Source organism: Oenanthe melanoleuca, chromosome 2, assembly GCF_029582105.1.
Source record: "Oenanthe melanoleuca isolate GR-GAL-2019-014 chromosome 2, OMel1.0, whole genome shotgun sequence".
Lineage (NCBI taxonomy): Eukaryota > Metazoa > Chordata > Aves > Passeriformes > Muscicapidae > Oenanthe > Oenanthe melanoleuca.
In genome coordinates, this window is record NC_079335.1 from 66,659,741 (window position 1) to 66,731,829 (window position 72,089).

A 72,089-nucleotide genomic window follows, 5' to 3' on the forward strand; every position below is an offset into this window, starting at 1 on the left:
ATCTTGTCTATGGATGTAAATCCTGGTTTTGGTCATTCAAACAATTATTTAAATCACTATCTGTATGACATACAATGGCTTTCCAATCTGATCACTAGAGAGACACTTTGTTAAGATCTAGAAGCACCAGAAGGAAGCATATAGCTCAATACAAACTGGCAGAAATAGTTTTTCTGAAACACAGGTGTTCATGTCAAAAAGCTACAGTATACAGGAGAAAAGTGTTTTATAAATTATTGAAAATTTTATGCATGAGGAAAAAAGCAGTTTTGAATTCCCTGTGGTCTAATAACTAAGAGGTTGTGAAAGTAGGGTGTGATTTTACTTCTTGTAGAGATGGCAAAACTCCCATGATTTATATGTGAAGTAAAATTTTTATAGAAAAGGCTGACTAGCACTTCCAAAACCCCATATTTCTTGAGCTTTAAGTCCTAATTTAATTCTGAAAATTAAATGTTTCTAGAACTTCTCAGTAAAATCTGTTATAGAGAGATTCATTTTTAAAGCATGTTCTATTAGCAAATATGCAGATATGTCCTAGATATGTCCTAGAAAGAAAGTGGACACAATTTCATACTGTGTTGTTGTTTTTTAAAATATTTATTGTAAAGGATACAGAAAATTATTGACCACTAGTTTGGAGCAGCTTTTGTTCATACCAGGTCACGAGGCTTAAGCTTTCATGACCACAACATATGCTGCACATTGGGGAACTGGTTCCATTCCTTGGCACTGTAGTTGTGATGGCTGATCTAGACAGTATCCTACTTATCTTCTGATTTACTTTAAGTGAAGTTTACTTTGAATGATGACACTGAAAACACATGTGGAAAACTTGTTTAAAAAATCTTTTTCAGGATACTAGCTTAGACGTGATAGTATATTTAAATAAAAATTGCATATTACTCCAAAATCTTCATTTCTGAGCAAAAATCCTTAACTTTTTTTTCTATAACTTATTAGCTCCCCATGATTGCATTGCATTCTGTTTTGATCCACAACTTTTTTTGTCTTTGAGGAAACTGCTGTGAGAGTTGTGCTCCTTCTCAGTATCACTTGGTGTATATTGGCACTACAGGCTATACTTGCTTGTTGACTGATGACTGTGAGCTCACTTTCATGATTTACATGTGGACTCATCTGTTTTGTTTACTTCCTATACATTCAGAAATATGTACTGTTATCTGCACACAAGCCCCTCCATGCTAATTGACATGATGAGGATCTGCCAGCTACAGAGAAATGACAGGTTTTTCCTGTGCTGTGCAGTATCTGAAGCTGATGTTTTTTTTTTTTGTAGGTGAAAAGCAAGACAACATATCTTCCCTTCACAACCCTTAAAGCTGAAGTTATTTTGCCATATATATGAAATATATAATGTATGCCTTACATACACAATCATCTTGAAAACCTGAAAACTGGTTCAGGTTTTTATTATATCAGATCATATATGTTCTTTAGAACATGGAACCATTAGATAGTTTTGAGACAATAATTGGACAGTCAGAGAAGCTAAGAGAACATGTGTGTCTTGAACTCTCAAGACAAATGCAGTATATTAATTAAAATTTCGTTTGACATAGTACATGGAGCAGTTGTTACTTTTACCAGTTTGAACATCAGCTTCTGGAATCACATAACTATTATAAATTTGTGGGCTCTTTCCACCTTTCATATATGCAATGACTATTGATTTTTATGGAATTTCTGAATGGGAAAACACACCATCATGAGGGATCCTGAGACACTGCAGTTGCTCTATGATTGATGTCATATCTGTGCAGAAACAGTTCATTAATCTTCATCTAAGAGCTGGTTCTGCTAAACATTACACAGCCTTTTCCATTTGGTTAGTATTTGTGGTTCATATTCAGGCAGCTGTTGCCAGCAAATTATGTTGGTATTCTAAAAAGGAAGTCTGAAAGAGCACTACTAAAAACCTGTAAAAATTAATATGCTTTAGTAAACATTTCCATCTCATACCACAGCTGTTAATGGAACATCAACATGGAGTTTTCTCTCTAGAAAAACAGGCGAAATTGTCAACCAAAAAATAAATTTTTCTTTCTGTTCTACAGAATTGAGTGGACCAGTTGAATATACTGATGATCACAAGGGAAGTAGGGGACCTAAGAAGTAGATATTCATTTAGCTACTTACCCATGCTGACGATGACCATGAATGTATTTAGTGGACTCTGGGTATGATGGTGCTTCCTGCACATCAGTATATGCATTCAGACTGGGGGTGTCTTCTATAAAAGAGTAGAAATTCTTCCAAAAGAAGAGAATTACCAGAATAAGAATCAGAGTCTGGGGAACTTAAGTCTTGAGGGGGAGATTGTTTGAGAGTTCATATTCCAATTCAAAGAGTTAATTTTTCTTCACAGTAAAAATGTAAAAGTATGCAAAAGAACCTCATATGAATAGATCATCAGAAGACTGCCAGAGCTTCTTGTCTCTGGAATTAAGAATGTTGTCACATTGAATGTGTCAGAGCTGTAATTCATAGTCAAATCATTTAAACAAAGAAAGAGGAAATGTTGTCTATGGATGCAACTGATTAGCAGAAGAGCAGTTTTACGCAAATATATAAATTACATGCAAAGCTTTTAGAAAAAAAGTTATGAAAACACTTAGTGCTTCTGCATCTAAACTTTTTCTTTGTTTGAAGTGTTTAAATGTCTTTAAATGCTTGAGATCATGCAGAACTTGAGGAAAGGAAAAAGCAATCTAATGAATTGTTCTACAGCCTATGTTTTGCATAAAGCTGGTTATACATTGGATATTCACTGTGACTGTACTGGACATTAACACTACTCCTGAGTGATAGTGGTGTGACATACTGAGCATTGGCCTAATGCTCAAGTAGTGGGATAAATTGTTTTATATCCACTCATGTAATTTTTTTTATTTTTTTAAAGGCTATCTGCTCAGCCTTGAGGTTCCTATAACAAATATTCAAGAGAGATAACAATGGATTTGTATGTGACATCAACAGAAAATTCACCATACATCAGTTGACCAAGAAAATTTCAGTTTCATTTTCTATCTTTCAAATTTTTCATTGTTCTGCTAGAATGAGAATAGACATATTAAAATTATAAAATAGTTCTGTATTTTTACAGATTGGGTGCAAAATGATGTCTTTTTACATCTGTAAATTTGGATAATTTCATATGCAAATTCCATACCTTTATCAAATAACCAAATTCTCTCTTTCAAGAAATTGAATCCTTTTTTCACCATCCGCTATCTATAAGTGAAAATCTTTTACACAGACTCATGTGAGATAATTGCAACTAGATTGAATTTCTTTAGCTAAGTTTAATTCCAGGTTTCTGTGGTTGCAGGCCCAATGGTCTGGTTTCCTCTCACAAGCCCTCCTCCAAAAAGGCACTGGCAGGTGCCACAGCTTATGGGAAGTGCCTGTTTTTTGATGAATGATCTGGTCAAGCATTTCTGTGGAGGGTGATCACCATATTAAAGTATAGAAATCAGCTGAATATTTTGCTTCCTCTGTTGAAATAGAACACAAACTCTTTTAAGTTAAATGTATCTATAGATCCCAAACTCTTTATTAGTAGCTAAAATAATAAATTTAGAGTTCAGCTAACAGCTAAGAAAATCTCTTGCTTTTTCCATGTATGCTTCTGTCCAGGAAATACCACACTCACTTTTATAACCCACTTGCATTCAATTTCCGTATAACTTACAGGGCAATAAAAGAAGAAGAAAAAGTGGTGATATCCTTCTACTATAGTATCTGCAGGCAGTTGCTTAAAAAAATAATTATTCGATTTTACCTGTGGTTCCTGGTGCTTCCTTTTTCATAAAGCAGCACAGAAGAGGTCACAGTTTCAGAAGAAAGGCAGAAAGCTTTTGTGAAAATGTGGTGAACTTTTTTTCATAAGAGTCTGTTTGTTGAGTAAAACTCCTGGAATGCTAGCACATTATTAAAAAGGCAGCAAGAGAAGCATGCCAGTTAATTGTTGCAGTAGGACTTGTTGAAGTTCAAGAACATCAGAAAAAAAAAAGAATATTTTCCTTCTGTGCTTGATTGTAATAGTTCAGATTTAGCAGCAATATACCAGTTCAATTAATCAAGTTAAAATATGTAAATGCAAGGGAGCATCTTGAGCACCATGTAAACAAGAGATAAAAATCAGATATAGAAAGAAATTATTAAATAATTTATATTATAGATATGGTGTCAGAATATACAAGATATAGACTATTCTAAGATTTGGGATGTGCAGCCTAAGATGAAAAATAAAACTTCATTAACATAAAAAATCAAATAGCTGTATTTGTACTGTGACAAAAGAGACATTTATTTCATTGTTAAAAAACGTATCTGGTAAATTATGTGGAAGGTTGTAAATGCCTGTAACTCAGCAGACCTTGCCCATGGTAACTGCTTCATAATGTACAATCATAGGTAGGCTCAAAAACTGGCTCAGCTAATGCCAGTATATGCAGTCAATGTGATCAAAATCTGAGTCTGCAAAATTCAAACAATAAAATCAAATTAGAAGAGGCTTTGCTTACAATGATGTTGTCAACTGAGCATCTAGGTGTTGTAATCTTGCAAGTCCATAAAAATACAGAAATGATAGAAGCAAATCAGAGCTTGAAGTCAACCTGGGCCTTTCAGGGGGCAGTCTCACTGTAAACTTTAAATTATTAAGAAATTCAGTACTGTTCAAATGGGTTCAGAATTGTTCCTGCTTATTGCTGAGGACTAGGCTTGGAACTCACAAACCATAATATCAATTAAACAACTTGCTTTTGTGTAAATCACAGGAAAAAAAAATAACACAAGTAATACAAAAATATTATAGAATAAGATGTAGGATATTTATAATTCCACCCATTGCTGTCACATATAGAAGCTAGAAATCAGTTATAAGAAAAGCTCTTTTCTTTGAATGAGCACTGTTTAAGATCCTTTAATTACAAATGTAGACTTGAAAGTGCAAATTTTGCATATTGGTGGAAGTCTGAGTTCTTTAAATGGAGTTATATTTTTAAAATGAAATTTTCATAAACATCAGAAGAACCATACTGGTCTAAGAATGCTACCCAATGTGAAAAAGATTGGTCTTCTCATTAATTAATCCTGTTATTTAATGAATAGCACTGGTGGTGGAGTTAGAGAGTTCATCCCAAAGAAATCATAACATGGAAACAGCAAGTGAATGATGATCCTTCTATTCTTCTCTCTTTCTTGTCAGTATACTGCCTATGAAAGGCTAATATAATTTCAGTACAGAATTTATCAGTATTATTCAGTACAGAATCACAAGAGAGTTGGGAGTATACATAAGACAGAAAAGAAAGATTTGAAGAGAACAGTGATACTCCCCTAAATTCAAAGCTATTTCTCCTGAGTACTCACCTGAATATGACATGAATTCTCAAAAATAATTTTCTGCATATTTTTTCACCTGTTTCATTTCCTGTATGATGATATATAGTAGAAAAATGGAAAAAAAGTAGTGCAGGCTAATAAAATAAATATTCTACTAGTATTTGAAATGCTACGAGGATTGCTCATAGTCAGTAAAAGCCAGTAAATAATTAATTTACAGGGTAGGAAATAATGGCATGCCTCTAATAAATGTTTTTATTAAAGGGAATGTAAAAGACCTGGAAAATTTTGCTGACATATGCTTTCAGGAATTAACTTTATTTTATTTAACTTGGCAGATGAAAATTGGATGAAAATTTTTAACTCTGTTGAGCCAAATGACCTTTTTGCCTACTTGATGCTCCTCTCTTACCAACCTCTCTGAAGCTGTTCCACTTTTCTCTAAAAGCATGCCCTAATTGTTATAAATTGCTCTGTTAAGTGTTGGAATTTATGGCCAGCAGTATTCAAAGATGAGATGCAGCACACAGATGCACTGTGTGGACAGACAGGTTTTTCTGGGGCTCCTTGGCAGGATGTTACCAGGGATAAGGAGCAAGGGATACCAGTCACAAACAGAGAAATGCTCCTGGGCAAAGAATGTAAGTTCATTTTGCCTGGGGAAGGAGGAGGGGAAAACCACACCTTTACTACATGAGGTTGTGTGAAGCAGACATCTGCAGAAGCTCTCCTCATTTGTGTGTCGAGTTGCACACCTCTCACAGACTTTACAAGTTCAGTTGTTGGATTTGGATGGAATTCCCAAAGTCAGCCTTGCTACTTTACTTTCAGATCTTAAAGTGAATGATGTGGCACTTCAAATGTCATCAAGTTTTTAAACTAATGAAGATCAACTTTTTTAATCATGAGGGAAAAAAAAAAACCTTCACAAAATTAGAAAGAATGAAAAAATATTCCCTTTATTTGCATATGCAAAAGTAGTGGTGGTTAATTGAGCAACCCAGTAGAAGAAAATATGGTTGGCTCAACAGGTCTTTATACTTCAGTTTTTGATAACATGCAGTAAATTGGAAAGGATTTTGAAAGTGACTAATGGGTAAGTCACTGATTAGGTGGAACTTTATCAATACAACAGGGTAGATAATAAAATATATACCTCTGGTGATTAAGAGTTTGTTGGGATTTGTTTGTTTGTTTGTTTTGTTTTTTGGTTTTTTTTTTGTGTTTGTTTGTTTGGGTTTTTTTTGTTGTTGATTTTTAAATAAAAGTCCAGGAGGCAAGCATACACTGAAATGAGAAGGTAATTCTCTGAAGTCTCTGTAAGAATCAGACGGGTCGTAGTTTTCTTTAATTTTTGCTCTAATATTAATGAAACATTCACAGAAACTTGAGCATATTTTCAAGGGCTTTGTGACCTTTCCTGAAACAATGTCAAATAAGTAGAAATAAAATATTTCCGTAGAACTACCTCCCTTACTATTTTAAGGTTCTGTTTTTCTCTAAGTGACTTTTTGTTGCCGCTGGAGGTGACAGCAAGAGATCCATAGCATTGGAATAAATATTGCATAAGATCCTTGCAAAACAGATGCCTCTATAGAAATTCTTTTCCATTCTCTCATTATCATGGAAAGTAGTCTTTCAACCATCTTCAAAACCCCTCCCAAAAATGTGCTCTGAGCTCATCTACTCGTGTCTGTGAGCCACCTGCAAGTACATCTGTATAGGAAATGCTGGTCATATTGGCTATCATTACCAAATGTTCTTCTGTTTTCCATTTCCAAGGACCTAATATTGCAGTATCTTATCTTTCTGTTTACATTGCAGGCAAATATTTTGCTTGGTAATGCTAAAGTGAACAGTGAACACAGTTCCATATGATTAGTGCTGTTCCACATGGTAGTTGGAATCTATTCAATTTAATGACCTTCAAGTGGGATTTTTTTTTAGCCAGGCTGCCTAATTAAATTTCTGTATTAACATTAGGAATGCCCTTCAGGGTGATGGCTGAGGGATTTTTAGTACTGCATTTTGTCTCTGACCTTGGCCACTATCAATGTATTTTCATTTTAAACTGCTGTGCCTGAATGCAGGTGGGTTAACAGAGGATCCCAGGCAGTTTTAAGCAGTATTGCTTAAACTCTGTTGAGTTACCCTATATAACATGTACACTATGCACTGTTTTGCCTTGTATTGTTCTGTACCATGGCTAGATTTGACATTGCCTGTAAATGTTTAGGCAGTTTGATAGCTGTTAAAGTTCTCAGGATATACAGAGATGAAATGGCCTTTACTGCCTTTAAATTAAAGAGAAGGAAGTGATGAAATGCCTGTGAAAACCCTGACAGAAATCTGTTAACAGCAAGACTTTTAATTCCTCTGCAGCCTTTCTGGTTTTGAAACTTCAGGTTTTCAATGTCTTTTGTGGTGTCCTAGCATTTTTTTATTTTTTTGTCTGTTTAAGGAATATGTACTTGAGAGGGAAAAATTCCTATTGTTACCTCAAGTACTCTACCTTTTGTGGTGGATTCAGATCTTTCTTCATTTTATCTCACAGTCCTTTGTGTATGGAGCAATGGGGAGGGGAACCAAAATCAAACAACGTGCTAAAGGTTGCAATATCCTTGATAGGATTATAGAATGTGTTGCACACTGTGTCTGAACAAAACAGGATCACAGAAAAGAAGACAGGTCAACTTGTTGCCTGCTGCAGAAAATTTAGAGGCAATGGAAAAATGTCTATGCATATAAGAGAAAGCAAGGGACTCAGATTAAGAAGCTGGCAGAATCAGCAGTGAAAAAAGCCAAGAAAAACAGATGCCAGATCTAAATACCAATTCTGTAAGGACTGAATCACTTATTCAGCAGCCATACACTGACTGCCTACAATAATTGGCATGGGTACAATGCTGTTGTCTGCTTGGGGAAGAGTTTTTGCATAGTCAGATTAAAATTATTCAGAGAGGTCAAAAATGGCTGTGAAATCATCTCTCTATTTTTTGTTCATACAGATACCATAATGATCCAGATGTCTACCCTTCTACAAATCACTGAGTTGCTCTCTGGGCTATATACATAATGTTCAAAACATATTTCACAGCTTAGAATACACACTCCTGTCTGATACTTTTATTGTATTGTAGTGTGAGTCCAAATAGAGTTTCAAATGTATTTGCACTATCAATTAAATCATACCTTTGTCAACATATGCTCTAATAATAAAAGATATTATCAACTGTAAAACCATGGATTAGAATGATCAATTTTGTGTTGCTTAATCCTGTATGGTTTGGAATTTATCGTAAAAGGTGTTGTTGATATGACAAGGCATTTGTTCATGTTCAAAAATGTCAGTGTCTTTTCTCACTTTAGAGTTTGTAGCTAAATCTTGTAGAAGCCTAGCAAGTAGGATGTTGGGACCTTGGGAGCCACCAAGTTCATTTCACTGCTCCCATGAAGGACAAATTGTGCAGCAAAATTTTTGATAACTGTGTGTCTAATCTATGTCTTAAAACCTCTGATGAAAGGGACTCTCTGGTCACATTCAGTAAATCAGTGGTAAACAAAAGGACACTGTGGAAAATGGGCTTTGAACTATCCAAGTTCTGCAGGTAAATAATTACTTAGAGAAGCCTTCATTGTATAGTGCATGCTCTTTTCATGGAACCACTTCTAGTCTTGCTATATATGTACAAAGATACACTAAGAAAAAAAATTTAGAGCAGTCAATGGCTACATGCTATAGTATTGCACAAAATAAGAAGTAAAAATAAATTGTGCTGATTGCAATATTTCAGGATGATGATTCTTGAAGTAGGATTTTTTACTGACATACTGAATAGTTTTAATGAATACTCCAATATTTTAGGTTTATTTCATGTAAAAGTTTGCCTGTTTTTTAAGATGGAAGAGCAAAATGTTATAGCTGGTATTCCATGTGGTAAATTTAATTGATTTTTATTAACAGCATGCTGCTATAACAACTTGATTTGGATTCTTCAGCATTTAGAAGTAAGCAAGGAAGTAGGCAACTCTCAAATTTCCATAATATATATAGTTGGTTGCTGTCAGTGAAAAGGATGTTGTTCCATACTGTATAAAGCAAGGTCATAGGTTATTTACTAATTTACTATTAGAGAAATATACTCTTATTTTCATCTTAGAATTCAAGAGACACTGGTGAAAACAAGTCTTGCCTGCCACTCCAATGCTTAATGTTGAAAGTTGGGTTTGTTTTGGAGCTGGTGCTGTAGCACTGCTACCAGATTGAGTAAGTGTTTCCAGAGTTACCATAAGGCAGTATCTTAATACCATAGTAATTCTCTAACATGGAAGAAGGAAAAAAGTATGATATCTTATAAATGAGTGGTAAATATTTGATCTTAAAAATGACTTTACTAAATATTAAGTGATAAAAGTAAAATATCAAATAATATTAAGACTTCTGGCTATCATAGATTAATAATTCTTTTCTTGGTGCTGTCCTTAAGTGTAAAGATAGCATATTGATCATTACACTAATTTAGCTACTTAGTTTGTGTATATTTGAAAACTAATCCTTGCATTTTCACCTTAATGTGTTCATCACTTCTGCTGTGAAGGTGTTGCAGAATGTTTCTAGACAGTTTCAGTTGAGATGTGAATAAAATTCAGTGTAGGGTAAAGTGATTCTGATGTAGAGTTTATAAAGTACATTAGGACTGTGTACGAGAAGGACAGACAGCTTGATATGTATGCCCAGCAAGAGATAAATTCTTGACCAAGGTTATATTGTCTCAACAAGCCAGGTATAGCAGACTGCTTCTTGTTGGGAGATAAAACTATGGAAATAAAAATTTTGTTTTAAAATTGAGATGAAACTCTAGTTTTAAAATTTTACTGGCAGAATTTTCCAGGGGCCATCAAATCTTTAAAATTTTTCTCTACATTCTGCTTTTCAGAGACTGACAAGATTCTCCTCTAAAATCTAAAATTTATTCTAAATAAGGCAGGGAACAGGATTAAAAAGAATTTGAATCCTAGAAAAACTTCACAAATTAAAGCTGACACCTGATGGGAAAAGTGCTGACAATTTTCAGCTTACAGGTAGAAGAAAAAAACCAAACAGAACAGAGTAATTTCAGCTCAGTTGTAAAACCCAATGCATATAGATCATGAACTCTTAAAAACTGGGAGTGGTTGGAAAAATAGAAGTGGAAAACTTTGTCAGAAGAAACAAGGGAGAAAATACAGTCACAATAGAGGTTGTGGATAATACACACAAAATGTGATAGATAAAGAAATAAATATCCCTTAAGAAATCAGTAGGAATATAAATAAAGCTTGCAGGTTATTTAAAAGGTTTTAAGAATTCATAGATTAGTTTTTAGATTACATTAGTTTAGCTTATATTACATTAATGGAGTCAATAGATCTGAAGAGGATTTACAGTTTCAGTTGCAGACATGAACGAGTGACAGCAGCTATAGAGCCTAAAGCACTTTTAACAGCTGCAGTGGCTCAAGCCAAAGGCAGAGTTGTGTTCTGTATCCCTCAACATCCACAAGTGTATGGCTTAGAAAAGGAAGAGCAGGACAAGGTTATAAAATGACACTTCTGTGTGATGCTAATTTCACGCTCCAGCTATTTTCGCATTGAAAGTCTCCTGAGTCCATGTGTTCCTATTAATTTGCATGCCACCATGAATTTCTCTTCCATAAACCTTTTCAGTCTCCCAATCAACCAACCTACAGGAACTTCTTGAATCCACATTAGCTTTTACAAGGTCTTTTGCACCTACTTTTTTCTGTCTTGAAATGTATCACTACCAGCTCAATTTGACACCTCTTTCCTGCACTGGAAAAGAAAATGAACAATTTCTGTCCATCTTACTTTATGCCACTTGGAGTTTATTATCCTCTATCTTTTCTCCTTTCATTTTTTCTTTTCCACAAGGAAAAGTGATAAGTCAGTATACAGAAATGCCTGAGATGTTTTCTAATGAAATAAAAACATATATATAAAGTGCTAAAGTTTACTAATGTGTGGGAAAACTTAAAGCATAATTAATTGATTATACTGAGATTACCAATTTAGCACTCACCAAATAGAATAATTGGAGATGATGTGACATATTCACAGAGATTGAGCTGGATCAATATACTTCTGTTGATTTGATTGGTTGTATGTAGAGTTTTATGTGATAATTTTTGTTCTCTTACCATGCAGAATTGAGCAAGTCATGAAGAGTGCTTTCTCTTTATCTATCTTTTCCTTTGATGTTACATAGTTTAACAAGTGCCACAGAACAGGGTTCATTACAGAGGCAGTTAATTATTGAGCTAATCAAATTGCTTGTCAGATAAACTGGAATATTTTGTGTTTTATATTCCTGCTCTTCTAAACTATTTGTAATACATTTTTTGTTATAAGAACTTTCCCTGTTTTCTGCTTTTTGTCTCTTCACTGCAGACCAGTGAGGTTTTTTTCCATTTATACAGTCTCAATTCCTTCTTTTCATACACTTTCCCCCTTGTTGGTCTGAGGCTGTTTTAGTGATTCCCTTCTATGCTATTTAAGACCATCATTATCACTGGTCAGAATGACTCTGAAGAAAAGTTGAACCTCCTGTTACAGCAGTATGGGAGGCAATTTACAATACCTGCCATTTGTCACTACAAAATCAGATTTAAAACAAATTCTAAGAGAAGAATCTGACACTGAAAAACCTCCTACCAGCTAAAAACTGTTATGCCAGCTGAAGTCACTTAGCCAGCTCAGGGAAAACTGAACCAAAAGTAGTCATTCAAAGACATGAGAATTTGTGTTTCAAGACCAAATTCTAAATATATTCAGTTTCCTATTACTTCTGAAGGCCCTTTCTTGACTAGTGATTTTTTGGGGGTTTAGTAACTATTATTTTAAAGACTAGGAATATAATTCTTCTTTCTCATATATTTCCTCTTCTCATGAAATCTAATTAAGGTATGGCTTTATATTGATAAGCTGGCCTCATTGATAAAAAGCTCCAGCCTCTCTCTGGCTTTGGAGCTCCCTGCTCACCAAATCTTAGTCCTTGAGAAGTTTCTTTAATAGTGCTACTCTCTCATTTTTAAAAGACAGTGTTCTAAAGAAAAATAGCCTTTATTTGTCTTTCTGATCTGGCACTGCCTACTTTCTATCTCCAGCTACCCATGCAAAGAACCTTACTCATTTCCATCTGGGGACAAATACTTCTAGTTAAGAGACACATCAAATCTTCTTCTTCCCTTTTCCTTGTCTTCCTTCCTACAAGAGACATAAAGAACTGCAATGAAAAATAAATGCATGAATAAACAAGCATTCAGAGGATCCAGCAACAAATCAAGCAGAAGGAAAGCAATGCAGAGAAGGAAGCTGAAAAGAACCATCAAGTTTATCAGCAGGCAGTGATCAGGGCTAAAAAAATTTGAGGTAGTCACCCAAGGCAAGCACATGGCAAGGACATCTGGATAGACATTGTTAGTTTGCTTCTGTGGTGATTCTTTATGAAGGCTTAGTTTCACTGATGACCAGTTTGTTAACTGACCTTTGTTCTACACCTTCTGATATTCAACCTTGTATATTTAACTCTCCTGAGAAATTATAGATATGTTGTAGCAGGATGAAAAGAACTATCTTTTCCCCCTCAAGCTGTTGTATCTGAATGTAAGGAAACAAGAACTCAGAACCTGAGACATCATCTCTTTGCATAGTCTGGAGCTGCGTGCTCTAAACCTCTGACATGACGAAGAAGGAGGTTGTCTGTTTTGCTGCTGACAGAATGAGAATTAACTCAATCTGAGATTGCATTTGAATGCAAATTCCAGAACTGCTGAAACAATTCTGATATTTCCTTAGAATGAAACAGGCAGGGAGACACAGTTTATAAAGTGTCTTATACATGCATCACTTGCCTCTGAGATCAAACAATCCACTCCAGAACATGGGAAACAACCAGAAAGGATTTGTTGAAGTTAAAGAGGAGTCAGACACATCATTCTATGAATTCTGCAACTAAGAATATAAGGGATTTTAATTTTTTTCTTTCCTTTTTTCACTCTTCTTTTCCAAAAAAAAGAAAGGTATCATATGCTGGTCCCAGCTTGTAGGCAATCTCACTACTCAGCTACTCTCCCACTCCCACTCCTCAGTAGGACAGGGGAAGACAAGAAAAAACAGGAATGGGAAGCATTTTGGATCAATATGGAGTCAGGAAGATCATTTACTAATTATCATTGTCAGCAAAACAGCCTTTATTTGAGATTAATAAATTTATTTTCAATGAAAATAAATATGGAATTACTTATTTGGGTATTGGAAGGAGAAGGACAGTAAACCAAACATTTACATACTTAGAGAAAACACCCTTCCTCCCCTTTTTTCCACGCTAAACTTCACTCCTAATTCCTGTTTCCTCCCTTGTTATTGCCATAGGTTATAGCCAGTCCCTACAGCAAGGTAATGCACCATGCAAGGTTGGGAAGTGTGTGTATGAGAGAGTTACAGTCAGTACCTAATGGTTTCCTCTGGCCACTTCTTACTTTTCATTTTCTCTCCTTCTGTGTGGGTTCTTTGTACCACTGCAGCAGAGAAAAACACCTGAGTTTGGATTGAGTTAGCTTGACTTATTATTTTTTTATTTGTTTCCTTTTTAGAGAATATGTCTTAGAGTTTGTGAATATTAGAATTCCTGCTGGGTACTTCTGCAATAAAAATCAACAGGATGTGGCTCATATAGGAACCAGCTATTTTTAGGTAAAATTCTTGAAGTGGGATATAATTTTAAGTCCTCTCTGCATTTTTATTTCTGAAGCTGCTTGCCAGGCTTGAATGATACATGATTAATAATTGAGCAGATCATATTTATACATTCCTTTACAATAGATGAATGAGAAGAAACCAGAAAATTAAGGGGGCAAGACAGGAAAAGGCAAAAACATGCTTCTATGGTAGATCATGGTAGAAAGACACGAGCTGGTAGTGATGGTAAATTTTATGCCAATCTACTTGTGTTTATCTATTACTTTTTACACTCCTTCATTTTCATACATGTCCCATTCACTCTTGCTGAAATGAACTGTTGTAACTGCATTAGGATTAAGGCTAGACTCTCCCAAAATACATACTGTTTAATGGGGATAGAAGTCAGTTTAAAAACCAATACAAGGTATGTTTCTCCTAAATAGGATTCTATGTAGTCAGCAGAATGGCCCAATATCTTAGGCTAAGTTGACACATTTTCTTGGCATGTGACAATTATCTGATTGTACTTCCAACCAGAGCAAAATAATATTGTCAATCAACTTCATGACAACATCTTATGAATTTTAAAATAACAGTCTCAGTTTCTCTGTCTTGAAGAGGTAGTACTAATGCTCTACTTGTGATAGATTGAAGTAGCTACCACATCTACCTTTCTTTCCACTAAGAATTGCTGGCAGTAAATTCATCATAAACCACCACTGTCTTCCTTTTGATGCTTAAAACTTACAGAGAAGGCTATGAAAAAGCATATTGTTTTTCACTGTTTTATTCAAAAGGAAATAGGAACTATAGTGTAAAAAATGAGAAAATTTTTAAACAAGACTTTGTTGGAAGAGTAGTTTAAAAAGTAATTTAAAAGTAGTTTAAAAAGGCATAGACAGCATTTCAGTCTTAGCAATTGCCATGGTCCTTCCTGTGTTCCCAGACAGAAAAATCTCTGAAATCTCTGCTCTGTCCATTTTTGCAGAATGTAATGAAGTCCACCTTATTCACTGTCTAGTCTTCAGTGCTAGCCATATTTACATGCTTCTCAGAGATAAGCAGAACTATTTTCCTAGAATAATTTGTACATGGAGTTATATGTCTAAGGGTTATTTAATTCCTCACCAGCAGTAGGTGTTTGTTATCTTTACTTTTAAACAGGAAGATTCATATTCACAGAGTCATAGAATAATTTAATTTGGAAAGGATCTAAGACCATCGAGTCTAACCATTAACCTAACAAGTCAAATCCCCAATTAAATCATATCCTATCTAAATGTCTTTTAAATGCCTCTAGGGATGGTGACTAAACCACTTCTCTGTGTAACTTGTTCCAGTGTTTGACAATCCTTTTGGTGAGATAACTTTTCCTAATATCTAAACTAAACCTCCTCCAGCACAAGTTGAGGTAATTTCCTCCCATCTTCTTGCTTGTAACTGAGTAGAAGAGACTGACCCCCACCTTGCTGCAGCCTCCTTTCAGGTACTTGTAGAGAGCAATCAGGTCTTTCCCAAGTCTCCTTTTCTCCAGGCTAAGCAACCCCTATTCCCTCAGCTGCTTCTCATCACACTTTTGCTCCAGACCCTTCACCAGCTTCATTGCCCTTCCCTGCACATGTTCCAGCACCTCAATGCCTTTCTTGTAGTGAAGGGCCCAAAACTGAACACAAAGATTTGAGGTGCAGCATCACCAGTGCCAAGTACAAGGGGAAGAAGTGTTCCTCAGTCCTGCTTGCTACACAACCACACAAGCCTTTTAAAAAAGTCCTTTAGGCTTTATTGTTATCTTCAGTGTCCAGTTTAACTTAGAATTTTGCTATTTATCTTTAGTACCCATATAGTTATTTCTTAGGATACAGTGGTTTCAGCCATCACAGCTTCATTTTGAGTTAGATCTTTATCCCACTGCCACATTCACTGGAATCAGTGTTGTCAGGAATAACGAGTTTAAACCTGCAGGTAGTTTTCTTCAGCAGCATACAACACAAACATATGTCATATCATTTTATTACTTTCAGAGTTTATTATGTAGCTTGTTTCATATATGTCATAATATATTTTCTATTTGTTTGCCCATTAACCACTACAATGGTGTTTTCATTGATTCTGACACACTGAGCACATTTGTCTTTCTCTGCAATATCTACAGTTAGCACAGAAACAAATTATTCCAGCGTTAGGAGCTTTGTATGCTGGTTCATTAGCAGATCTTGTGTCACCTTCCTGAATGAGGTTCTTTTGAAATCTCCCCCCTGACAGCTATGGTTGTTTTACAACATTTCTGCTGCTCCACTTGTTTGTTGCCATTTTACAGCTGGGCAGTCAGAGCCTTCAAAGATGACCTGGTGAAACAGATTGTACAAGTACTTCTCATCCTCTTCAGCAAGGCTGTACAGCTTAATACCTTAAATTGTTGAAACAGAATACTGACTACAATAGAGCTATCCACAAAAAAATGAGGACAAATAGAATATTTTAGAATTTTGCAACAGGAATGTTTTAAGTAGATCCTCTTTTTTTTTTTTTTTTTTTTTTTTTTTTTTTTCTTTTTCATATGTAAAGGCAAATGTTTCTGAACAGTGTCTCAAATATGACTTGTATATAAAAAAATTCATCTTACAGTATAATATTATGTCTTTCATTTCCTAAGGAAAACCTGATTGTATTTGCCCAGTGAATATACTTGAAGGCCCACATACTTCCATACAACTGCTGTGGCTTTTTTTCTGTGTTCCATATTTACAAGGACTACCAAAAGCCTAGTCTGATGAAAAAACGTGAGGCTAATAAGAAAAAAAAAATCACTGCATGCATATTTCCAGAATAGAATTGCCATTATTGCTGACAGCTACTGATCAGTAGGAAAAGTGTGAAGAAAACACAGATCTTCCATCTGCTTCCTCCATCTGCTGAGAAAAGGAACTGTGTTGCCATTAGCAGGTCTGTCTCTATAATGCTGTGTCTTCTATGGACATTTTCATGATAGATGTCTTAAACATCTATACTGTTTGCCTCTATCAATAACCATAAATAGCATTTAATTTTGCAAGCACCTCTAAGTTTACTATTTTTTGAAACAAAATGCATAACAGAGCATAATTCCCAGATGTCTCCTTTAATTTCCTGACTATAAATCAGTGATTCTTTAAAGTATCTAATAAATGAGTTTGGTTTAATATTGGATATACTTGATAATTCACATTTAATAGTTTTTGACTGAGGATTTTGGCACAATGTGTCATTTGGCTTCTTTCTGTTCGCCTATATTCTGTTTCAATGATTACATACCTTTCAAAACTGAAAGAAATAAAGTTGGGATGTAAACTTCAGGTCAAATAGTATTCTCCAAGTCCATCTGTGGAGGTAATTGTTGATCATTATTTCTGCTGCTTCACCATCATATGTTCTTCCAAAATTTACTCCCTTGCTAAGTCCAGGAAGTACACTGGAAAGGTTAAAGGTAATTTTCAGGTCACTATCACTGGAATCACTCCAAGAGCTTTCTTCTGGCCACCTCCTTTCCTCAGCATTTTCATTCCTGATTAGAAGAAACTCCAGATGAGGAGGGGTTTTGTTTGTGTTTTTGTTTTGATTTTTTGTTTGTTTGTTTGTTTTGGGGTTTTTTTGTCAGTTTTTTTTTCCCCCATTAATGCAAGTAGTTCTGGCCCATAAATGGCTTTAGAATACTACTGGGAGACTTTTTAAGCCTGTTCTATTATCTTGTATGCTGGGAACTATTTAGAAATAAAACTCCAACAAACTATATACAATGCTTAAGAATTATGCAAATATTACCTTACTTTTTAAAATAAAGTTAACTGAGACCAAAAAAACCCTGTCACAAATAGTAAAAAAAGAGTAATCATAGAAAATTATTATTCTGTAATAAATGTTCATCTTCGAGTGCCCTCATTAATAACCATACATAGGACAGAGATGGAGAGAAGGAGACAGCTGAGTCTCTTTGGGGTTGCCATTGTGCAGTTGCAAAGGTGGACAAATACTTTCCCTGTTCAAGGCCCTAATTACAAGACTTTCTTTCATATCTGTGGGTAGAGTAATAGTTTTGGAAGAAAAAGCTTTTTATTTTACTAAAGAAACTGCATTTAATTTCATTGTTTTTCACCTTGTTGCAAAGCTGAATGACCACTGTAATTTTTTATAGAAATTATTTGGTTTTTTAGACCCTGTAAAGGATCTTTGTTGTTGGCTATTGTAGCAAAACAGAGTCACAATTTTTCTCCCTTACACAGGATTTCAATTAGTAGGTAGAACAACCAGGAGCCACTTTCCTCTGTCTTTTTTTCAGTGCTTAGCCCCATTGAGCAGATTAAATATATGAACAAAAAGAATGCATCTTGTGCCCAAACCACCAAAGAAAAAGAGATTAAGGTGGTTTAGTAAACATGTTGACATGTATTTTTAATAAAGTGTGGATTACTTCTTTTCTATTATGATGAAAAAACAGTATTTTTAAACCAGACTCATTGCTGGTTAATATCTAGAAACTAAAGTGTATCAGAAAAATTTGAATCTGTTTTTTCTAATCTATAGTTGCCAGTGATTTAAAGAGTCTTTTAAATAATTTGGTATTGATGACAATCAGCAGCAATGAACATAATCTTCTATCAGAAGCAGCAAAAGAAGGCATCATCTCCTTCCTTCCCAATTATATATACAAAGACATTATATATAATATATATAACTTTTCTTAAAAATCTAAACTTCATATAGTTTAAAAGGTTATAGTTATACAAGTAATTTTAATAAGGAATTTGCTTCTTCAAAGATTTGAATGAAATGGTTTATTTTAAGCAGCGAGTTGTCAGATGCAATCTTATCTCTTGTTTTTCAAGCTCAAGGCATATGAAAACAAGAAAGGAATTAATAGCCTATTATGTATGTTTTGGCTTCCTTATGAGCTGTCACTCAGTAAAAAGTTTCATATACACATAAGACCTCTTTTTGTGCTGTAATACCAATGTAAAGGAGCATTTCAATAATTGAAAAAATAATTTGCTCCCATCTGAGGGCAATCTGTATTATCAGCATGATAGAGTTGGAAATCAAATTATATTATCTATCTATCTCTCTGTCTGTCTGTCTATCTATCTATCTATCTATGTAATCTCTATATCTATATATATATCTATATCTAGATATATCTCAAGATATTTATAGGACACTGTAAAGAGTGAGAGTTAGGTTGTTGTGAAATTAAAAGATTGGTTTTTTTCCCCACAGATTTTTCATAGCAAAGGTTACATTATTTTTCCTGTTACCTTGTAGGGAGTAATAAGATATATAGTATTATTTTATAAGTTGATTGAAATGTTGACAAAAAAAGAATAGCACAAAAAGGAGAATTTAAATAATGAATTGCAATTAAACTTGACTCTCAAGAAAGCACACTTTTGTTTCTTTACAAGCATCTTCACTAATTGATTGTAATTCATTGTTACAGACGAAATTGCTAAGACTGAAATTTAACTTTCTTTTTACATTTTTTTGGATGAATAACACTAGAAAAACTATGTATAATCTTTCAACTATGTCAATGTATGTGCAAACTTTTAGACTGTGAAATCAAATTAATCAGTATCTAGGAAATTCAGAACAAAATGAAGGCATTTATAGTGAGCAGTATTAATCAGTCTACTGTGTGCTTAGCATTGTTTAGCTGAGCTAATCATGGAAGATTAACCTTTAAAAATTTATATTACAAAGTATGATGATCCCATTCTTGGATCCTAATGTTTTTTTAGTTCTATAAACAACATTTGACATTTACCAACAGTAATGTCATGGACAAATGCTCCTATACCCTGAAAATGACAAAGGTTTGAATTATTTTCTTTTTACTTTTTTTGTTTTGCTTTGTTTTGTTTTTGTTTTTGAAGTAATTTAAGATTGACAGCAGTGCCAGTTCCATGTTTTGGGGGGAGGATGAGGAGGGGGCTTTTTTTTAATGACTGAAATGATGACATCACTTAAGACCATTAGAAGTTAAGATTATTAGAAATTTGAGATCATTAGAAGTTACGCATTTAACACTGAAAAACATCAGGCAAGCATTCAGATTTTTGCACTGGTAACTGTTTCCTCATTACATTTGAACAAACTGAAAGTACTTTAAAGAATAAATGAAAAAAAAAACTGATTCTAGGGTATGTTCTGGTCTTGAATCATAGTAGCACTGAATTATATGAAAAAGTATAAACTTCCAAAAGGTCCTATCATTTTTGCCATTGTGTCTCAGGTTTATACCTACTTCAGATCTTTGCCTTCAGTTAGTGCTGAAATGTAAATATTAAATATTGAGAATGGAAAAGAAATAACAATCACTTCTGATAGATTCAGTGTTTACCACTCAAATTTTCTAGTATCTTTCTTAATCAGAGCTCTGAGGAACTGTCAATCTTAAATTAGTCTAGCAAGCTTTTTTAAATCCATCTGAGTCCTCCTCATGCTTTACAAATTTATTTACAAAGTCTACCAAATACAATTAAGAAACAGACATTCAAATATGTTATGCAGCAACTTCTATGCATGAAGAGCTTAAAAGAATATTGGTAACCCATTGACAAGGAGAATTTTTGAGACAGGCTCTGTTGCAGTACTAATCCCTGGCAGTAGTACCAAAAGGCCATGGATCTTTTTTCCATACAATGCAAACACTGTCATTGACACCTCATGGGATAGGAACACATTTCTTTTAGCCTGATGATGCATCAGATCCCAAAGTGTGTGAGTGTAGATGGCATATACCTTGAAATACAAAAGTGTTTCATACTCACCCATGCTTATTCTTCTATCAAAAATAAAACTTGTTGGAACAATCTGAAGAAAGTCACCATATGCAATGAGGCTTTGGGAACACAAATTGAGAAGCATGACTCATGTAAAAGACCACCTCAAAACTGGACTTTTTTTGTAAAATTGTTAAGGACATTGAGTTGAGAAATGCTATGATTGCTAGATGCATATTGTCCTTCTAGACTCCTTACTCAACAGTGAACTTTTCAGGACTTAATTATGCCACTTTTTAAAAAAATCTACTTGTGCTAAATCCAAAGTAAAAGTGCACCTGGCAGAAAATAGTAGTAGTTTCATTGCTATGCCAAATATTACTCATAACAGAATTCTTAGAAACAAGGGTGTCTATTGTATCTTAACTTCTATTTTGAGAAATTCTAGGAGCTCCAGGTAGACTCTCGGTTTGAAGAACAGCTGTTAAGACACAGTTTAAAATTTAGAAGTGTGATACCTGCACCTGTTAGGAGATGCTGCTGCTCCATGCACACAGATTGGGAGAAACTAAAGCTGTGCTCTAGATCTGCAGCCAGAAGGGCTGGATCAGCCTCATTTCAAGAATTTGGTTGTGTTGTTTTGAGAGGGGAAGGACAATTTCTGTGTCCTCTTTGCATCTCATGGGAAATTTAAAGGCTTTTGAAAAAAGTCCTACAGATTTATTTTGTAGTTTTGTGGTTTTGTGGGTTTTTTTGCTGACACAGTTGTAACAATAGCAGATCACAATATGGGAATGTCTTCCTGGCTTGCATCACACTAATCCAAGTGGTCTGGAATTCTGCTTTTAATTTCAGCTCGTTATTTAATCTGAATTCCTAGTACATGGTGATTTGTACCCAAGCAGCTAAGAGTATAAAGCAAAACATAATATCAGTTTAACACAGTAACAACTTCAGCAATATGAGGCTAAACTGTGCTGATAAATGCCATATGTCATGATGGGTAGTCCCTATGTGCATATATGCAATATTCATACAAGATATATGGATACAGTAAACAAATGAAACACATGTGACATTAAGCATTTGGTTCCAGTTAAGACCAATGGAAACTGAAGTTTCCAGGCTCCAAGCAGGATATTCTCACATCATCCAGTCATAGGTATCTGTTTCAGAGAAAATGGAGATTTTTTTCCAGAACTCTCAAAGTTTGGTTCCACAGGTATGTTCAGAAAGCGAGACTTCAAAAAAGCTCTGACCCCTGACCTTTTTTTCCTCTTTGCATCATCTCTGATCCACAATATTGGCTTTGAGTCTGAACAGTTTAATGGGGACAGTTTTTAATTTCTTTGTCAGTAGATTGATAAACTGTTAAAACTATGGAGGAAAACTTTCTCAATATACAACATTCCAAGTGGGTCATAAATTTTATGTTGAAATTAAAGAAATTTTGATCTTTCTCTCCCAAAGGTTTCTCCTGATTTGTTTGTATTATGTCAAACTTCTCTCTCTTTATTACTGCTAAGACTTGTCCAAAACCAAAGAAAGACTGACTATTCCAAGTCAAGTTTATACTATAGAATTTATGGGAAATCAGATCTGTGCAAATGATATCCTCTTCCAAAGCATTAGGTTAACAAAATGTTTATTCTATGCCTTTATTTGATCTTTATCCTTTGAAAGTAACAGGGGAAGACATCAGATTTATGAGCAGACTGGCAAGATAAAAAACATACTTTTAAATTTCTTCTGCAGTACTTACAAAGTGAGGAGAAATCACACAGCTGACCACACTGCAGCTACTTAATGCAGCTATAAATAGATCATAATAAGCATGTGGTGTATGTGATTGTCTGTGATGATAAATGAAAGGGTGTGAATTTTCAGCATCAGTGGAAAGACAGGAAAAAGAAAAAAAACCTTCCTGATTGCAGCTGCAAATGGTAGCAATTTTTGCTTCCTGCATTAATGAATGTAATTCATGTAACATATATTACATCATTCAACAGCAAAATTCTCACATTCAGTTCACAGACAAAAAGTATTTTAATCAAGAATATCAATGAATAATGACAATCCACTTTCAGAAAAAGCAAAGAAAGACACTTCTTTGGCCATGTAGAAGGAGCTGTGATGCAAATATATATTTTATCAGTGTAATAAATTCACTTCCCTAAAACTCTTTACCAAAAGAACATCCTTAAAGATATGTTCTGGTTTATTTGTCTGTTTTCTAACCTTTTTTACGTGCAGTATTTGACTGCAAACCTGCATTTTACAGTCTCTAGTGATTGAATCACTTCATCTTCTATAAACATCACAAGTTCAAAGAGCTTTCAGCATCTGAACTCCAACACAACATACAAACTAAAATAATTCATTGTCTAGAGACCATAACAAATTTTAATGTGCATTTACAGAGTAAACAGAGGGCTGAAGGGGGTCAAACCAGTCAAAGTGAAGATATGCATTACAAAATCCACACATTACTGAATTACAAACTAAAAAGTGTTGTTTTTTCAAAAAAGGAAATTAAGATGTTTCTTGGTGGCACGACACATAGATAATATTAAAAACTGACTTGCATGAGGACCAAAGTATGTCTACTCTGAAGTTATATCACACAGACTGTAAGCAATTTACAGAATTTAAGTTAGTTTTGCATATACAGGAGTTGCAAAATTAGAGAAAACACACTGAAATATAGAACGCACACACACAAAAAAAAAGGATGTATATATATATAAACCTCCACATAGTCATCAGGGGTTGGCCTAAGTTGTACTTGCCACCATTGAACAAGAAACAAACAGAATGACAGGGGAAAAAATCCCTAAGGGGAAGAAGAATAATGTATTGAAAAGCAGAAAGAAAAAAAATTTCAAAAGAAAAATATCCTCATATGTTTTTCAGAAACAACATTCCCTTGTCTGCTGAGCTCCTCTGTAGAATATATTTTCTCCTTCCTATTCCTCACACACACACACAAAAAAAAAAAAAGAAAAAGGAAAAAGAAAAGAAGAAAATAAAAAAAAGGCTTTTTGATAAAAATTTGTGTGTATTCTATTTATGTTAAATCCCTATGGTTTGTTTCCTTATTTGGCCTCTTTTTGCTCCCAGGCTGGAACGGTTCTTTCAGCGTAGGAAAACAAATGTCATCCATGGTTAATTCTGTAATACTGAGGACTTGCAGGCCAACCCCTGAGAAGTCAAGGATGAGGCTTCTCCTTGCCAAAAGAAAAGGAAACTAGGTCTTGCTGTTACAAAACGTTTGATTACATCACACCAGTTCTCTTCAAATGAAATATCAGTGATACGCCAAAGAAAATAAGATATATCAAGAAAACATGTGGGATCCTCTTCTTTTTTTATATTTATTTTATTTTATTTATTTAGTAATTTTGTTTGTACTTCCTGAAGAAGGTGCTCCTTGTGTAGAGATTTAGAGTACATTGGGTGCAGAGTGGTGGTTGGAGGTTAGGGTCAACTTTGCTGTCCGCTCCGTGGATTTTACAGGCGATTTGCTCTTTGCTTTAAGAAGAGAAAGTGATATTGGAAAAAGTCAGCACTTTTAGATTAAAGCAAAGCACCCTTCACAAAGCCACAAACAAGAAGCAGGACAGAAAGTCCATGGCTTGTAGCTATCCTCGCACCTGCGGAAGAAGTTATAAGATATTCGCTCATCTTGCAGATTTCCAATGCTCCTTATAAGGCTGTTTTAAACATATACATTTATTTATTTAATTAGCTCGCCAGGTTGGCTCTGGTGCCCATGAATGTCTTGGCATGCACTGCAAATAACAACACATACAAAGTATTTCAGTCCCAGGGAGGTTTTTTTGTGTTTTGATTTGCTTTTTTTTTTTTTTTTTCTTGTCTGTGTTTTTAAACAACATTACCCAATGAAACCATAAACCAAGAGGAACAAAGCCAAACACCTTCCACCTCAGAGTATTCTTTACAAAATCATTTCCAGCATCACATCATTGACTGCTAACAAAAAAGTCATCTAGTGACTAAAGAGTGTTTTCTTGTAAACCACAGGAGATACAGGCAAATGGCTGTGCTATTTACAAGGGGGAAACAGACTACTGCCAAAAGGTTTGGACTGCTTATTTTTGAGAAATCATATTGTCCCAGACTTTGCTTTCTTTTTTAAAAAGCTATGAAATCACTGGTCCATATAATTATTTATAAACCCATGACTTTATATTTAGTACGCTAGCAGAATAAAAGCATTCAGGGCTAGACTGATTAAATTGAAATGTTCACACACTAAGGGCATGAGTATTTAGTTGTCTTACATGCCAAGTCTCAATGCTAGATAACTCCCCATATCATACACAATTACATTCAGAATTTGAAACTAATTTAGTTGAGGTCAAACTTATAAATGTAATTTGCTAGCACTGAAAGTAAAAGTTCAGATTATAACAAGTTGATGCATGATTAATAGATTTTATATCTGTGTTGTATATTTGAAAAGGATAAATATTGTTGATGGTTAGAGGCATCAGTCCTACAACAGAGTAACAATGGTGTTATAAGCAATCCATTATAATTATAGACTTGTAAAAAATTGCTGTTTGTTTGGTTTTTAATCTATTAATCATGTATAAGATACTTTTGTAAAGAACTTAATATTAAACTAAATTATGGATTTCACTGCAACCCCCCAAAGCATATTTATCTTATCATAAGGAATATACACAACAAAAGCAAAAAGAAATCCAGGCAAGTGCTTGTTTTTTTTAAAGTTTTCAGATGTAACACCGTTCTCTGTATCTGCTAACTATAAGTGAAGCAAGAAATATTTCTGTTCCTGTCTTTAGTAATTTTTTTCCATCTTGAAACAGGGATTAAACTAAGTCACAGATTTTAGACAAACACTGCTTTGCTTTTGTAAATACATGGTGTGAGATGTTACATATGTAGTGGTTGCCTTAAAATATTCAGTCCTCTGTCACATACACAAGACTTCCTATGTAATAGTGATATTTCAATTAGGCATGAATTGCTAAATAAACGTTAACTTTTAAATGAAAACTTGTCTCAAAGACATTGCTAACATTTTTCCAAGAGAAGTCCAAGGGAACTTGGAGCTTAGTTTCTACTGAAAGATGTGAGTGGGAAGCCTACTGTTCTCTTGCCCGTCTGATAACATTACTTGTACTACACTGCCATGGTTTGCTGTGCTTCTCAGGACACTTCTTCTGTACTAACAACAAACAAATGCTCAAGCAAATTTGCTGCAACTTTCTCCTGTGTGTTGTTCTCACACAGATAGTATTAATGATCTTGAACCAAAGAGTTCTGGTTTTGGTTTTGGTTTTAATGCACATGACTTTGTTCTCTCACTCTACCAAAGCTCTCATTTGACAGATTTTTATGAAGGCTTTTCCTTCACCAACTAGGTTAGAAAAGCTTAGTTAGAATCTTTGTTAGTGTTAGATCATTTCCTGATGCATTGAATTATTTTTACTTGTTTTATTCCATTTAATATTTTTTCTTCTTGATTAAATCAAAGAAATATGTCTCAATACAACTCTAAAGAGGTCACTGGAGATACACTTCATCTGCACAGAATACATATAATGGAACTTGGAAGAATCTCATTAATGTATTTTAAAAGGATTTTTATAACAATGGTACAATTGAGATTTTAAAGCTGAAATGTGCAGAAGAGAAAAAGTATGATATAAAATAAGTTTAACTCAAAATATGTCACAGTGGGAAAAGCAGCACCATATCTGCAGACCAAATATTCTCTAATTTTTGTATTAATTTTGGTTTGTTTTTTTTTTAATAAGGAAATCTGGATATCCGCTAAATAGAGGAGTAATATATAATGTGCATTCATAACCTTTTTATTTATAATGTTCAGTTTCTGCATAAATCATTACTTTCCTCCAATTTATTTCACATGTTCTACATCCATGTTCTTCTCTAAACAGCAAGTCTGTTTATCTTGCAGGGGATTTAGATTAGAGTACATGCAGCAAGTGCATGCTAAAGCAATTCTGAACATACTGGAAAAAAATTAGGAGAAATAACAACTAAAACAATTTCAGTTTCTATGTGAAGAAAGCTGCTTTTAGGATTGTTGGAAAAAAACTGTAATAGACAGTGTCCTCAGCAAGGTTTTGGGAACTTTAGGTCTTTAGATCTTTGTCTGATTTAATAGTTTCCAAAATGCTGTTTAATCCAAACAGAGAAATTTTCAGTCATATATCAGCCCACATAAAATTGACTTGCAATATACAGCGACATATATGGACATTAGGTGAGCTCATCTTTTCAGATATACTTCATGACATAAAATTAAAGCTTTAGTATACACAGGTTTCATTTTTATTTTCCAGAGAATAAAGAATTGCATTTTTTCTTTCATGAACCTAAGTATTTGTTTAGATTTTGCAAGAGTGAAAGTTGCAAAGGTAGAAGAAGAACATAGCAAAACAGAAAGTAGCTTTTTCATATTTTTTCTCTTTTTATTCTGTTTTTTTTTTTTTTTTTTCTCATATTTTATTATTTTGTATATCATCTTGGAAAAAAATTGACAAAAAGTATCCATAAATTTGCATTTTGACTTAGAATCTGGAAGTCTTAGGGTGCTTAAATCAGAGACTCAATTCCACTGCATCCAAATTCAGACTTCCATGCAGGTGTATTTTGAGTCTACCATTCTGACTAGGACTTCAGTAGTATCACCTGAACTGTGAGCATGTTAATGTAAGTTGTCTATCTGGCTATGGATGTGCTAAACTGATTGCTCATTATCCCACCATTTCAAGCATTATTTTCTAATTAACATAATGAGAGCTAAAAGAAATTTTATTGCAGGTCAACAATACTGCATAAAGCTGGACTGCAATTATGTAATCCTCAAGGACAGTCACTCAGAAGAAGAACTGGCATGTAATGTGTGTGTGTATTATTTCTACATTATTAGTTAAACTCCACTTGATGCGTGGGTCTGACATTCTCACCACTCTCACAGTTTTGCCTGTCAGCCACAGGGATCCAGTTAAATTCTTCTTGTGAATATGTAAATCCTCATTAGTTGTCTTTTATTTCCTGCTCCTAACATATATCCAAAAGGGCAAATGTCCCTGAAATACTTAGCCTTCTCCTGTAAACAAATGCTATATTGCCAAAGGCATGTGATGATAATTTTTCATGCAACAACATGAACAATTAGTTCATGCCATTAAAGTGCTTGAAACTGGGTTTTATTCAAATTTATGATTTACTTAAATGTTAGGAGCACAAAGAAAAAAACAGTGATAAATAATTGTGACCTTAGTGTTTAAAATAAAAAATAAGTCTCTATCACAAATGCTTGTGTTTCAAGGATTATAGTGTATGAACCCCACAGCTAAACATCAATTTTGCTCTGTTAATGAAATTAATTTTAGAGCATCTAAGTATCAAATAAAGCCACCAGAAGTTACAAATTCTTAGTAAAATGCAACTGGTCAAAAAGGGAGTCACTCATTCCATGTCTGAATGCAGTCAGACATGACCCCTTGCCTTCACTAAGATATTGATCAGACAAAATTTGTGTCTGAAACGTGGGATTTGGGGACATAAGCAGAGATGGTTGATCAATTTTGCCCATTTATTTTTCACAACTGGATGAAACACTGAATTGTGAACAAAGAGCTGCCTCAGGAACTAAAATGTTAGCATCTTCTATTTTTAAGAGCACATCACATGATAAACCACCCTGGGTCTCAAACAGTTTGCATCTGCCAGAACTGAAGTTTAGCAAGTTTGGCATTCCTTGTGCTAAGGTTTAGGATTTCTCTGGGATGTAATAGCACTCAGCATTCTGAGCCTCAATACCTGTCAGAGCCTCTGAAAATTGTCTCCTTACAGTTGTGTGTACAAGGCACAGCATATTCTCATACAAATAACAGAAGGAATTTGAAAATTCAACAGCATTTCTTTAGTACTTTACTAAACATATAAGTTTAGTTAGAGTATCCTTGAGTTTTCTTTAAGTAGTAATCACAGGAGAGAGTAATGCCTCAGTAGTGTCCTGGATTTGTGTTAACCAGTAGAGGAGAAATACAGCCAGTCACACAAAAATTCATCCCAGCTTCTCTGTACTTATTACAATAGGCCAAAATATCAATACATATATTTCAGAGACAAATATTTGGGCTGTGCTGGGTATGGTGCTTCCATCTTTAAAGGCCTGGTTTTGCAACATTTAGTTTTGTTTCATACTGTTAAATTTTAAATACTCTTCTTGTCAGCCCCAGTTGAAACCACACAAAATCGTAATTTTGCATTATTTCCGTGTAAAGTAAGTAAAAGTTCACATGACACCTGCCTTAATTTTACTGGGGACATAAATTAACCATAAGATTACTTGAAGGATATTTGCAGTTATATTTCCATAAATTTAGGTAAAACCAAGTACAGCTGATTTTATTTGAAGTTTTATTTGAATATGTCTCACAAAGGTTTTCAATAAATAAATTCTTCCCCTCTGGTCTACCAATTGCTATCATTCTTATTTCTCTGAATTTCATAAATCACAATTGTGTATATATCTTCTGTAGTGATGGGATAAATATACCCTCATACTCAGGAAGAAATTTTCTTATCCACAAGTATAAAGTCCCCTTTTCCCTCTTTGGGGGAATGACTTCTCAACTGTGTTTTAGGGCTCAGTCATCTGTATTTGACTTTGGGGAACTGAATGACTGAATCAAGATAAGCAGTAAGTGTCACTCTTATTCAATAAAGACCCTTTAGCTTAGGCTTTTCCTCTACCTTTCTCCATTGGCTCTACAGTAATCAGCTTAAAATAGTGTGATTTGCTCATCACATACTGCAGAGGGCAAATGAATTTGTCTTACACACCAGAAGAAGTTTAGAACAGATTATTCAATTTCCCTGAAGACTTGGTATTCAGCATGTAGCTCTGTTCATCTGATGTCTACTCCTCTTCTGTTAGTGATGCCCAGAAGAAGACATGAGAAAGAGAGATGGGATTCTAGATGGATACTTAATCCTTAGCTTTTACTAGATAAGGCACCCAGAGGTGTTCAGTCTTGAAATGGGGCAAAAAAAGTTACAACTTTCCAACCCCAAACAGGGGAAAGAGCTCTTCCAGAAATCTGAGCCACAGTATCTTCTGTAGCCCTTGTGGGCTAAGGGAGGTCACAGCATTTACCTTGCTGCCAGCTGCACCTCAGGTCATGTTCTAATGCAAACTCAAGATGGAAATACTTGGAAGAGAAAAAAACTAAAGGAGACTTCAAATATTGGTGGCATGTAGGAAAAATGATACTTAGCTTCAGGCAGTGGTCCAGAATAAGCCATAGGACAACAGCAGTAGGAAAGGAGAAAGAAAGAGGAGTAGGACTTGAATAGCTTCTGCATTTTCACAATGCCAAGATGGACAGAAGTAGAATTAAAGGTATACTGGTGTGAAATAACCTGGAATTTTACATTCAGATCACTTTCTACATCATTCCTGAAATTAACTCCTTCCTAGGAACATTTAATTCTTGTAACTTTTGTCTTTCTACTAGAACATATCTGAGAGTCATCATTACCTGTTTAATTCTTTAAAAAGTGCTCTTGTTCATATCTCATTCTTAAACCTCGTGGGTAGAGCCAGGTTTGCTAATTGGGCCATCCTGCACTATGAAGAAGCTAAGAGAATCTCTAATGTCCTTCTCAAAGATGAAAACAAGATCACCAAAATGATTCAACCCTGTCATCCTTTTGCCTTGAGCAGACAGGAGGGAGGTGTGAGATCTTTAAACACATAATTAAAATAGGCAATTCATCAACATTTATAGATGTCTGTACTTTTCTGATGAAAACAGCCAAAAGTGACTGTTGAGTTTGAACACAGCTTTTCAGAAAGATTAAATGGCTAGTGTACTTGCCTCAGCCAATTTCTGCACCTTCCCTGACTTTCTCGGGAGAATGACATTCTGCCTACAGTCACAAATGTCCGAACATCGGCCATTTGTAGCAGACATCCTATTTCTCCTCCTTCCTTTAGCTGGTGTTTGGACTTGCAAAGTTTTAAAACCTTTTCACATGTGTAAGTAATGCATTGACTTCAGCTGTTTCTATTTCAGTGAGGGAGTACTTTTTGGGAAAATGGTTGCTAAAAGAGGTGCTCACATACAGTCTGTGAAATATCAATGTTAGCTATTTAAATAAAACTTGTGTGAGAAGGAGTCCAGGAAACAATGCCTACTGCAGTAGTTTAAAGCTGAGGCAGAGAGGTGCAAGATTAACCAAACACAATTGATAATTGGTATTGTTTCAGAACAACTGGCAGTAGGTTTTTTGACTGCTCTTATCAGCACTGGCCACTTTTTCCTCTTATTCTTCTCTTACATCCTATCTCTCAAAACCATGGATAAAAAATATCTTAGACATTTTTAAAGTGTGACAGAAAAAATATAAACTGGTGCATTTGCATTTATCTGTATGAAATGGCTGATTCTAAAGCAAATGCAGCATTTTCTGACTGTTCTGTGGTAACTCATCTTCTTCCTTACTTTTATATGCCCTATACTGAATGAATGTGGAATTTAGACTGTTCACAAATATGCTTGAATTGACTCTTTTTTTTGGTAGCCAGCTTGTGCTGTTGTAACTAAACATGACTCCAACACAACCTGCTCAGCATTTTTATAATGTGTATATAAATGTGTGTATATTTGATATACGCCACATTTAATTAAACAGTAAATGGAGCCATTTTTGAAATATACCATAAAGTTACAACAGGACTTTTATTTGAAGAAAAAGAGAATTACACTTGTCTTTTTGCCACTTTGCTTTTTGTATTTTGTTAATTCTTTCATCTACTGGAAAGAAAATTTAAGTGGCTGATACTTAATATTACACTATCATCTTTAATAGCACTGTCATGAAAAACATATAAAAAGAGGGGATTGTAACACAGATAGAATAAAAATTATGATTTTAAAAAAATATTTCAATATGTGACATGAGTACCCTTTTTCCCAGCTGTCACACCTGACACTTAGGCATATGTTTGGCATACAGTCAAACCCAATCTCCTGCTTATATCATTTATATAGGAGCTATTTTCATGGAATTAATCTAGATTTCCACTGGATGTGTGTTTTCTTCTATCTGATTCCTAGATGGTAAGTGTTTTGAGGCAGGGACCATTCCTCTTATCCTGTTTTCCTGGTGACTAATGCAGTTGTTATAGAGATCAGAACAATGTCTCTGACTAACAGAAGGTGCCTCTGTCTAAGAGCTATGACTCACAAGTTTTTAATGGGTTTAGCTGTAGCAGTTTAAGATGATAGTGCCTCCATCTCTCTGCCTCCTCCTATGGAAATTAAATCCCCAGTCATAGAAGTAATACAAGCAAACCCCATGCTAGCTCTTCACCTACCTCAATTTAAGAGCTCTGTGTTAGTTTATCAGCTGTCATAGATGCCTTTATGTTAGAGACTTGATACTGTGAACTAGGAAAGTTGAGCAGCTGTCACCTATTTCCTCCATGCAGATTTGGGGCAATAATTTCTGATTGGAGCAAGACAAATATTTTGTGTAGCATTTTAAACTCCTAGAGCTAAATCAGTGCTGACAATCTAAAGCCTTCACCCTTGTTATTTCTGTTTCGCAAATTAAAAATAAAATAAAATAAAAAAAAGGATGCAAATAAAAATTTAAAAATCACTCCTACAACTACAGTACACTAGTTTGAAAATGGTGGATTGTGAGAACAAAGCTCAAAGTATTTGTGCCAAATACATCTGAGATGTGGAATCAATCATAACCATGAAATCTCATTAATCAATATTCAAAGACTCTTTAGGGAAAAGGTCACTGAACAGTAGATATTGAACGTGTGGTAATAATTCAGAAAAGCACAAAATAGATAATTGACCTGTTATTTTGTCAGTGTTTCTGACAGGCACAAACCTATGTAGTTACACTATCTAATATTATAGTTCTACTAAAGGGCCTTGCACTCTCTGAATGTATAGCTCCCTGTGAGACTCAGTGCTAGTTCTTGGCTTCATGATTGATTTATTGTTGCTCCTTGACAAAGTATCTTGCCTTTTCAACTCTTTCTTTCACAGAATGAACCGGGGATGGATACACCATCTTCTGCAGTCTTGTTGAAGTAATTTTTATAATCCTTATAGCTCTGTGGCTGTGATTTGGTGGTCAAAATCCTCAGTCAATGTCACAGGAAACAACAGCAGCTGAGGTAGTAAAAGCATTAGAAATACAAATGACAGCAGAAGTAGCATCCAGATTTTTTCTTTGTATTTTTGTTGGTTGATGAACACACAGATTGAATGTTTGAAGCACTGTAAATGGGGCTGTGTAACTAACTTTCACACTTTTATTCACAGAAAATTAGGCAGCTTTTTTCCAAGATAGTAGCATTCGTGAGTAGGTGGGGGAACAAATTTCAGTGAGATGGATCTGACTAGAACACCCACACACAGACAGGATAACAATCTGCACTGCCAAAAAGTGCAGTGGCAAGTTCCTTATGATAGGGTAAAATGGAGTTTGGAGGACAGCCTTTTCTTCTCAAGGTAGGCAGCAAGATCTTTAGTTGCTCTTCAAATACCATCAGCTTTATCATCAACAAAGAAGAATTAATTGATCATTACTGTAGTGTAAATATAGTAACAGTCTCTGGAATATCTTTGGAGCTTTTAAATTATTTAATCAAATATAAAATCCCTCTCTAGGGAATAAGAAGATACTGAAATTGTTGAGCTTTCTAGCTAGTCTAGGCTAAGGTTTCAAAAAGAAACATTAGATAAAAGTTAATCAAAGGTGAAGAAAAAACATTCAGAAAAAAAATGAAGCAACAAAACCCATTATCAAGGATGCCGTCTTCCCCTGAATCTGTGAGCTGAAAAGAGCAGTTTTCAGGTGTTTTCCTTCTCTTCATTCTGTTCCCAGAAACCTTCACTGTCCTAAAGTTTTTCAGGTAGTACAAGCAGGGCAAAGCTTCAATTCTTCTCAAATTATGAGTAGAAGTGAATTAATCTTCATCATCATCCTTTAGCCAATTTTTTTGCTATTTTAGATGAATGACATCCTTTAGACTTCAGCAGAGTTGTATCTGTTCCAGCCAGCAGATAATTGCACCCATTCTTTTTCATTTTATGTGATGCAAAGGATTTTCATAATGAAGTAGGGCACCATAGATGGGAAACTTCCTGCTTCTCATCCGAAAAAAGCGAAAATATCCTCAGTTTTGCTGCATATCTGTCAAGTAACAAATGGGTTGTGTTCTGAAGCAAGGAAATCCCATCAGTTATTTCAAGAGCAGGCCCTGTCACATATGCTGCAATCTCTGATGACCCAGTGCAATCTGTCTGATTGTGAAGCAATGAAAAGCAATTTGAGTGAGCTGACAAACAAATTATACACAGCTTCCCCCACCCTTTTTCTTCTCTTCTTCCTTTATTTTCTTCTCTTTTTTTACTGATTGTGTGCCCACCTGCAATCTTTCTAGTGGTATTTACCAAAGAAAGTTGTATCAGGTATGTAGAACAGAACTACTGTGATTCTGCTACTCTGGGAGCTCTTGAGTGGTCTCCTACCAGACCTCTGTATGTGAATTTTGTTCTAAACGTGAGGTTAGTCTGAAAGGTTCATTTTTAAACAGCTAAAAGAAAGGAAGATATATGATTAAGTATATATGTAGCAATGATAGACAGTGTCACTAGAAGAATAGGAAATATCTCAGTACATGTGCATTATACAAACTGCAATACAGATTGGTAAAGGGCAAAATTATTTTCTTTGTACATTTAGTTTCAACTGTGTCTGTTCTCACTGCTTTAAGACTGGCTTCATAAGAGAAAAGTAACTAATGCAGCATCCAAATACCATAATTTTTACAGAAATATGAGTTACAGTGATGCTGTCATATATTTAATAACAAATTCCATTATTGTTTCAAGAAATTTCAGAAGATAATTATTTTCTCTTGTGACTTATTATTAGTGTTTAACCATGGGCATAACTAAGGTTACAAATAATATCTCTGATTTCAGAAAGAATATGTTTGTAATAAAGTATACCCAACTGATCAGTCTGGTATGGGCACATGTGGAATTGCACAACTGCTAAAACTTGTAGAAAAAGAAAAAGGAACAAGTAGTGGCTGGTGATTGCTTTCTCTTAATTTTTCAACCTGTGCTTTTATAAGAGGAATAGAAATGAATAGAAATTGGCAGTGGTTTGGTATCAGTGATTGTTACAAAACCAGGGATGGTTACCAAAAGTAGATAATATTGTGCTTGTGACAGGAGTTAGAACTGCAGATACACCAAGAAGAGTTTGTTTCTGGGTCTAGGTAAACTAAGCACTAGGAACAGGATTTTAAGTACTTGTATGCAAGTATTAGAAATTAGGATGTGGGTTTTTTTTTAAAGAAACACAAGGCATTATTGAGTTGATTTTGTGTTGGAAATCATGGCCTTAAAAAAAGAGTAGAGGGTTAGCTGCTATAATGACATTGCTTTGTCAATGAATTTATTCAGAGCATATTAGCCCTTCTCAGAATACGTTTACAGTTTCAAGGTCAAGAGCTAACTAGTTATTAGGGCTACATCAACTAACATGGTTTGAATTGATTCTATTATTTTGAGAACATAAAGAAGCAGAGCAGCATAGTTTCATGAAGAGGAAATCAAACTGTGTATTTCAAGTAAAAACAGAGAATGAAGTCTATATACAGGTGCAATTTGGAATAGTGTTTTTGCAAAGTATTTCTGAGAACAGCTGAATAAGGTTCAGAACAAGAAGAACAAAACTGTCATTGGGGTTTTGCTTTCATGAAGTCCAAAGGAAACAGACATGACTTTGCTATGCCACAATCACAATAATGGTTGGTGCCTCCCAACCTTATGTGTACTCAGTTTCTAAAACAGTAACTATAAAAGCCAGAGTTTCTTCAAGGGCAGAAAGCAGTAGTGGTGACTGTCACCTTGGTGGAGGCTAGAGCTGACATTTTGTTCCTTTGCTTTGAGAGCAGATGGAACATAAATTAAAAGAATGAAAAAAACCACTACATGGAAACTAGTTTATGTCCTAAAAGATTGCAAATTGGACATAAAATAATGACAAAAGTTTCCTAGATTCTCTAGATAAAAATGGAGACAGGAAATAATGTCCTCAGTTTATCAGTATGAACAGACTGAAGAAAAAAAAATTATCCTTTTTTTTTTTTGCATTCATGCCTGATGATAAGCTTCTCAGTGTGATTTATGATGCCAAGAATCCAGGTCATTCTGCTTAGGTAAGTACCACCTTCTCCTTTGAGCTACTTTTCAAGCCACCCGTTGGAACTCTGCCATCATCACAGGAAGTTCTGGCAGTAGACTGCTTAATAGATGAATTTGTTACTTCATGAAAGAACAAAAAGTTGCTAGAAATAGGCAGAGTCTGTATATAAGCAGGCAGAAAATTGACCTAATTGTCACTTCTTCATCTGTAATTCTCTGAGACTGATCTTGAGTCTGAAAAGCAACTAATGGCTTTGAGTGCTTTAACAGAGCGTTGGCAGAACAGGAAGAGCTGGGGGGATAGTCTCAGCACAACAATTCTTCAGCTGGTTTTGTTGCTATAAATGTTGACTGATTTGAATGCAGGCTTAGATTTGTATCCATGAAACAATGGCATTTGCTGCAGCTTGGAGATTATTTACTTCCTTTCACCTGCATTCACTTTAGCTCTTGGACCCCTTTAATTCCTTAGAATTCCAAAGCTTTGTCATAACTCTGTACTTTTACCTTGGACTAAGATAGGTTGTTCTGAATTCTTCAGGAAATAAAAATGTCTGTCACTCCACCTGTGTAGGGCATTTTTTGGATGTATGCAGATTACTCTGGCAAATTACTCAGATTCCTATTAAGCTGTAATGGGTTATTTCATTTGCTGCAGCCCATAATTACGAAATGAAAGGGTCAGGCTGTGTTGGCTTTGACTTCTGTTTTCCTGACTTTTTGACTTTGAGATAGTTATTTAGTTCTTCTTAGTATATTATGTGAAGACTCTCTGTGGGAGATGTTCTCATTAGCTATTTCTTCCTGTATTGAATCGCCATTATTCAGCTTACAGTAATAAATATATATTTTTTTACACACTGATAATATTTTTCAGAGCGGTGCAAAATGCTGAAAGGGCCTCATAGCACTTTAATTTGTCAGCTGTGGCTATATAGCTCCCTGACAATTATCACAGATATTCTTACTTCTGAGCAAAGTAAGAGAATAGAAGAAATATCTGCTCAGTTGGGAAGTGCTGATGTTTTAAAATGGTAGTGACTGTAAAATGCTCTTATAGTGCTACATAGTAAATATCTATTGTTAAGAAATAAACAACATTCTGCAATGTATTTCAGGATATAAGAAGTAGAGTATTATCTACATTTTCAAAATAAATTTTGGGGAAAAATATTCACATAATCAGTCAATTTTTCATATATTAGTAGCTAAGTTCTTCAGCAGTAGCTGAATACAGAATTCCCAATAATTCCACAGTGTCATGTTTCCCATTTTAAATGTATTTCACAATAATTTGTGACCATGGCAGTAAAATTTATTGTTTGCCAATAACTACATACCAGCTCTCTATACTGGAGAATATTTGATACAATTACCCATGATTAATAGTACTTTTCTCTTCAAGCATTAGTGCTGAAGTCAATGTTTTACTCAACATGAACAAACATCACAACTGGTACGTCTTTCATGTACAAATATGTACTTAATTATGATACATTTGTATTCAAGCACATTTGTAGGTTCTAGGCTGGCTGGATACATTGCTTACATGTAATGAAATCACACAGCAGTGCATGCATAAACATGGTTAGCATGATGCTAAAGAGGGGAAGACTTTCTCATTCAAGTAAGGAGTTTGTGTTGATTCTGCATCATAAAAAGACAGACAGACAGACATCTATGACAACTCATTCCTGCTTTCTGACATCTCACAACTGACATATTCCCTCCCTCAGCTGAAGCTGCTCTTCTAAGCTAGATAAAACTAAAACTCCCCACTTCTATGTGTTCCTGTGGGTATTTTAATTACTGTAGAACAACTGTAAAATGGAATGAAAATCCATATCTCACCACATCTGGAAGGCCAAGATATTCTCAAGTAAAGGAAAGCAATCTTGGTTCTCAATTGTTGAACTGACGTTTAAAATCTGATGTCAAAAATCTCACCAATCATTTGGTGTAGGAAGTGACCATTAAATTGAAATTAAGCATATGAGTGATTTCTGGTACACTTTTATTTCTTCAGTAGATAAACTACACCTCTGATGAATGCAGCATTTGTCTGTGCTTTGTTATAAAATATGAACTAATAAACTAAATTATATTTAATTTGTTCAATTTTTAAAGTATTTATTATTAGGATTGTCTGTACTTGATCCGCATTAATCCTTGCTCAAGTAAAAAATTAAAGATTATTTTCTTCTTTTTTTTTTTTAACGGGGACCTTTCCATGTAATAACCTACAAGATCACAGATAAGAAATGTCCAGTAATCAGCCAAGACATTGCTTGGACTGGACATAAACGATACTATAGAAAACATTATATATCCAAAATAATTTACTGGATTAGCTGTTTTGTGCACACTTTGGTTGCAATGCAGTATAGTCTGTTGCTACATATTTCATAAACCTCTGACTATTTTAATTTATTTCATGTAGGATGGAACAGAAAGCAGAGTTTTCTCTCTATTTTCTTTGAAATGTATGAGCCAAATTGAAAATAAGAAGTATATACATTTATCTGAAAGGAAAACCCTGGCAGAACGGTAGTTTTAAATCAAGTGAAGCGTTTTTTTCCTTCTCACAGCTTAGATATTTTTGGAAGAGCTTAAAATGAAGTTGGCTCCATTTTAGGGACAGAAAACTGAATGTAACTTACATAAATTTTAAAAAGTGTATGCAGAGGTAAAATAGTGATAGTATATGCATCACCTTTTTTAACAGCAATAAGAATTTTTATATGAACGATTGTATTGTTCCAATTTGTAAGGAAATACATTTTCCTTAAAAAAAACTCTAACTTTTCTTGCTTGTAACTTTGAAGTGATTTCACAATAGGTGTGCTATGAAATTTGTTGTATTCAATTTTTGATTTAAGAACACACTAGCAGAAAAAATGATGCATCAGAGTTAATTAGTTTCCATTATATATTTTAAGGCAGATTGTGATTTTGTGCCTTACATTGGCCCTTGGTGTAAATAGAAGTAACTCAGAAACCCTTAAACTTGCACAGTTTGTTTTCCAGAGGATATTTAATCATTTACAACATCTCAGTTTTTTATCTTGTCCATTTCTCTATTGCCATCATATAGAACTGCACCTACTATATATTCATGTACCTTTGCATAACTGTGAATTTTACAGTATCAATGTAGGAAATGAAGACTGATATTGAGTATAGGTTATATATGCAGTGCTGAACAAAATCTCCCCAACAAAATTCATAGAATGTTAATTTCTACCTGACAGACAATGGAGGCATTGCTATTTTAACCCTTGATTCAAAGCCAGTGATCAAGCATCTGAAGATTACAAACACACATTCTCTGTCACACCCACAGTCTTTCTGAAGCCTACAGAACAGAGAAACTATCTGGTGTATCTAAGACCTGCTTAGATTTAGAAGTCAAGTTCCTTATGGAAATAGGATTGATAGTGAAAATAGATTAATTTTAACAAATGCTGAAGATATAAGTTAGGTGACTGGTGTAAAATAACTTAGGAAGAAAAACATCTGGATGAGTGTTGTATTTAATTTATCATGCACAGACATCTTAAAATGAGATGAATCATTCTCTGACACGCCCCTCTATATACACTACAGGGAAAACTAGACTTTGATTTGGGAGCTAGCCTTAGGTGGGTAAAACTGGTAGAGATAAAATCCATGTATGGAAGTTTAAATTTTTCTGCTTTTTTTCTGCTCAGAAATTTATTCTTCAGATTTTAGGAAGTAAAGAGATAGCAGGAAGAATAGAACCAGAGAGAAAGAGGAACAAATGAGCACCACACTCTTCCTAGTCACAATTCCTGGTTACCTCATGGTTTAGCCTCCTTTTACATGCTGGTAAGTAATCAAAGGAAAGCTCAAAATGCTTTACCATACCTGATTGTGGACTTTGTTTGGGGATTTTGGCTGCTGCTTCGGGGCTGGAGGTGGCACGTACACGCTGATTGGCAGAATGGTGGATGCTGCTTGGGGCTGCTGCTGAGATGTTTTTACGAGGTTTCATGTCTTGCAGCCACATTGGGGACGCCTCAAAGGCTTGCATTCGCCGAGAGTGGCTGTTAGCATTGACTTTGAGAAATGCCTGGGCCTTGTATTCCTGAAGGTCTCCATAGTTGGCATCGGTCACCCTGCACTCATACAAGCCTTCATCCTTTTTCCTCACTTTTGAAATCTGCAGCTTGTGGGAGATGTCATTCCCTTGTACTTTCACTGTCTGCAAATTTTCCAGGAAAAAAAACAAAAAACAAAAAACAAAAAACAGAGAAAAAAACATTGTCATTAATTCTTTTTTCTTAGGAGAAACTCTATGGGCATAGCACTAATTTACTCAATGGTGTGATTTTGTGCTTACTGCAGGGAAGTTACATCAGGGATGAGTATGGCTAATTGCATCTATGAGGATGCCTGACATCATCTTTCCAAATCTGCTTAGATGGTTTGCACTGAAATCTAATTAACCTCAGAAAAAAAACCCAAACTACCATGTTCATTCCAATTAATTGCTTAAGATCATGAACATTCTTAATGAGCTTTCTTATGTAAACCTAGTATCCTTGCAGCTCATTGGTTAAACCTTTCCAGTTACTTGGCTTTATTGAATAATTCAGTTTCTGAACTAGTGCATTAACAATTTTGTTGGAGATGTTTGCCAAGATTTAAACTATATTAATAACTATTAATTAGATTAGCTCATACTTTTTGCTACACTGAAACTATATTTTACATTCAGTTTGACTCCATCAAGTGTGTCTAAACTTTTGGTATATTTTTCTGTTAATGAAAACAAGCTATATTGTGCCAGGTTGTTTCTTTTGTCTTGGTTATCTGTGTACTTATTAGAAGCACATATTCATAATTGTTTGAAGAGGTATCAGCTAAAATAAGACTCCTGATTTATTTTTAATTATTTCTAATACCTGAGGACAGCATAACATATTTTTATTTCAGATAATTAAAACACACATGAGTAAATTATACGTCCAGAAACGTGTGAAAGGTATTAAGATGCACGGGGAAAAGTTAACACAGCTTCCTTTCTGTATGTTCATCACCTTAGAGAATTGATATTTAATTAATTTTCTATTACTCTCTATCTGAATTAATATCTGTTGCCCCACAGGAAGCCAGTTAAAAGTTACTCAGTGTGATATAAATCAGCTTTAAAGAACTTCTGAACCTGGTTTACTTCCACCAGAACATAAACATGGATGCAAAGGTTGTTTTGTGTTGTATCAATGACAGCCAACAAGGAGACATCAAGATGATCAGTACATGGTAGATCACAAAAAATAGAGAACTGATAGATTGAAGCTAGGCATATCTTACTGGGGATTATACCATATACTGCTTCTGACAGCTTGGCCTGCTGTAGTAACCAGTGTTGGCAAAGCACCTATTCTTCCTTCTTGATAAATGGCAGAGCAACACTCATGCATATGTCATTGCTTTAAGGTACTGATGGACTTTATAGCCTGCTGTGTTGTACCCAGCTCTGAATTTATACTTGGCAAACTGAGCTGAAAGTATGGATTACATGCTTACAGGCATAATGTATGCAATATTAATTGCACAGAAAATGTTGGATAGTTACTTAAATCTTATTCAGTAATAATACATCTCTACTGAACAATTAATGTTCAGCAAACGGATTAAAGAAGATTTATATGAATGGAAAGAGGATTGGTAGGTCATATTGCACCTTCATTTGTTCCTATGCAAGAGCCATGAAGTTAACAGTGCTGCATAGCCCTGGTGGAAAAGAGAATTGTTTTTGACTTTTGCATTTGAAATTTGTTTGAAATTGCTGCAGGCAACACATATGCGTGTTTTCAGTTTGTGCTGCTTTATCATTTATAACAGATAGAAATGGTGTATTTCAGCACACATGTAGCATTTTAAAAATATTTATTAAATGTACTTTAGCTTTCTCTTCATGATTATAATTTACATTAGTACTAATGGGGCTGTGTAAGCTTTATTAAAAAAAAAAAAAAAAGAGAGAAAAAAACCCACCAGGCTACCTTTGTAAGAAGTAGGTAAAAAGTACATTTAGACATCTACATAATGCTGAGTATTTTTATTACAAATATAAATGTTTTATGCAAGCTTATAGGAGCACGGTAGATACCTTCTCATGAATTATTATTACACATAATGAAAGAGATTTGTAACTTCAAAGATGAGACAAGCTCTACAGTCTATATTGTGTCTCAGTTCTTATGGCTTACTTCAGGGATTTCAAATGAGCCAGTATTGATAAGGAATGAATTATCTGCTAGCCCTATATCAAGTGGAATAGTATCCAAGGACCACATGTTGAGCATCATTTGTAAGACAGTCTACAAATGCAACTGAAGATGTGGTCCATGAGACAAAGTTTCTAGTCGAGGGTGAGAAGAATTACAGAAAATGTAAGTATGGCTAGAATATGTCTTGTATTGAACACAGCATACCTGATTTCTCATTTACAAATGCCTCTCAGCTATATTTAGGTGCACTTTGACCTGATGTAGTTATTTGGTTTATTATTAGTAGGCATCAAGAAACAGCAGAGTAAAGGATTTGTCAATAATTATTCCCCTTTATTTGTTGCTGTTTTAAGCTTTGCTGGTACTTAAAGCCTTGTCTGCAGCTAAAAAGCACTTCCAAAGAGATTGTACCAGAGAAAGGGAAAACCCCTCTGGGCTCAAAGGGAATATTCATACTGCAGTATCTGCTAAGTATCTGTGTCTTTCCACTGCAGTGAGCACCACACCATCATTCCACCACCATACATTTCTCGGGATGCTGAGGGAGGAGGATCTGACCTATTCTGAGGTCAGAAGCAGCCTTCTGGCTGTGCCTGACTCAGGGCACGAGTCGGCTGTGGAAGGCATTCTCTCCTTGCAGGGAGCAGCTGGAAGGGGAATGGAGCAACGCTGCTTTATAATTCTGTTGAGATAAGATTCTGGTTTAATCTTCAAGCAGCAGATTGGTAACTCTGGTGTCAGAATCTCATTTTCGTGAAACAGAGTCTCAGTGGCCAAGAGTTGAGATTACTCCCAATGGGGAGGTTTTTGTCCAAAGCCTTTCTGATCTTTCTTTCTGCAAGTGGGTACAGCCTGAGAAAATACCCATTTAAGCAGTTGCACACCCCCTAAAGGAAAGTGCAGCTTCATGGACAAATTTCAGCCTTAAAAGCAACTTTGGAGTGCTGAGGCAGACTCAGCAGTTACCCAGGTAAATGAAAACAAGAAATGCAAGGATGGGTGCAGGCTGAATTCTTCACAAGGTACAAACAGGGTCTGCCAATGGGTCTATGCCTCCATGTCCAAGGGGATGGGGATCCGCATGGGGAATGGCTGTCCTGACACCCTCTGCCAGGGCTGCCAAGGAGGTAGTCACAGAATTACAGAATCACCTACTTAGGTTGGAAAAGACCTCTACGACCATCGAGCCCAACCGCAGAGCTGCGGGCTCGCGGTGCGGATGGGGAGGCGATGCGGGGCAGGGACGGACCCGGCGCTCGGGGGCGGGGTGAGCCCTGACTGGGGAGGGGACCCCGGCGGCGGGACTGCCCGCGCCCCGCGGCGACACTTACGCTGATCTTCGTGCCGTCGCTGTCCAGGTCCCGCTCGGGCAGGAGCTCCACCTGCAGGGAGAGCAGAGCCGCCGTGGGTCTCCGGCCCCCGCCCCGCTCCCGATCCCGATCCCGATCCCGCTCCCGCTCCCGCCCGCCGCGGAGCCCGAGGAGCGGCGCGCCGCGCCTGCCACCTGCGGGCCGCGCCGGGGACAGCCGGGGACAGCCGGGGGAGAGCTGGGGACAGCCGGGGGACAGCCGGGGGACAGCCGGGAGAGATCCGGGTGCAGCCGGCGGAGAGCTGGGGACAGCCGGGGACAGCTGAGGGGCAGCCGGGGAGCACCGGCACAGGCGGCCGAGGGGCGCGGACCCGCGGAACCTCCGCCCTCCCGCCTCGCATGGGTTTCTTGTGCCGGACCCGGTGAGGAGATAGGGAGGAGCGTCCCCGGGTGGCGGTGTTAGTGGACATGGCCCTTCCCGTCCCGCTCAGAAGGGTGAAATCACGCTGTTGGCTGATTTCGGGTTTTTACTTCTTTAGGGAAATGGGTTTCCCCCCTGCCTCCCCCGCCCCCTTCTGCGTGTGCCCTCCTGTGGCAGCTGCATACGGAGTTAGGGCTGCCAGCTCCACTGCGCTAGCTGGGAATGGGAAGGCACGTGTGGGATCTTGCCACATGGGAAATACAAAATTCTCACAAGGAGTGATCTTTATACAGCTGCTTTCCAAGAGAAGATGAAATAGGAAAAAGCAACAATAAAATAAAATAATAATAATTAAAAAACAAACAAACAAACAAACAACAAAAAAAGAACAACAAAAAAAAAAAAAAAAAAAAAAAAAAAAAAAAAAAAAAAAACGGGGGTGGGGACTGGGGGAATAGACTTTGGAAAACATGTGTGGTTTTGTGAACAGCCCTAGTTACATTGTGGAAATGACAGGCACCAAAGGCATCAACCCCTGAGGTTGGCATTTTTCTCTGCAGGTTCCTGCTCTCTTATTTCATAGTCAAAATTAAGTCCCTAGGGAGACAGAGAACCTCTCTCTGCTCCTTCCCTTTCCTCTTCCCTTCTTTTCTTCTCCTGTTTCCTCCCCATCCTCTCAGTAGCATTCTCCAGATGGTTTTAGGAGCCCATGGCAGAGGATCAGTACCTGAGTGCCTGTCACTTCAGCTCCAGCCTCTTGGTCCTCAGCTGCCCGCAGAAACCACCACTGGATCTCAAGGTACACCGAAGTAGAGCCACTTTGGAAAGCACAAGACATCTCCACGTTCTGCCCTTCAGTGGCCGTGACATTTCGGGGAAACTCTGTGAATTTTGCTGTAAAACAAATGCATAACATGTTGCTACCTTCTAATCGTTTATGCTCTGCTTCTTGTGGTCTTTTTTTATTGTTTCCTCCCCCCGCCTCCCTTTTTTTCTCTGTTTTCTTTTCTTATTCCCACTCCTTTAACTTCCCCCCTACCCCTCCCCCCGAGTTCTCCACACATTATCTCCCCTGGTTTTTCACACACCCAGGTATGTTTTTCCTTCCTTATGCACAAATCCACCCTCTTTACACTCTCAATTCTGCTCATGGGAAATGCTATAGATCCCCCTGCTTGCTCCCATGAGCTGGTGAAGTTTCACATAATTAGGTCTGAATACCCTTGGGCAGAATGCAGTATTTCACCAGACTCACTGAGGGATTTTGTACAAGACCACTTTAGGAGAGGGAAAAAGATCAGATGATTTATGGTATTTTGTGGGGCTGAGCTGTAGACTCTGTTAACGCTGTTAAGCGTTCCACAGCCAGCTGAAGCAGCTGTTGGCACAGGCACCTCTGGGTACTCTTGTGAGTGAATGTCACAATCACTCGTCAAATGTCCTAGTCAAAGGCTTTACCTGACTTAGCTACTCAGATTCTGAGAACCTCTGCTTGCATAATCAGACCAAAAATCATTTCACCTCCTGTTTCTCAGTCCCAGCAGACACTTTCTAGAACTAACCTTCATATTTCTATCTCAGTCCTTCAACACACAGGATCTGTCCTTTTCAGTTTACCACTGCTAGACATTGTCCATGACATCAGTAATTCTTTAAGTATCAGTCTTTACTTCTTTCTCATCCTTCCTATCACTCACTTTAAAATTGTGCAACATAATGAATCATGATAGTCAAGTGAGGGGGACTGCAGACAAACAATCTAATAAATAAATGCTGTGTTTCAAGAAGAGGAAAATTTGGAAAGACTCTGCAGTATCGCTTTCTGTTATGAGTTGCTACAGATTGACTAGGGCATATTATGATCTGAAGGAAATGTGATGCGAAAGAAATATTGCTCATTGTCTCCTCCCCTCTTCCCCTCTCTTTATACAGTCTTCCTAGCCAACCTGGAATTGGTGGGATAATTTGGTAACCAGTGTTACTTCGCTTTCCTCTTACATTTGTGCCTGGCAACAAATACTTTCAAGGCTTCTAGCTTTATATTCCACGGTGCCCGTTTCTCTGACCCCACCCCCACCAGCCAGCCATTGCTAGTCGCCGAGTTAAACTGCCAGAAGGACGGTGCATTTTGTGTGTTCGGGGCTAGTAAGTTTGTTTTGGTTTGTTTTTTTGGTGGGTGGTTTTTTTTTTTTTTTTCAGTTTGCTCCTTGTCTCCCCTCTTGGTCAGTACGCGTGAGCGGCTTGGGGACACGGAGGGGAACAGTGGGGGCATCCCCCCGGCGGCAGCGCCAGGCGCAAAGCCGCGGGCGGCGGGAGGGGCGGCAGGAGCGGGAGCGGGAGTGGGAGCAGGAGCGGGAGCGGGACCAGGGGCAGGAGCGGGAGCAGGAGTAAGAGCGGGTGCAGGAGCGGGAGCAGGGGCAGGAGCGGGAGCGGGAGCGGGAGCAGGAGCGGGAACAGGAGCAGGGGCAGGAGAAGAAGCAGGGGCAGGAGCGGGAACAGGAGCAGGGGCAGGAGAAGAAGCAGGGGCAGGAGCGGGAGCGGGAGCAGGAGCAGGAGCAGGGGCAGGAGCAGGAGCAGGAGCAGGGGCAGGAGCAGGAGCAGGGGCAGGAGCAGGAGCAGGGGCAGGAGCAGGGGCAGGAGCAGGAGCAGGGGCAGGGGCAGGAGCAGAGGCAGGAGCAGAGGCAGGAGCAGGAGCAGGGGCAGGGGCAGGGGCAGGAGCAGAAGCAGGAGCGGGAGCAGGAGCAGAAGCAGGAGCAGAGGCAGAGGCAGGAGCAGGAGCAGGAGCAGGGGCAGGGGCAGGAGCAGAGGCAGGAGCGGGAGCAGAGGCAGGAGCAGGAGCAGGAGCAGGGGCAGGAGCAGGAGCAGGGGCAGGAGCAGAAGCGGGGGCAGGAGCAGGAGCAGGGGCAGGAGCAGAGGCAGGAGCAGGGGCAGGAGCGGGAGCGGGAGCAGGGGCAGGAGCAGGGGCAGGAGCAGGAGCAGAGGCAGGAGCAGGGGCAGGAGCGGGAGCGGGAGCAGGAGCAGGAGCAGAGGCAGGAGCGGGAGCGGGAGCGGGAGCAGGAGCAGGGGCAGGAGCAGGAGCAGGGGCCGGAGCAGGGGCAGGACCGGGAGCAGGAGCAGGGGCAGGCGGGGGCGGCGGCCCGGTCTGGATCTGTCCATGGTGCTGACGGCGGCGCCGCAGCCTCGGGGTCCCGAGCAACCCGCTCCTGCAGCGCCGGGGCTGCTTGGAATGCAAGGCGCGCCTTTCGGCGGAGAGGGAGGGGGGAAGGCGACGGGGTGGGGGAGGTATTCAAAGAAGTCGATTTTGTCTTTTTCTCTCTCTTCTCTTTTTTTTTTTTTTTTTTTTTTTTTTTTTTTTTTTTTTTTTTTTTGGTGTGGGGATAGTGGTAGAAATGCCCATAGTCACGGAATAGGAATGAAGGTCTGACTCTGAGGATTGCAGGATAGGAGAGGAAAGGGAGCACAGCACGGAAGGAGACTGCAATATTTTAAGAGAAGCTGTAGGCTTAGCCAGCCGGTACTTGGTCTGAACGCAATAATTATGCATGCACGGATAGGTGTTTATTGTATGCAAACATGCCTATATAACAACATGCACAACCCAAACACATGCATGTCTATTCTCCAGCACCCCTCACTCTTCTGCAAGGTGCCTGTTATTTCCCCCTTTGAATTTAAGTAAAGGAAGCCTTTTATATTTCTACTTTGGGAAAACTTCTCACTTCTTTTCCTATTTACAGACAATTTTGTCTGTAGAAACCAAATGTAAACCTGATGCTTGGTGTCCTCATCTCTTACACATTTTCGTTCTTTTCCTTCTTTTCCCCTTTCTTCCTTTCCTCCCACGACCGGTCCCCCCCCCCACCCCCCAATCCTGTTCTTAGTCTATTTTAGCTTAGCAAACCAGACACACAAATTTTTGGCAGTAAGTGATCTTACCTTGGGTAGAAAGTCCTTGTTGAATATACATAACTGAAAAGAAAATGAATCCAATATAAGCTAGAAAGATCCCCATCATTCCAAGATGAAGAAGTCACATCAGGGAAAAAAAAAAAAAAAAAAAGCCAAAGTTGTCCTCAAAAACAAAGAACTGATATATAAGTGTATGTATGTATTTCAAATATCTGACCAGAGAGAAATTTGCAGTGTTACAAAAAGGCTCTGTATTGTAGCCCTAGCTGCGACACTGGCAGCATTCTGCTGCTCAGTGGAGTCTTTTTCTTTGAGAAGAGCGAGTATTGCAATACAGTGTGGTTCAGATGAGCTGTCTCAGGCGCTGTGTTGCTTGAAGTCCAGATACAGACTAAAAAAAACCACAAACCGTTGAAAAGTGAGTATCAGCTGCCTTCTGTGCCTTTTTTCAGCTACCTGGCAGCTTCGTCCAACGTCAGCTCTTGCTGCTCAGGATGGCGTGATGACTGCCCTCCCTACACACTGATCCAGCTTGGGAAGAGAGGAGTAGGGGAAAAAAAAGGAGGGGGGGGTGGGGGGGGAGGGAAAGAGAAGTCTACAGTGCTTGTATTGCTACAACTTTTTCTTCTAATGGCTGCAATAATGTCTTTAACCCTTCCCTCTCCCTCCCCATACTCTACACCTCTACCTGTTTTAACTTCTACTGCCTCTGATGCCGGGGTAAATCTGTGCATTTTTTGGTGAGGCTTTTTTTTTGTTTCTTTCTCTGGATTTTTTTTTTCTGAGTAGTGTACTGCTTATGACAGAGGGAGCTTTTATTGTACTGATGTAATCTTTGGTCTTTCATCCCAAAACACTCAGTGGCTAAGAGGGCAATGCAGTGGTTTGATTTTTGGTGAGTTAAGCTGTTTCTGTTTTATCCTTTTTCTTTGCCTCTTACAGGATCTGAGGGGGAAATAGTTACTCAGTAATCCTGTCGCTCTTGCTATTGCCTGCTCCAAATAACTATGCTTCTAGCATCTTGCATTAAAATTACTTCATTTTGTCTTCAAAGGCAGATAAAGAGGATGATACTTAGAGTGTGCTTAGGTTGCATTATACACATTTCTACAGAAAAACATTTAACTAGATAAAAATGGGTTTTCATGTCTTACCGATTACTCACATTAATGTATATATTTATGAACACTGGAGAAGGTGTTTACAGTGTATTACAGAATGCTTCCTCCTGCAGTGAATCTTTTCCTCCTTGTTCCCTGTTTTCTGCCTATGTATATTAATAATGTTCAGATAAGAGACTAACCTTGACTGTGTTAGGTATTCAAAGCAGCCTGAAACACATCTGCACTGAGAAAAGTTCCCTGGTTGAAATTGCCCTCCTGCTTGCAGTAAGAAGCCATCTAGAAAGTGCTTGTTGCACCAAGCAATCACCAAATACCTTCTGAAGGCTGAGACAAAGATTAAATAGAAACTGAAAAGAGCACCTGGTAATCACTCAGACTGCTAAACAGCGGAACTTAACTGCTAATCACAAACTAAAAAAAGCTACAAGATGGTACCAAATTAAGAGAATTTTATCTGCACAGGCATTATGTTTTTCTGGAACAGGACAGGTTCTGTCATTCCTGGCAATGGGAGTGCAGCAGTTGCACAATAGCACAAAATGCAACTTTCACCTTATTGCACTAGCCAAATTATTGCATGCATACAAGACATGTGACATAGCTGCAGAGATCTCTTTCACAGAACTAATGATATCTGACTGGAGAATAATCTTTTGGTCTAAATTTTAGCTTTTTCTTTTTATTTTTTTCCATAATTGCACGAGTTCCCATTTTTATTTATGAAAATAAGGGAGCCATTTCTCCATGGCAATAGCCTATTCCACTCATGTCATAACTTAAGCTGAGCAACAACTTTGAGTAAAAAATTATTACAATAAATCAAATATAATTTAAACTATTAAAATGATCCCCCAAATGAGAAAACAATTGTGTTAATTGAAAGATTTCCTATTAGCACAGAGATTTAATTACTTTAAAGGAGGTCATTATATATTTATCCAAAACCAAAGAAAGCCTGTTAAACAAAAGAAAAGCACCAATCTTTAAAGGTGGTAGACCTAAAATACCTGAAATAGTCAAGGTTTGTCAGATATTCAATGATTAAATACACACTGTAGAGATCTTTACCGGTTCAGATGGTGAATGTTTCAATAATTTCCATACAAGAAATCAGTTCCTTTCCAGATGAATAGCCAAAATCCTAAGTCACTCCTGAAAATGAAGGCTGATTATAGGATTCACTTCAAACCCATGTACGTCACCAGTAATCAGTTGAAATTACAAATTAGAGACATATTATCAGCAGCCAAGTTAAATGTAAATTAGACAGGAGGAAAAAAGAATCTAAGCAGTATCACCTGGTTTAGAAGGAAAGCAGAAAACAAAAACATTACTTTTTTCTCTTTTATTTGCCTATTTCAATTCAAGACACTTGATAGGTAAATTTAATTTTATCAATTTGTAATTTAGAAACAAGAATAATTCTCCAAATATCTTGTAGTCAATGGAATTAATGAAATTTTAAATTACTGTCCCAGAGACATAAAAAATAATACATATGGTTATTAAAATATCAGAACAGAGGATTTATTAGGAAATGGATTTGAGGAAAAAAGTCCTATAACTTGGTTACATGTTGATTATTTTCATTTTATTCATGTGCTTTAAGAAGCCATGTGATTCTATGAAATACTTCAAACAGAAAGCAGAAATAATCCACCTGACATTACCATTGTTAAATTTCACCCTGATGGTTGTGACTTCTCCACAGTCAACCATGCTGTATGAAACTGGGCAGTGAATTTGAGTAGTTACCTTGTGTGAAATCTCTGGCTTTTGTGCTGTAGAAAGACTTTTAATGTAGTCTAACTTAAGTGAGAAGTATCAGCTGTGCTCTATATCACAAATTATATGGTTCATGTAATCTTCCTGATGCATTTTTTCCTCCCTCTCAATCATTCAAACAGATGAGACATCACTGGACGTCCACCCAGGTTAGAAAAAAAATGTCCATACACAGTGGAATTACTTTTCAAACATGCCAATGAAATGCAATAATGGAAGACCCATTTATGATGCCTTGGAGCTGAATTATGTAGATCTCTTCTTTATCTTATTACAATTTCAATACATGTTCCAGATCAAATGGTCCTTCAAATCATGAATGGCTCTGCATGTTCGTCACTCTGCCCAGCTTACAGATCCCAGGTCTATGCATCCGTTCTAACTTTTAAGGAAAAAAGTGATTATGGAGGTAGTGATTCCAAGCTCAGTGAAGCTAATAGTTCAGCTAATAAGGTTGGAGTGCTTTGGTCCCATAAAGACATGGACTGATATGGGCTGCCTTGCCCTGCAGGAAATTGAACAGCTGATGTTTGAAACCATGACTGTGCTGCTGTCAAACAAGCTAAATTAAAAATGAAAGCAAAACAAAATTTTATATTTTTTCATGTTGACTGTTTAATATTTTCAGCTTTTCTTTTTCCATCATAATTTCAAAGATTTCTTTACAATTTCAAGGTAAGTTTTGTGTTGTCTGATGAAATTAGTGATTTATAAAAGTTGAAGTGGAGGCTGGTTCTACTCACTGAGGATAGCTCTTTGGTTTTGTTAACCCAAGTTCTCATATGGGCCTCTCTCAGCATGTCACTGTTGTCTCTTTTCAACAGTATGTAATTATATATCAGAAATAGCACCATAGCTCAATAGTAATTATTTTGGTAATAAATTGGAAAGGAACTTGTGCAGGGTTAACTATCAAACCTGAGAGTATCAGGGACTTCTTACACAAGTGCATATTTATTCAGTTAAAGGAGATAACACACATAGAATTATTAGCACCCAAAACAATGAGAGCCTTGTCTATGCTCAGAGAATTTCTCTCTTTAAAGAGAGAAAATATAAACAAATTTTTATGTCTTAAGTTCTTTGGGGAGAAGAATTTCTCACATTTGTACATGATGTCACAGTGGGCTCCCCACAATTTTAATACAATTGATGCTATTTCATGGTGAAAGCAACATCATATCCTTACTCATGACAGAGAATAAATGTATAATCCTTTAAAGCTAATAGCATTTGAGACAATTGCCAGTTTGAAGAACAATTGCCCAGTGATGAGACTGCTTGTTCTGATTACTGTTCTGCATAAACACAAGCCATACTCATAGTTTGTAGATCCATACTCTGCAAAACTATACATTTGGGTTGTAATGTTTCTATGTATGTTTCTCTGCCTTTCGGGGTTTCAGGTGGTGGTTTTTACCTTTGGGTTTTCTCCCAAAATCCTTTGGGTTTTCTGTCTACTTATTCAAATGTATATCAACTATCTGTGAAACCAGCAGCAGTGGAAGAGGAGAGGATTACAAAATGTTAGAAATTAGTTTCATTTTACTTTTAAGATCCTTTATTTTAAATACTCTTATACTCTTCAGATCAGAAACATGGTATTTTACAGAGGTATCATTTGTGTTTGAATGTTTCGCTCTTGTGACTATTCCTGCACATTTGGCCATTATCAAAAATGTGAATAATAAATATGGGTTGCATATGCTCACATCCCTTAGAAGTTTGTGTTTATTCATGGTGCCCAAATTCCTCAGAGCCCTGAATGCTGTTTTAGCACATATATTACATTTTCACACAGTGAACAGGTATTCAAAGGGACCAGCTGCAATTAGTACCCGGAGAAACAGGAGAAAGGTAAGAGAAAAGAAAGATTCTACAGCAAAATGAGGCATCAATGAAAAGGTTGAAAGTTAGAAAATATCATAATGAAGTTTGGCCACTATCTTAATCCATTCCTTTAATTCCAGGCAATTATGATCTACTTTAAGTGAACCCCTCCTATTTTTCACCTGTATTCATACTTCACTCATTAGACAAAGTTCTGCTAGTCCAAGAATGGATTCTTGCTTAGGCCTGGAAAGTAAAGGATGCTGTCACATGTGCCACTTCTGCTTTACACACATCGGGAGAGAATGAATGCCTTCCTCTCAGGGCAGTTAAGCTCTGCCTAGAAGCAGGGTCTGTCTCTGACCATCAGAGTCCCTGAGGGACTCTCCACAGTCCATTACATGAGATGTTTCACATTGGGTCAGTAACAGCGTGCTGCTCATCTCTGATTGCCCACCTCAGGACCCTGATGGCTCAGATGAAGAAGCCCTGAGCACCTGAAATTAAAGTGAATTGATGTTGTGATTGAAAATGCAGATTATTACAAAATGTGACAAAATCCCACAACCTGGACTCTGGGTAGCTCAGCACTGACTGTTGTCTATGTGTCTCTGCTGCCTGTCTGTAAAGTGGAATATATCACCTTGTCACTTTGGAGAGGTTTTATTACGATAAATTAACCTTCAGGAAGCTCTCAGAGCTTTGCACGATGAGCACCATAGGGAAGCCCAGAAGGGAATGAATAATTCTGTCTTCAGCTCAGTGTTTGAGTGGTGTGCATGGGTGAGGCCTGGGGACACACACTGAAAAATAAAAATAAGCAAAATGTCAAAGACCTGCTGATTAATTTAATTCCATTTTTCATATACCCATAATGAGGTGGGGGGAAGATCTAGAAAAAAACCCTGTGTCATGGTATATTTAAAGACTACAGGATTTTGGATATGAAGAGAGGGAGCTAATTCTTGCTTTGCTGTCTCTTGAGTACTTGATTTGAAACTTTAAAAATGGCCTTTCAGTACAGCTTTTTATGTATAGTAGAACATTTTATAGCTCTCTCTGTACCATTGTCTCTCTCTACCATTAGGCAGCTGGGAGAAAAGCTCACAGAACCTTAAAATGAGACTTTAGGCATCAATCCAAATGCTTTTTCCTCTTTTTTTTTTCTTAGCTTTTATAGAAGAAAAGCAAAACAAACAAAAAAACAACTGGTTTAAGCATAGGCTGTACCCCGAGTTTATGGAAATCCTGTGAAACTAAGCTTTTTGTATAGAAAACCTTGATACTGTATTGCTCTTCTTATGAACCTTCTCCTTTTTTCAACTTTTTTTTTTTTGTTTTGTTTTTTTGCCTGGTTGGTTCATACCAGAATAATGTCAAAGTGTGTTTGCATTATGATACATCCATTCTGACTTAAGAAAGTTTTTGAAACCTGGAGTTTCTAAGTTGCTTAGAATCATATGATAAGAACTTTTTAACAAATCAAACAAAAGAAATTACATGCAGAAATGCTATGGTTGGATTTTATACTGCCTGAATTATGCATATTGACTGCAGTTCAATCTTCACTGAAATTTCAGTTTGATTTCCTCTTTTTTTAGCTCTTGGTATCCCCGAGGGTGTTGGTCCCAAACAAAATGGAAGCTGGGGGTGTTTCTTGGCAGGAAGGCACATTGGAGAACAGGACAGTAACTAGGCTATTTTGTCCAAGCTATTTAGAGCACTGTTGGTCAGGGGTGTGCTTACCTTGTCCAAAAGAATGGGGATGGCTGGAGACAACTATCAGGCTGGCCAGGTAGAAAAATTCATTTCCTTCTTTGAATGTAAACAACATTTTTTCCATGAAAGAATTATATATTGTTTTGAATACACAGTTGGCTTTAAAATTTGCTTGATTCCTTAAGACCTCTGTCCTGGTTAAGGTCAAATTTTGGAGGAAATTGACAAATTTATAAATCTTTAAAATTGTAAAAAAAATACAAATTTACAACCATGATAAAGTCACCCTAGTACAACCTGTCAGTTTGATGAAGCAAAAAGTATTCTCATAGGACTCAAATAGGATATTTAATTTTTTTAAAGAGCAACAAATGGAAAAATCCTAGTGAATTTATATTTTTCACATTGTTAATTTCTCATTTTTCCCTTGGCTTCACTGGCACAGGCATGTTGGCTATAAGGGTACACTGAAAAAGCAGCAAAGAAAGCAGAATACATGTTGAATTGTTTTTTTTTTTCTTTTCGTGGTTTTGGTTTTTTGGTTGTTTGTTTGGCTTTTTGGTTTCTTTTTGGTGTTTGTTTGTTTGCTTGATTGGGTTTTTTTGGTTATTTTTTGTTGTTATTCTTTTTGTATTTTTTTTTCTTCCCATTTTGAAGGTTTACAATAAATCATGAAGGTAGTGAGTAGCCTTAGGGAAAAACTGTTTTCTTGCAAGACAAGTTCCTTATTTAGCACTTGAAAATACTTTTTCTGGTGCTTCATCATATCTGTTATCTGATTGTTCGGTTTGGAGACAAAATTTTAGTTCAAAAATTCTTTATGAACAATGATGCTCTGTGGTTATTTTTACTATGATGTAATTTTCAGTTGTCATTTAAGCTTTATGAACATCCACAAGCTGTACAAATTTAACCATATTGTAGTCTTGTGAATTTCTATCTACAATAACTGTTGCATTTCTGAAAAATCCCAGTCAATCCATATCAAGATTAAATTATGACATTGCTCTCTTTATTAAATATTTAAGGAATTTTGTTTTGTGTTTTTAATCTATGCTGTGCCTAGCCCTCTTGTGGACAGTTCTTTAAGGAAGGAGAAAGCTGAGGATAGGAACAGATTGCTGCAACTTTTCCCAGCAAGCTGGGAAACTGGAAACTGAGAAAGTCAGTGCAACTCCTAAACAAGACAGTCTGTGAGAAGAACCATTTGATCATCATCTGTCTGTGATCAGCTAGGACAAAATCGTTATTCCTGATTATTTATCCAGGAGAACATGAGACATGTACAAACCTTTTCAGCTAAAGAATTCAATTCCTTTTAGTTATTCTCCAAATACCTTTATGCATTTTTTTTTTTTAATTTTAAAAAAACAACAAAGAAACAAAAGCCTGATTCATAAACCAATGTAGTGAAGTACCTTTAGCTTGAAAAGGGAGAGAGCTCTGATTTAATAAAACTGTAATCTTTCATTATGCTGCTGATGAGAGCAAATATAAGAATTTCAAAATAAAATAGTCTGTTTGTGTTGACAGTGGATATTGCATATCCCTTTGAGGTAAGACAATGACAATGCAAAATGCCTACTATAATGCCTTTTCAACACATTGGAAAACTTCAGAGAGGAGATGATGAAACACACTGGCAAAGCTTCAGATATTTGCATACAAAATTATTCATTTTTTTTCAGTAAATAAATTCACTTTCATCATTTAACTACAGGTATTTCCTTTGCTTTAAGTTTTAGATAGATCAACAAAACAGCTACCACAGCAGTTTCAGCCTGTGAAAGGAGTTTTCTTGAGAGGCAAAAAGCAAGAGTGTCAGCATTTGTCTTCAGGCATTATTTTACTGTATTTGCCTGCCTATGAGACAAGAGTTTTCAAGTAAATTTCATAACTGGGGGGGTCCTTCACAATGCAGGACTGAGAAGCCAAGAGAGCTCCAGACATCATTGCAAAATGGGAAAGTTTTTCTTCCAAAGGTAGCTGGTAAGCAGAAACCTATCAAAGGCTAATTTTCATCTGAGCTTTAGCTTTTTTTACAGAAAGAAACTGTCCAGTATTTGACGAACTCACCTTAGAACAATCTGGTTTTTACCTGTCTCTCTCTCTCTTGTAGTCTTCATTATCCAGTGGATCACTAAGAATTTGTTCCACTGTTTTTTAATGCATCTATATTCTGTAAAGAAAATTACATCCTTGATATGAAGCAGCAGTATGGGTGACATAATTTGCCCCTTAGTATCCACCCTGCCACAATAAGTCCATTTTACTAAGTAAGATCCATGGAGCAGTAATCCACAGCCTAGAGAGAAGTGCCTTTTTCAATAATCATTAATTAGATATTCACTTTCTTTAACATTTAAAATTATATTTAAAATGGCAAAAAGCCTGTGATTTCAAAGGTTTGAACCTTCGTGGGGACATGGTTTAGTAGATTTGGCAGGACTGGATTAATGGTTGGACTTGATGATCTTAAAGGCTTTTTCCAATGGTAATAATTTTATAATTAAATGATTCTAATTTAAAGACAAATATTCTTTAACAACTGAATGAACTTTTGATTGGCTAAGTATTCATCATCTTCTGTACAGGAAAAGCCTTAAGGACTATTCATGATTCTGCATTTTGACAACACAATTATTAATTAGAAGCTTAAAGACAGAAGTGGATCCATGTTGAAGTGTGAATATGCTTGTGATTAAATGTTAGGATTTGTTGATTGGAAATGATTGACAGGTTACTTTGTTTTTCAGGATGATTTATCAGTAATATTTAATTTGAGCTTTTGTTTTTTGGTTGGTTGGTTTCCTATTTTTGTTTGTTTTTAGAGAGGTTATGTTTTAGAATCATGACTTGCAATATTATGAAAGAAAATAAGCCATAAAATAAAGCAAAATCAACTTCATTTGGGCTAATCTATTAAAATAGCTTTCTGTCTTTGTGACATTCCTAATATCTCCTCATTTTCAGTTTGACAAAAAAGCTGATTTAACTTATGGGAAATGTTATTTTTTTATTACTTCAGTGGCCTAGGGTTCACAATTTCTCTGGATGATATAGAAGAGTTGACTATATAAAAATTCCATTTGTCTCACTTACTTGGACATTGTCAATAGGCTTCTTAAAATCAAACTCTTTAAAATTATTCTCAGAAGAAAACCATACTCCTTTTAAAAATAGCATTTCTGGGTTGGTTAGTCAAACTGTCAAAGTTTAACACTTGTGTGGTCAGAAGGTTCTGTGGTTTTGTATTACAACGAAAAAGTTTTGGGGATGTACAAGGCTTGATTAGAACTCTCATCCAACATTGCCTGGACTGGAGGTGTTTAAGGAAAGACTGGACATGTCTCTTATTACTGTGGTTTGATTGACTTGAAGGTGTTAGGTCTTAGATTAGATTCAAAGATTGTAGAGTTCTTTTCAAACCTAATTGATCCTGTGATTTTAGGATTCAGTTGAACTGGATCAAAAACTTTAATATCTTTTTAATCACTGTCTGTTTTATTTTTTTTATTTATTCTTAAGTATTTATATTGTTTAAGGTAAACACAATGTTAGGTACCTAAGAAATACCATTTGCAGATAAGTAGTTTTTCCAGTGCTTTATTTTTCACCTTGATTACTATCTTGTCATTTTGACAACATAAGAAAAAAAATGACCTGAAATAAAACTTCTGAATCTCTGTAGTTTCTTTTTTTTCAAAGTTTCTCTCTCTCCTTTTTTTTTTTTTCTTTTTCTACATTTTTTTCTTTCCTAAATTTCTTTTTGAATAAAGGGAGTGTCTGGGATATGGAAAATAAAAAAAAAAACACACACAAACCTTAACATTTTAGAGCAAGTATGACTGTAAGTGCCCTTCTTTGAAACCTTGTAAAGGATATAATTCAGAAAATAGGAGGAGGGTTTTATGAGAGTAAACCGAATTCAAACACTGCATGCTGTGTAACCAAACAAAAGAGTGTTGCCTTTCCTTGTTTAATATTCCTAGCAGTGAGGTGGTACCACTTAGGATGTTGAAAAGTAACACATGGTAGGGCATATAATTAAGAGAAGCCTGAAGAATAATTATGCTAGTAAAGCTCAGCATAATGAGAAACCAGGGTTGGGGGTTTTAACATCATATTATGACATTAAGTACAAAATAGAAATGTGAAGCTAATGCATCTGTTGAAAATGGCAGAAAACTGCAGATGCAGACATTTTAACAAAAAGGACCACTCTTACCTCCTGTAGAATGCTACCATTTCGTATTCCATTTAAGTAAAATAAAATTTTGTTTATTAAAGGCTTGATATAATTTCAGAAGAAAAACCTGAGAATATTAATTGATCTAAATGGAAACTGGCTCTGTCCCTCTGCTGAAATATTAATATTTTTCTCTCTAGTCATACAAATAAAATGTCACAATTACTCTGAGAAATGCAATACCAGTTAAAGCCAAGTATCTGAGCTGTTTAGAAGAAGCTATTGTAAACTGGATTTTCAGCATGAGCCTGTTCATGAGGGACAGCTCTAGGGTTGCCACAACAGCAGCTTTTTGCTGCCACTCCAGAAGATTACAAGAGAATTTAATTAATACAGCATTTGGAAGAGTGAAAAGATGTCTGTCCAAGATAATTCTCTAATTCTGGGACCTAGCTGGTGTTGCAGTGGGCTCTCCTCTGACTACGTGAGATGTATTTTAAAAGGAGAACCAGAAAGGTATTTCAAACTTCATCCTTGTGTCTGCCATTGCACCCCAGGTACAAGGGTTGTAAAAGTAACAACTCAAGTCGTGTTTTACTGGCAGTACTTGGTCTTTAACACTCCTCTGGAAAAGGAGAGCAACCCATCCCCATATCCTAAAGGTGTGGACTGGTATTACTGGGTTTCCAGGTGTTGGCATAAAGTTGGCAGTTTCACGACAGAGCAGGTGATCCTAAATCTGCTTGAGAGTGTAGCTAGACATGAGTTAGGATATCCTAAGGTGCCATTTCAGCACAAGGCACATTTTTTTAGGCAACCAATGCACTCATAAGATTTCCATGGTTATGTCCATTCCTCCATAAAATAAATATCCAAGAGAAAGACATTAACATTTACCTAAAATAATAAAATCACTTAAAGGGATGCAAAAAAACATAAGATAGAATATAGATACAGAAATCTACGAAAAATAAAACACAATCCTTATGGAAATAATATTTTCTGAGAACGAGTATGGTTCTCTCCACAAATGCATGACATTAAGCTTTGGTAACAAAGAAAAACTTTGGGAAAATTATTCTTCTATTACTGAGATCAAGTGATTCTCCCTGATGTCTCAGATTTAAAAAAAAAAAATAATTATTATTTTCCTCAGGAAGATTTTGGTTTTGGAAGAAAAAGTTATCTCTTTAAAATTTAAAAAGATTTGCCTCCTGGTGCCAGGAGGGATGTCATATCATTCATGTTTCACCATGAATTCAAGGGGTGTCTTGCATTTCTAATAGTCTGATTCTATAATTTCAGAAGAAACTGAAGAAACAATTTCAAGCTGGAGAAAAAAAATGAACTTTGATTTCACACTTCTTTACAGACTCCTTCAGAAACTCCCATCTACTGAATGCTTTTAATTGTTTTAATTGCTTTAAATTATATACACAAGCAATAAATATGTTTGGTGGTGGCTGGTTTGTATTATTACAAAGTAATGCTAAGAAAATCTGAATTATTGGCACAGTACCTGAAGCAGAAAAAAAAGCCTTTTGCATCTAGACACTCATCTGATTGAAGATAATTTAAAACGCATTTTAAAAATTCATTTAAAATTTTGCTTGGTAAACAAAACCAGGGATAAGATGGCCAGAGCACAAAATCACTCAGATCTCTACAAGTAAAAATGTGTGTCACTTATTGTAGGAATGAAGTTGGCTGACCCTGGTGTTCATGTCTGACAACCTGACCCATAAACATTAGGAAGAAGCTACCTGCCAAGAATGCTCAATTTACATTGCCTGCCACAACTTTACAGCTGGAACAGCAGATGCCTAAAAGCCTTTTTTTTCTTTTTTTTTTTTTTTTTTTTTTTTCTTTCCTTAATAGCAAGGCAGAAGTCGGCTTTCTCTTGAATCTGAAGTAGGACAGTGAGTCATTCTAGCTCTTTGTACTGTCAAGCTGGAGCACTGCAGAGGGCACAGCTCTGTACTATAAAACCAAAGGGAGCGTTGCAGGTGTAATTCTCCCCGGTGCTGGTGTAAGTGCTGCCATGGCAGTAGCACATAATGCACAGCACTGCTACACAAGCTGACCCCTGGGGAGCATTTAGTATATTGTAAAGACTGTGAAAGCACAAAATAAAGAAAGATGGACTTCTCTTCTGAACACACTGGTCTCATTTCTGCAGAACTGCAAAGAGCAATAAGGAAGTTAAAAGTTGCCCAGCAGCAAGAAAGGATGGCTCCATCCTTGTACTGGAAATCCACAAAGTGATGCTTGCAGAGAAATGCCTTCCACCAGCAGCTCACAGGAAAGATGCAGGGCAGAGAGCAAGGTGGCTTTAACACAGTGACTGGTGAGGGCTTTTGTGAAATCATTCAGATTTTTTGGTCTGTCACTGACCAACAAATAAAATAAAGGGCTAGCCTCCATTCCAGTGTTATCCTTTCCTAAATTGATCTGAAATGCCCAGCAAGTATCAGGAAACACCAGCCAAGAGTGTGAATTTCCTCCCCCCAGTGAGCCATCTAAATGTCAAAATGAAGTTTTATAACGTTTTGACAAAACCCCACAGTCCAGCCAGCTGGTTAAATCCTATCAGGCATAAATTCAGAGGAGCTCAGCTCTGATCCTTGTTCTGGCATTGACTTTCCCTGCATTGGGAATGCTGCATAGAATTAGAAGTCCTTTATCCAGATTTGAGTTAAAGATGATAAATCAGTCCAAAGAACTCTGGAATTCACAAATTAAAACTAATGTATTGGCTCTAAGTCTAACTTGTCAGTGGTCACTCACTAAAATGGCCCAATTGCTGTAGCACTATCATTATTTTCTGTGCCCAGTTCCTCTGAGGGTGATGTTGTAATGTCAGGATCTAACTGAGGTTTCTGGCATGGTTCTGCCCTTCCTGGGAATTCCATGTGTTAGAGGAACAACGTCAAAAAACCTTAAGTGATGTCCTCAGGCCTGTCAGCTTCAGTGAATGGCTTCAATTTGTATCTTGTAGAGCCTTAGTATTAAAAATGTATTTGGCAATGGGACAGACAATTATCTGCAGGATTTCAAAAAATATTTTTATCAGGGACTTTTTTCTTCCAAACTTTGGAAGGATCACAAGCAGGAAAATGGATGCCCAAAAAAAAAAAAGCAAAACTGAACTTTACTATTAACTATAACTTGGTTTGGATTCACTTTGAATCTGGGGTGCAGGTGTGACTTTTGTTCCTGCTGCTTTTCCATAGCTAGTTCTAAAAATCTGTCAAGGCTTTTCACAAAACAAATTCTTTGAAAATGTGGCTTTTTAAACTTATTTTTATTTATTTATTCTTAGAGCAACAACTATATAAGACCACTTTAAAGGCAAACAGCGGGAGCAAGTCCAGACAGGAAATGTAGCACACCAAACCTTTTCTTATAGTTCTTTCCACCCATCTCCCTCTGCCCCCCTCCCCACTGCAAATAAAGGACTGAAGAAAGGAAGAAAAAGCTTACACAGCATCATTTGCATCCCTGCCTTTAGCTAGTCACATTTTCCTAGCTTGAGGGATATGCATTATTGAAGAATGTCCAGCACTCTCAAGTAAATATGTGCCACTCAAATAAATAACTACACACTGTGTTCCTCTGCACTCTTGGGCAGTGTATATAAAAACCTATATGCAGCCCAGTTTTCATTTTCCATCCTCACTTTCATTTTTCAGGGAACAAATTTTTAGCAAGTATGTCAGATACACAGGGGCCAGTCAGAATGAAGTAACAGGTTGTATTAATTGTTGAATCAGTACAGCAATGCTGTGACAGAGCAATATTCTAATGTGTCTGTCTGCTTTCAGCCATTTGAGTCCATGCATAAGTTAAAGTTCTGTGCAGCAGCTGTACTATGAGACTGAATGTCTAAACTCAGGTGTCTGGCTTAAAATATTGTATTTCCATTGCATAAAAGTATAGTTAGTTATAATCTAAGACTTAATTAACCAGTATAAATTAATTTAGTAACATCTTCCTTTTATTGCAGCCTCACACAAGAAATCTACAACAATATTTAGTAAATTACAACTTGAACAATTCTCCATTAACTGCATAATTTCTCTCATAGATTCTTCTTCCCTAAGTTATCCCACTAAACATTTTACTGCTTATAAGTTAGGATAATTATAGTGAACAGTGTCTGAAAGTTTAAAATCAAGCTTTTGGGGGTGATGTATAACTGCTCTTCCTTTTTATGACTGACAAGGGTCAGTCATTTATAACTTCCTTGAATTGTGCTTCATTTAACTAATACCTGTATGGGTTTGGTGTATGGCTATTACTCTGATCTACTGGGGAAACATAACTGTTTCAAGGTTACATAGCTGAACCTTTCTAACTATAAGAGTTAAATATCCCTAAGCTATTTGGAGCTTGGTGTTTTAGCAGCTTCTATGGATTCCATAAAATAAATTTAAGGTGAAGCTCTCAACATTCCATTATATGGTGAAATGGTATCTAGTGTATCTGCAGAGGAGATTTAAAAAATACCTATTATTATAAAAGAATTTTTCAAATCTTCCATTGTTATTTCAGAGACAAATTCACTCTTTCATTAGTATTGAAATGCCAATGCAATTTCTGTGTGTAAATGTGTATATTTATACAAGGGGAGAAAGTAGGCAGGCATTCAGGTGCATTAAGAAATATCAGCAAAGCTTTCTTGATGTCATCTGCTTTCAAATCTATAATGCCCCTTGAATATTTGTGAATACCTTGTGTTTGTCTCAGCTGGAAACTGTAGAAGACATTAATCAAGAGTTATTCCTGTCGACAATGTACATAGGAGAATCTCCCCCTGTAACTGGAGTTGGGGTGCCAGAACAGCCTATAAATTCAAACAGCTGGTCTGACACATTCACTGTCTTAGGTTACACATGGCAATCACTATCTTGATTTGTGCATTTGGATTAAAGCAGTCATCATTTAATGTGCAGGACTCAGGATATTTTCTCTTCTGACCCCAAGGGTTTCAAATATTCTTCTCCAGAAAGACAATGTAATAAACAGGTCTGTAGGCTATTTGGGATAAATATATTTGTTATAGTTCTTAATTAGGAAGTTTTTTGCTGTAAGATGTTGTGCAGGGAGCTAATATATTTAGAAATTAATTAAGCAGCTTTATTTCATGAATGTTCATTGGTGGCTGCTAAATGCGCTAGACTGGATGCAACTTCTGCCTTTAAAAAAAAAAATAAAGGACAAAGTATGGATGAGAGAAACCTTAAGCTTCTTATTTTTGCAAGGTAGAAAGTTATGCCAGTCCATATTTCAACCGTTTCTTGCAGTTTTCCTCTAAGCAACCTCTATTAACCATTGTTAGATGTGACACTGAGTGACCTTTGGTCTGTTCCAGCATAGGTCCCATTATGTATTTAATGACACATCTCTGTGCTCTTTGATACTGCAGGACCCAGCTTCACTCTCAGACAGGGCAGACTGGAAATTTGGAATGAAATGCCTCAGAGCATGAGGGAGGCTACATCCTCAGGGCCCCCTGCCTCTCTCTTACAGAAGCTGGAACTTGTACCAGACATGAGGCAAGGCTACAAAGGTTACCTCCTGATGAGGTAATTGAAAAGCTGATTTCTATTTCTGTCCCTGATACTGCTGCAGAATTTTTGCCTGATGCTAGGCAAGCTGTTTAAAATACATTTTTTATAGTGCTGACTAATGACCTTTCCCATTTCTCTACGACCTGCTTTTGATACTTGGTGGTAGGAGTTCCCCAAATGGCAAAGCACCTGGTGTTGATGGACTGATGTGGAGGCTGCAGTCTTTGGGAGGTGAGATTCCAGCAGGGTGAGCAGGCAGAACACTCAAGCCTGAGTCAGCCCAGACAGTGAGTTCCCCAAATCAGTGGTTCTTAATCTTGGTGCTTTAGCTACCCAGTGTAAAATGAGGATAATATTGCAGTCATACTTTATAGGCAGTTGTAAAACTAAAGGCATTGCTGTTCATGAAATATAGTTATGGGCACCACAGAGAAGTCTAAACAAATGGCTTTAAAGGAGAGTTTGAATAATGCAGTGAAAACAAGACCTAGGGCCACACTTTACAGAAAAAGAAGATAAAAAAATTTGAGCACATCATTACTTTCCTAAATGTAATCCATCCTTTTACAGAGGAAGACTGGGGTCATGTGTAAGAATTGACCAAGTAATAAAAAACTCAACACTGAAATAACACTGCAGAGTGACTTTTTCTTCATGTCTGTCATTTGCTTTTATTTTCTGGCACTGGGGGTGTTTTTAAGATGTGGGGAATATGCCTACAAGCTAATACGAAAATGAAGTTAACTATGCTCACTATTATTATTATCATCCTCAAAAACTTAAGAAAAATTGTGACTTCATATTTTTTTTTGTTGATTCTATTCAAAGACAAGATAATTTTAATTGAGAGTCGAGTTCCTAACAGCCAATTAGGTGGCTGCTGGAGTTGGTAGCATCAGAATCACCTGATGTCACTTGCTATCTGTCAAAAATTTTTGGTGGGTGCACTTCATTAGTTTCAGAGTCACTAACAAAGTCAGGAGAATCTTCTGATATTTTCTATAGATTGCCTGATATTTTCTAGGTAAGCCCTTCTGTAACCTCAGAATGTACTTCAGAAGAGAAATTAGGACACCCATAGCAAAACAATCATGTCTTTTCATCCAAAGGATGGTGCCATACAAAAACAGGTGCTTTGGGCAAGTGAATCAGAAACAGGGAAAAAATCCTCATAGAGAAAGGTGCGATGTAGCTTGAACATGGGGTTTAGGATAAATTTCTCAGGTATGTCAGCTTTCTGGAAAAATTTATAATCTTTTATTTTCAAATTGAATTGTGTGAACTCTGTTTCTGATTTTTTTTCATGTGTCTAACACATATTTAGACCCACAAGATTCTATATTGCCCCGAAGTAGCCAATTAGGAGAGTAAGAAGTAGCCTTCACATTTCGGAATTTGATTTTTTAAAAATTTTACTGGACTTTTAGTCAAGTCTGAGCTAAAAAGTTTCCAGAGGTAAACCACTGAATTTCCCTCATGTATCACATTGTTCATTGCTTATCTATAAAATAGTAGTAGAAAAGTCAGATGCCTACCAAAAAAAATGAAAATAAAAAGGAAGAAATAAAAACCGTTGAATAGTCATCAACCATGTATTTTTCTGGTATTCATTATGAAAACATATAGTTCCATCTAAATTTTGTGGATTATTCTAATCTTTGCTTCAGTGTCTTTTTTTCTTTTAATCTTCACGCTTTTTAAGTACTGATCCCCATAAAACCTTCCTCATATTTTAAAACAGAAATGAACAATCCTTTTTTTTTTTTTTTATCCTTTGGGAGAGACAGATTGATTCTTTTTGGAGGTGAGTGGTAGCAGTTATTGGATTTACATGTGTGAAGAATTGATGGAAGAAAGCTCAGTTGAAATAAATGAATTTTGTATTTAGTGTCAGCTGAAAGAAATGAATTTTGTATTTAGCACTGAAAGCAATAAAAGGTCATTTCTCAGCCAAGCACCTGTGCAAATTCTGTGATCCATATTCACAAACTTCCTTCTGCAGCACAGCAAACTTACTGGTTCTAGTGAGAAAACATTTTAGCCAGGATCTTGTGATCATTGTGAGAACTGATGTCTGGGAGAGAGATCTGATCTCACAAAACCCTCCAAAGACCAGCAGATTTGCCTTAAACTGGGAACAGCCTAAATTCCACATGCTGGAATTACATCTTCATGGAAGCAACTGATGGTGATTAAGAATACACATTGGTTTCTTCCTAAGGTTTGTTGTCTACAGCCTTTTCTTGTGTGCTTTACTTCTGAGCTTGAAATTTGATGTGCAAATTCTTAAGAGAGCATCACTCAGTTTATACTGAGCAATTGTATCTCTTTTCTGACTATAAAGAGAAAAGGAAGAGTCATTGCTTTATGTAGTTTTTTATCTAATCTTATTAATATCAGTGGTAAATTAGTGGTACTGGTTTGAAATGAAGTAGTTAGAACAAAGTCCTTGGGTCTCAGCTGTGGATTGCATCAGTCCAAGAAAAACTTGACACTCTTTTTCATATTAAGGAGGGTTGCAAACTTTGGCTACAGTGAGCTACTGATTCGCCATAGTTCCTGATGATGAAATATATTAAGGTTCTTTTAAGGTACAGAGGTACAAAGTTCATAGATTTAGTTCAAAATTAACAAAAGCCTGTGTGCAGTGTATTGATTTTAGGAACCTACACAAAGATGCATTGAGACTTGCATCGCACAGTGTTGCCCAGAGTTTTAGAAACAACTGTCTGTGGACATGCATCCATATATTTATCTCTCTTTAGCTGACCATGGTCAGGAACAAACAGGCAAGAGTAGTAAACTGTCTTAACTCCAGTAAAACTATTATGGCAGAGTGATTTGGCCTCTAAGAAGGAAGGTTCTAAGAAGAAATTGCAAATTATGGGTAGGTATGCAGGTAAGTAGATGGTTAGTTTTGAAATAATATGTGCCACTGCCTAAAAAAAAAAACTTCAGAAACTAATGTCGTTAAGTACAGAAAAGGTGTCAGTCCTCTTGGTAAGGAAGGTTATGCTTAAGAAATCTCTCCTGTGTATATCCATAGCAGTGTTGGTACTTCATAAAAAGGTGGTTGAAGTGATGGAGAGTAATGTTGATATAAATTCACATCCCACCTTCTAGGTTCTTATAAATATCTAAATCTCACATTTACAAAACACACACATTCTCTATTTCTCAGAGACAGACACCTACCTTTTGTCATTGACTGACAGAGGACTTGAGCTCCCCACTTTTATTCTTCTGAATAAGTCTGACATTCAAGGCCAAAATTAGTGGGATAAATATTTTCCACTGTCTTGTAATTATTGTCTGATTGCTTTTTTGTTTCTTGGGGGTTTTGTTTACTTTGATTTGTTTGAGGTTTGTGTGTGTGTGAGAAGGAGTCAAAAGATTAATATTTATAACTGCCTACTGTTCAAATTAAACAGGATTCTGCTCTTCCTCTCTTCTACATCATCATCAGTAATGAATATTCTTCAGCTGGAATTCATCTGCCAAGTTTAATGGTGATATATGAGCCAGAGTGAAATCCCGTGCAGTCTTTCAGAACTGTCTTGTTTTTTGCAGTGCTAATATTACAAAACCTTTGTTTTATTCAGTAAAATAGGCAGATACACACCATGTACTTATGGGGAATATATCTACTGGGTAGGAATATGGGGGTTTTATAACCATTTTTTGAGTTGTAACTGTGCTTTAAAGCTTTGAATGTGGTGACACAGCTAGTTTGACAACATCACCACTAAACCTTTTAACATCACTGCAGGGTGTATTAACACACCCAGCTTTGACATAAAGAAGAGGATCACACTCAAACCCTGAGGTAATATAGAAAGTGCTTCAACAAACATTGTCAGCAGCTAACCACTGACCCACCCTCTGCCTGGGGTAAGCATTTCTAGCCAGTGAACTTCACTTATTTCTTCTTAAGAAAGCAATTGATTATGGAAGGAGAGTTTTATATGCTAATGGTGCACTTGAAATTATATTGAAAGTACTCTGAAATTTCAGAAGCCTACTTTGATTCAGCATATTTTGTCACAACACTAATATATAGCATGATGTGCTTTACCTTAATATTTTTATCCTTAGATTTTCTAGATTGATTTTTCAGGCTGAAGAGTAGACATTTTCTCCTGCCTGGCATAGGCAGATGTTCATGTGTATGCTTATGTATGGTAGTTCTGTTAGTATCAATTTGCTTGGAAAAAAAATGAGCCTTGTATGCATTTGTGACTTAATTGTGTTTTGAATATAATAATTCTATGGAAAATGTCATTGCACTCAACATATTTTCAAGAATTTATCTAAGGACACAAGCCATTTAAATTTCTGTCCAGTAAATATCTGTTTCATACTTTTTTATGGATGAGACTGTAGGATTCACCTTCATAAGCTTTGCCACAATGTGCTTTCATAATAATAATAATAATTTTTAAAAATCGCTGGCAAAAGGAGAGGACTGAATCTCCATGTATGCTTAAAATCACAGGATCTGCTTACAAGGTGCCAAGAATATATACTTTGGAATCAGTCCTATTACTAGAACTAAAGCACTGATGAAATAAGAACTGGGCATATGGTGATTATGCAGAGCTGTAGTGAAAAAACACAATGAGTACAAAATTTTTGTGCTGTTACTACTTAAACTCTTCATGACTCTAGAAATAGCAAGAACCATCACCACTTTAGGTCAATATATCAGAGGAAATTAGCAATAATAACTGAAGTCTTAATAGTCTCTTACAGTGGAATGTTGGTAGGCACAAATGATTTGATTATTTTCTTTCCTGAATCTGAGAGAAAAACTAGAAGAATTCCTAAAGACTGCTAACTCCAGCAACTATGTCCAAGGAGTACAGTGATGTGTTATATCTAATGATGTCTTTCCAGCTTATTCTGTACTGCTCCTCTATTCAGAAATAGTATTGTACAATCTACTGAGGTGATATATTTTGCTTTCCATCCTTTACTCTTAAAAAAAAAGTGATTGCTTAAATATTTATTTATTTATTTATTTATTTATTTAACTTCCTTCCTTTAATGAGCCCTGTTCTGTTTTGTTCTGTGCCTGGTGGTATGAAGAAAGAATTTGCCCCCATCCTCTTCATCAACAGAAAGTACCAGTGTACAGTGTCTACAACTTCATGGTTTTACACCCTGTCTCATACAAGCCTGACATTTTTATCAGTGAGAATTTGCTTAGAATATTGATCTTTACTTATTCATACATGTGTCTCCTTTTTGTTACTGGAAAACTATGCTTTATAACTCTATATAAATGGTCTTTCTTTCTAACATGGCCTCAATATTGCCCAAGAAAATTATTTGAAATTATATCCCCATAACTAATCCGTAGTTTTATTTTAGAAGTATTTATAAACTTTTAGTTAGTGGAGTAAATATGATGTTGCCATTGAAAATAACAGACCACATTAAGCTCACAGCACATGCTTCAGTGTTTGTTGGACAATATTTGGACTTCTCTGGAGCCATGTTTTACTTTGTGTCTAAAACAATTCTATAATGACTGATGGACTCTTACATCCTGTAATTGAACTCTTGTACAACTCTATGGTGTATATGTGTTACTAAGACACAAAAATATATATAATTTTAATAGAAATTTATGGACATATAACATAGAGATTAATAAGCACTTATTCTGTGTAAAGGAGCTACCCATGATCCTGGGTAAAAATGCTGTGCAGAGAATTATGGGCATGACTTGGTGAGAGGAGGGTAGGTGGGTAGGACAGTACTAATCATTCTGTGGTTGTTGTGTTAAGATTTAATGAGACTAACAATGTAATTCTTGGATATGTTCCTTTTGCCTGTAGAAGATTTTTAGTCTAATTAACCTGTAAAAATAAACCACCCTCTGCAACTTGGTGCAACAAATTGATAATAAAATATGTATAAGGCTGGGTATGGTAAGCAGTTTCAAAATATACTTCTCACCAATATTTTTATATTAGTCTTTCATTAGTTAATGAAAATCAAGGAACACTTATTGGTTACTTAAAGCAAGCTAGTGAAATTAAGAAAAAAAGTCTTTTGCATGTGAAAAGTTTTTCAGTCAAAGATCTGAGCCACTTTTTCAGAAACACAAAATTGAAATTTAAAGATCAAATCACTGCAAGAATGCAAAGTGTTTTATGTTCCTGTATATAAAGCATTTTATTTCATGGTTCATTATAAATCAATGCTGTGCCCACACTTACTAATTGCAGCGTTCTCTTGTTGGTCCTGTCTGGAAAGCATGCTGATTGCTTTAGCACACACAGGATCCAGATTAATTTATTTCTTGAAGGGAGAGCTGAGTAGAATTACCAATTATCTTTTTGTAAATATTTGGTATATTACACATTCACTTTTACCTTTGAAATTGCTGTTTGTTATTTATCTTCGAGGTCTGCAAGCCACCCTTACTGAAGCAAAAACATGACAGATGAGCAGTGTCACACTCAGTTGAATGATAATTTTTTGTGTGTTTTGTGAATGGGGCAGCTATAAGACTGCTTCTTATCTCTGCTGCTAAGGAGGCTGGAAAAGGGGAAGAATAATGTCAGATTGAGTGACTGTTTTCCTTTCCTGTGGTATCATGTTGTATATTACAGCAAACTTTTTCCTAGCAGATATTCCCATAGCATTACAGCAAACAAACATACTCTGATTGCAACATTTGATGATTTGTCTTCTTGAGGCATGCTCTTGTAAGAATTAAAAAAATTGCAGAAATTTGCAGGAAATTCCCAGGTTTACTTACCTGGGCACATGATCTCCAAAGACTATTGTGGTGTATATGGCAGATAAAGGCTCATTGTGCTGATTTTTTTGTTCCTACTGATCAAAATACTGAAAAAGTGTGATTACTTCAATCTCTGCAACATGGTATTAGCTACTTCAAAGCTATTCTCTTTTTGTTGTGCTAAATGTGCACTGAAGTAGAAGCTTCTGACATAATATAAAAACAAAAGCCGTGCTAACTTTCATGTACTAAACACAATGAAACTCATCTCTAACTTCAGAAGACCTCAGTTTAAATGTTCTGTCAAAGCTACAAATTGAAAATCCTTTAAAATCACTAGAAAGAGAATATAATTTAAATATTTGCTTTAAGATGAATTACATTTTTGACTCCATTGATCATGGATTGATTTTTGTTGCTTCCAAAGGAAGCTCAAGGTGAATAGTTCAGATATAGATTTCTGGTTGAATGTTTCTACATTAATCAGATAGCCCATTACACTCAAAATATTATAGTGGCAAAACAGAAACATATCTTACATGTAAAGCTACAATTTTTTTTTAATGTCATTGAAATCTTAAAAGCCTAATGAAATAAATGTTAGCACAGCTTTAACTTGTTTATGGAAAACAGAAGAGAAAGAAAATAGAGAAACGGTCACAGAAAAAGGCTTAACAACAATAAATAAGTACAATACATTTTGAAAATTTATATGCACTTTTTCTAGTGCCTGTTTAATTTCTTTGCTCTTATACTTATCCATCCAGTACCCTCTAAGTCATAAGGTGGGCAACTTCAGTCTGACTGCAGGTGGAAGGGGGATTTATTTAAAAGGATCTGACAGACTCCCTTCCTGTTCACCAGGAAGATAGTCATGATGTTCATTTTTTCTCCCCAGAAAAAATGTGGAATCAATCACAATGGTGTCCTTCTCCTCACTATAGCGTCCACGTGGGGCTAATTGGTAACATGCTTTACACCCTTGTCTTCCTTGGTCTGCAAGTCCATGTCACATTGAAATTTCCTGTATAGAGTGTGGGTTGGATGTGTTCAGTACTTGTT

The 72,089-nt window shown here is 36.4% G+C and overlaps 1 protein-coding gene across 3 annotated transcripts; it reads right to left on the reverse strand.

The window, feature by feature from the left end:
* Nucleotides 1-22,886: 22,886 nt before the first annotated feature.
* VSTM2A (V-set and transmembrane domain containing 2A) lies at nucleotides 22,887-48,682 on the reverse strand. 3 transcript variants are annotated; one of them, XM_056485626.1, is made up of 5 exons: nucleotides 48,081-48,682; nucleotides 44,872-45,038; nucleotides 43,746-43,796; nucleotides 40,043-40,379; nucleotides 22,887-24,395 (listed from the first exon to the last, which is right to left on the reverse strand). In XM_056485626.1, exons 1-5 carry the CDS (start codon nucleotides 48,157-48,159, stop codon nucleotides 24,307-24,309), a joined length of 723 nt encoding a protein of 240 aa, XP_056341601.1. In that variant the 5' UTR covers nucleotides 48,160-48,682; the 3' UTR covers nucleotides 22,887-24,306. The 3 variants fall into 3 exon arrangements, with proteins under 3 accessions (XP_056341601.1, XP_056341602.1, XP_056341604.1); XM_056485627.1 differs by having other exon boundaries at nucleotides 22,887-24,517; nucleotides 48,081-48,577; XM_056485629.1 differs by having other exon boundaries at nucleotides 22,887-24,655; nucleotides 48,081-48,577.
* Nucleotides 48,683-72,089: the final 23,407 nt, after the last annotated feature.

What these genes read in the sequence shown, in the direction of transcription:
- VSTM2A (XM_056485626.1), bottom strand. Translation starts at nt 48,159, where the DNA reads ATGATGGGGATCTTTCTAGCTTATATTGGATTCATTTTCTTTTCAGTT. An exon ending in ACAAGGACTTTCTACCCAAG is followed by an intron (nt 45,039 to 48,080) that starts GTAAGATCACTT and finishes TTTGTTTTACAG; the next exon opens with CAAAATTCACAGAGTTTCCC. An exon ending in CTGAAGTGACAGGCACTCAG is followed by an intron (nt 43,797 to 44,871) that starts GTACTGATCCTC and finishes CTCTCCCTGCAG; the next exon opens with GTGGAGCTCCTGCCCGAGCG.